Genomic DNA, 64,153 nt, shown 5'->3' with positions numbered 1-64,153 from the left:
AAAAAAAAAAAAAGAAAATTATCTATTTATATGATTTTAAATTCTAATAGTTAACTTAATGACGACTTTTTCATACATTATTACAATATAAAGAGTTGATTATATAAGACTCTCTAACATCTTATAAGCTTTGGCCTCTTATTTATTCAAATACTTTAAAAGATTATTTTTAAAATAGAAATCAATATTTTTAAGCTTTTAAATAATTAGATTAAAATCATTTCACATGAATAATATTAAAATAAATACATCAAGATATGATAGTAAAATAAGAATATCATACACATATATAATATAATAAAATTTAAAACATAGCAAATTGCCAAAAAAAAAAGAAAAGCAGCAAATGAAACATGATCAATTTTTATCAAACAGGAATTTCCTATAACAAATTAAAAAATAAGGGATTTTGACTAATTAATTTTATTTTAATATTAAATTTTCTTTATATATAATATTCTACTTTCACCCTAATTTATTCCAATACAAGGTCATCAAATATAATAATCCGTATATGCAATATGAAAAATTTCAATTTTAAGGATTAAATATTTTATTAATAGTATCAAGTAAGATGAGAAGTAAATTTACCAATAATAAACTAAATGATTTTAAAAAAAATTAGTATCAATTTTTTGAAAAATGTAATTGCAATACTAATGTTTCAATATAGAAATATAAATAAAATTATGAACTTAATATTTTTGTAACTAAAATATAATTTTTCAACAAAATAGCACTCACCTACAAAAGCAAAACTTGATTAATCTGAATACGAAACCTAAGGTTGAAATTCCAAAGTCCCATCTGATTTTAATATAAACGAAACTAGTTGTCCTGATGAAACGCGACAAATATTTAGTAGGAAATTTGGGAAAGATCAATCAACGGCGAACAACCCGAGAAATGAATTGAAGATCCCTTCCAGTTCCAGTTGCAGCGATGTATCTATGAATTGGGCAGGCCTTAGATTCAATTATGATGATAATTAAGTAATAGGTATGGTACAAAAGACTGTGTTGAAAGTAGACATATCATGCGAAAAATGCAAGAAGAAGATCCTCAAGGCCGTATCAGGAATCCCAGGTACGTATCTCATCATGTAAAATCATTTACAACTTTAGCTGTTTTGCTGAAAAATCTGCCCCTTTCCCTTTAATTTTGTATGATTTATTAATATGACTCTCTCCTGCACGTCTTAACCAACTTAATTAGGGGTGGATAAAGTAGAAATTGATGGGGCAAAGGGAACTCTGAGCGTGACGGGTGATGCTGATCCATATGAAATAATAGTGAAAACAAGGAAAGCTGGAAAATTTGGTCAAGTTGTGAGTATTGGGCCACCTCCTCCTCCCCCTCAAAAACAGGACGTCCAGGAGAAGAAAAAGCCTGAAGCAAAAAAACCCCAAGAAAAGAAAGACCAGGCACATGACACTCATACGCCTTTCACCGCCAACCCAATTTATGACAGAATTCCTGTTATTCCTATGACCCGCTGGGAAGAGCCAAACCCACACTGCTCCATCTTGTGATAGAAACGAATTTTCAGTTTTCAAATTAAAAATAGGCAGAGATGGCCATGCCACTAGCTAGTAGCTACCCATACATTCCAACTTGTGTTGATGCTAAATCTATATTCAAATAACAGATAAATTGGTTTCTATGTTTCCTGCTTCGAAAAAGAAACATTGTGTAACAAATTCAGTCTACATATGTATACTTGAGCTGCATAACTTCATCGCTTGCTTTCGGCATAAAAAAACTGATGTTAGAGTATAGCTTGAGTATCCTGATGAATGCGGTCATCACAACATGACAATGATTCATCGGTTTCTTTAGAAGATCAATGGCTGCAACTCCAGCATTATTCAACTAACTCATCATCACATGTATACCCAAGTTTAAGACTTGATGATCATGATCAGTTGAATCTAGAAAAGAGATCGATCCGCAATCCCCATGTTTGGAAAAGCACTGCTGCTGCAATTATCCGACCATACACAATTAGTACTTGAAATTGAAAATGCCGCTGGACAACTAATTAAATTCTCTTTGCTCAGACCTGCTGTCTGCAAATTCAGTTCATTACCTCAGCCAAATATTTTCATTTAGATCAAAAAATTCTTGATTTTGCATGCTGTAATTGATTGACTTATCTGTAAAATTTATCTTATCCCATGTCAGAAATTAGCCTTCTTCATCAGATCAACTTCTGTTGAGTTTGGACTTTGGAAGGATTACATTCATGATTCATGTAATGATCTAAACAGCCTGCATCAGAAGGTGGCCAGTGGCAAAAGTTAAAACTTCGACAGTTTGTGGCTGCTGGGATTCGAGCCCAGGTCTCCACGGCCACAACGTGGAATTCTTACCACTAAACTACAGCCACTTTGTTATCCAACTTGATTGGACCAACATTAAAAACAAGTTTGATACTTTTGTGTCTCTTGGCAACTCCACTCAAATAATATTAAAATCAATTTTCTTAATTTTGGATTGTTATTTAAAGAATATGTACTTAATAGGTTGAAAGGAAAACATTATGCAATTAATCTTTTTTTGTGTGTGTCTTTGGTCCTGTTCTTTTTTTTTTTTTCTTTTTCTCTTTTCTTATGATAATATTCTCGCGTATTTTCCCTTTTTTTTCTTTGTCTTGCTTCCTTTTGAGATACAATGGCTGGGGTTAGCAAGATAAGGTGGCAAAGGAGCCAAAGATATACGGAGAGTCGGAGGTCCTGCATTTGTAGAATGGTGATCACCTAAGTATGAGTTTGGTGTATGTCCCGCTAGATGGGAATTACTATATTTCTTGGAGCAGGTCCGTGAGGCTGGCCCTAGGAACCAAATTGAAATTAAGCTTTATTGATGGAAGATGCCCAAAACCGGCTAACGGCACTGTAGAGCAGAGGGTGGATTATATGGTTCTTTCTTGGTTGTTGAATTTAATTTTTAAAGAGATTCATAGGTGATCCGGGTCGAAATCTACGCGACCTCCTTGGTTCGATCTCCCAAGCGGTTCGAGGTCGCTCCTCTCCCAGACTAGTGATTGGGCCCTGAGAAAAGAAGCAGATCGTTAGGCTTGCTGGGGTGGCCCCCAGCTAAGGCCCTCCGATGCTGAAGTCAGTGTTTGGTTGAGGTCGAAATATGGGGTCGCTATAAGAAAAGAGCGAGCCGAAGGTGAAATGTGGTCAAGACGACGTACCTTTAATACACTGACTGGGAGGTATATATAGAGAGCCAGGGGGTCTACCGACCCGCTACGCGCGTGCCACGTGTTCTAGGTCGTCGGGTCGGGTCGCGACCCGACCCGGTAAAAGTGGCGCGGGTCATACTGGCAAACTTGCGATTTTGGGCCCCATCAAGGGCAAAGTTGTCTTTTTACGAGAAGATAGGGTTTTACCCCCATCATTACTCCCCTACTTTTCTTAGTGTGAGTAGCACGCTAAGGGAAGTCGAATGGTCCATCGATCTCGTCCCTTAGATCATCATCGTCATCTCGATATCCGACCGTTGCCTTTCGACACGGATCTCCATAAATTTACCCCTATAAATACAGGGAGGTTCGACTGCGGTTCTGCTTCATTCTCAATCTCAATCGTTCCTCGCGCGATCTGCCTCCTCTAGCTGCGACCTGCCTTCTAGCCAGGTACTTCCGAGCGACCTCCTTTTAATATTATGTCTTCCAAGCCTAGTAGTTCTAGTAGCTCATCTGGTAGTTCGAGTAGCTCTGGTAGTTCGTCTAGTTCTGGTAGTTTATCTGCGAGTTCTTCGGGTAGTCCCGGCAGCTCCTCTGCGACCTCACAAATACCCATGGCTCGTAGAAAACAGATAGGATCCCCTAGCGTAGGTAGAAGTGACCCGGAGATAGCGATCTCGCTAATGACCCCCGAACATAGCGAGGGTGAACCAACTGATAAACCTTGGCTAACCATTGAGAGCACTTTATACTTCACAGCTGATGCGATTAGAGAGAGGTACTATATTCCTCTAGATTACGAAATTATTCTTCCTTCTCCCTCGGATCGCATGAATCGACCTCCACCCGGTAGTTGTCCGATTTCGATTGTACATTTAGCTGCGGGCTTGCGTTTTCCCCTTCCTCGTACCGTTGCTAGAATTTTATCTAGGTTAGAGATAGGTCCCATGCAACTAGCTCCCAATTCCATCTGCCATATTTTATCCTTTATTATCATAATGGAATACTTCGAGCTTGAACCCGACTTCGATAGCTTCTGGTCGCTCTACAAGTTTACGACCTCGAAGAGGTCAGGCGACCAGAGTTTCTTCTATCTCACTGCCAAACCAAACTGCTCCTTTGTTACCAAGCTAAAGTCCAATGTGGGCTCTTGGAAAGACAAATTTTTCTTCCTTCGACCTCCTCCTAACCAAGCCTGGCCATTCCCTTGTGACTGGCGAACTACTAAACCCGAACCCAAAGTTCACGGCGTAGGGTTAGATGACGACCTCATTGTTACTATCACCCAGTATCAATATCAAGCCCAATTGCTTTTGACGGAGCATACCCTGAAGCTCGCAGGTCTCAGTCCGGCACCTATTCAAACCCGGGGCTCTTTAGGTGATCATTATTATCAATCTCTTACCTTTCTCTGTTCGTAATTTCTGGTACTTAGTGGTGACTGGTTTGTCTCTGCAGATTCCGCCGTGATGGATGCCCGCATTGCAAGAATGGTTCGTGCCAAAAGGGCTAAGCGAGCAGTTCCTCCTTCGGGCCCAGACTCCCAGCGTACTCCATCTGCTCCTTCAGAAGATGCGTCGAGGTCGCACAGGGTTCGATCTCTGAGTCCGTGCCCGACTCCTATTGAGGTCGCCAGTGGGGATAACGATCCCACTCCTGAGCATTTGCCGAAGGACTCCGAAGAGCCAAGTGATCCTGAACCACTCGTACGGAAGAAGTCCAAGGGGAAGCAGGTCGCTTCAGAGCCGTCTAAGAGGAAGCGGAGTTCCCCGCGACCTAATCCCTCCTCCCAAAAGAAATCCAAGGCAGATTCTTCAGCGGAGAACGAAAATCTGAAGGTAGTTGACGAGCTGACTGCCTGGTGGAGAGAGACCCAGATGGACCTCCAATCGCCTTCATACAGTCCGGCTGCCATGGAGGGTGAGAGGCTGATACCGAATTGGGCAATTTCAGGCCAAAGTTCTGTGTTGAAGACCCATGTTGGCCAAGACTCCTGGGAGTTGTATAAGTCCACTATCCTGCCCCGCGATCAAGCTCTCCTGGCTCCCATGTCGCACATTCGGGTCGAGCAGAACTTTGCTCACTCCCTCGCGCAGGTAGTGTTCTACCAACTTCATCAGCTTCTTTCGTTTTTGCCTTAGCTAATTCTCTGCTGCTATATGTAGGTCTCAGCTTTCGGGCATCATTTGTCTTTGAAGTGCAATTACTGGCGACATGAGAAGATGGTCGCTGACAAGCTGCTCGAGGAAAAGAGCTCGAAGTTAGCGACCTGTGAGAAAGAGAAGGTCGAGCTCGAGGCTCAGAAGTCCGAACTAGAGGCTCAATTAAGAGAGCTCAGGCAGAAGGTCGCGTCTTCAGTGGAATCGGCTAAGGCTGAAGGCTTTTCTGCGGGTCGGGTAGCTGGTCGAGAGGAATATCTATTCTCAGAAGAGCATCAACACCAGCTCGAAGTTGCCCGGAGTCAAGGTCGCGACCAGTACCTGAGTTCTGATGACTATAAGAAGACCTTGGCGGACACTCGGCTACAGGGAGCTCGAGATTTCATGAAGTCTACCGCATTCACAACCGCTGTGGAGGCTAAGTCTGCTGACTACCTCATAGAAGGTTTTAATCGCTGCATTTCTCAAATAAAGAAGCTGAAGGGGTTCGCTGATGGGTTCGACACGAACTGGACCGACCCGTCCTTGGATGGTAATCTCGCGGCGTTCCCTGAAGAACCCCCTTTGCAACATAATGATGAATTTGCGGTCTTGGTGGAGGACCTTGAGGGTAGTGGTGAAGATGCAGTAGATAAGTAGGCTCTTGTACTTCAATTTGTAATCGTTTACGCCGATCCTTGTACTTACCTCAGAGTTGAGGTAGAATCTGTAAATTTTCCTCTTCAATGAACTTCCTTCTTTATGAGAGATTCCCCTTTCATCTTCGAATTCCCATAATTCCATTAAGATAATCATCAATCTGACCTCAAATATAGGGAGAGCTGGAGTGAAAATCACAACACTTCTCCTGATCGCATTGATCGGCTTTGGCTGACAAGGAGGATGCATTCTTTTAGATCGCCTAATCAATGGTCATCAGACGATTTTGCACCTTATGTTGTCCTGCCAGGTTGTACCCTTTCCAGGCCTCGTAGTTGGCCCTTTATAGACGGTCTTTCAGACAATGTGATCGCGCCTTTTGCAGGTCGCGTAGTTGGTGGTCTTTCACAGACAAAATGAGATCGCGCCTTGTGCAGGTCGCGTAGTTGATGGTCTTTCACAGACGCAATGAGATCGCGCCTTTTGCAGGTCGCGTAGTTGATGGTCTTTCACAGACGCAATGAGATCGCGCCTTTTGCAGGTTGCGTAGTTGGTGGTCTTTCACAGACGCAATGAGATCGCGCCTTTTGCAGGTCGCGTAGTTGGTGGTCTTTCACAGACAAAATGAGATCGCGCCTTGTGCAGGTCGCGTAGTTGATGGTCTTTCACAGACGCAATGAGATCGCGCCTTTTGCAGGTCGCGTAGTTGATGGTCTTTCACAGACGCAATGAGATCGCGCCTTTTGCAGGTCGCGTAGTTGGTGGTCTTTCACAGACACAATGAGATCGCGCCTTTTGCAGGTCGCGTAGTTGGTGGTCTTTCACAGACACAATGAGATCGCGCCTTTTGCAGGTCGCGTAGTTGGTGGTCTTTCACAGACGCAATGAGATCGCGCCTTTTGCAGGTCGCGTAGTTGATGGTCTTTCACAGACGCAATGAGATCGCGCCTTTTGCAGGTCGCGTAGTTGATGGTTGCGTGACATTGCGTCGTAGAGTAGGATACTACTGGAGCTATTTAATTCATGGGAACATTCATACGTGCTAATTCAACCAAATATTGTAATTGCGTACATGATTTGTGATGTAAATACGAACATTTCAAAAAGATAATAATCATCCGTCATGCAAATAAAGATACAAACATACCCACTGTAGTGGATTGCTACCTTCATCTATTTCGACTTCGTTCTCGATCTCCTTCCCATTCTCTATCCTTGATTGTATTCATCTCCTCCTCGTTGATGTATTTGTGGGCCAAAAGCATCAATTGTTCTACATCTCCGGGGGGATCTCTAGCTAATGCTGATGCGAACGGTCCCTTCTTTAAACCGTGTATTAATATACTCGTCATCATATCAATCCGCAGCTCCTGCACTTCCAATGTCTCATTATTGAATCTCCCCATAAAATCTTTAAGAGATTCCTCTCTTCCCTGCCGGATTGCAAATAAGTGGACCGCTGATCTCTTCGACTTTTGTTTGCTAGCGAAGTGGTATGCGAACCCGTGCATCAATTGATCGTATGATCCAATGGTCCCGTTAGGCAAGCCGGTGAACCATTCTTGTGCCTTCCCTGTCAAAGTAGTCACAAACAGCCTTGCGTTAATAGAATCTGTTTGCCCATATAAATTCATTACCATTTCGAATGTTGTGATGTGCTCGCGCGGGTCCTTCGTCCCATCGTATCTAGGTAGATCGGGTAGTCGAAAATTTGGACCAACAACTTCGGATAGCATTTCGTTGGTGAAGGGCGAGTTCGTATTTTGCCTAGCCAGGTCGCCTTGCTTCTTCAGGTCTTCTAACTGTTGCTTCAGTTTCTCTATCTGCCTTCTTACGCCTCCCACTTCAACTCTGGAGGTCGCTGGTTGTCCTACCTTACTGTTGCTAGATGTGGTAGCTGATCTCTCTCTCACCCGACTGGTTCTTGGCATCATCTCCTTACTCTTCCTCATGCGAACCATTCCTTCTACTTGACCAGCCAAGATCATTTTTCTCCGTTCTTCCGTCCGTCCTTTCCCTGAGGGTTCCCTGACAGATGGGCAGTGCTCCTCCATGGCCTTCTTACTCGCTATCCCGATCATCCGCCGCTTCTCTTCATCGGTTAGATGCCACCTTCCCTCTTGTTCACGCATTGATGATTCAGACATGGCGAATTCTTCCTCAAACCAAATCTAAAGGAGCTTTCCTCAGATTCCCACAGACGGCGCCAACTGATCCGGGTCGAAATCTACGCGACCTCCTTGGTTCGATCTCCCAAGCGGTTCGAGGTCGCTCCTCTCCCAGACTAGTGATTGGGCCCTGAGAAAAGAAGCAGATCGTTAGGCTTGCTGGGGTGGCCCCCAGCTAAGGCCCTCCGATGCTGAAGTCAGTGTTTGGTTGAGGTCGAAATATGGGGTCGCTATAAGAAAAGAGCGAGCCGAAGGTGAAATGTGGTCAAGACGACGTACCTTTAATACACTGACTGGGAGGTATATATAGAGAGCCAGGGGGTCTACCGACCCGCTACGCGCGTGCCACGTGTTCTAGGTCGTCGGGTCGGGTCGCGACCCGACCCGGTAAAAGTGGCGCGGGTCATACTGGCAAACTTGCGATTTTGGGCCCCATCAAGGGCAAAGTTGTCTTTTTACGAGAAGATAGGGTTTTACCCCCATCAATAGGTTTTCGTCTACACGACATCAGTTAGAGATTTGTGGACAAAATTGGAAGCAAGATTTGAAGTGAGTAATGGCCCTCTCTTACCAAATTGACAGAGAAATCAATTCTATGACACAAGGGGACCAATCAATAACTGCATATTTTACTAAATTCAAGAAATTATGGGATGAACTTGCCTGTCTCGTACTCCTTGAAGAAATATTTTACTAACTGGCGCCGTCTGTGGGAAATATTTACCTCGACACTGAGTATGCAAACCAGGTCTCGAGCTTTGGCGGAACAAGACTCGCCTCGTGAACAGTCACCACCCCAGGAGGTAACCCCCCTGACTCATGAGCAAGTACCCTTCAATGGGGAGATTCCTCCTGAACATCGACATATCTTTCTCCCCTTTTGATTTCTCCAAAAATATTGTACTTTGAATTTTGAGTAATGGAGTTAGTTTTCTTGTCGTAATCCCAACAAACAAAACAAACTTAGACATAGAGATCCTTGAAGTTTCACGAGGACCCTAGAGACAAAACTCATCATTGTCATATAGACAAAAGTCGTTATTATCCCGGGACCCCCTAAATAGAACTTTCATTGAGATCCTCGTCAATAATGTCGCCCCGAAAACTTTACATCCCTCTGAAGTTGGTGAAAGACCGACTCCGGGACATGAAGTATCCTTTGAGGCAACGTCCCTTTATCGAACTGTTGAGACAAGGTCCCCTCTTAAAAATATTGGAATCGGAAAATTTTGCGCCCCCCCCCCCCCCCCTTCCGAAGTTGGTAAAAGCCTAACTATGGGGCTCCATCACCAGAGGTAAGAATTGTTTACGGGGAATCTCATCTCTTGAAGATGACGTCGAATTTCTCAAAATGAATGAAAGAATTCGGCGCGAAAAATGAATAAATTCTGATTAACCTCTACTAATAGAGAATGAGAGCAAATATTATTAAAAATTATTTGATGGTGTAGTGGTAGGAGTTTCCATTTACCATTCTTTTGACCTGGGTTCAAAACCCAGGGGATGCAAAAATAAGCACCTCCTCAAAAAACACTTGAAGACTCAAGCTGAATTAACTTGAGCCTGAGTGCGCGCCCGAGTAAACTCCCCTGGTGCACCAGCTCGAGCCCGCGAGCGCCCCCCAGCACCAGTCCGAGGCAGCCCCAGCTGCAGCAGCTCGAGGCTGGTGAGTGCGGCACAGCACCAGCCCGAGGCAATGCCTCGGGCTGGCGAGTGCGGCACCAGCACCAACTGCCAGCACAGCTCGAGGGCCTCGAGCTGGCGAGTGCACCTCCTAGTGCACCAGCTCGAGGTGCGTGGGGCGTTCCTCTGGTGTTCCAGCTCGAGCTGATTGGTGCACCAACTGCAGCAGCGTGCGCTTAGCACCAGCTGCCAGCATGGCTCGAGGCATTGCCTCGGGCTGGCTCGTGCGCTCCTCTGGTGCACCAGCTCGCGCTTGCGCTCCCCCAACGCACCGCCTGGTGCACCCCGCGACCGAGGGGCACCCCCAGCTCGAGTTGGGCACCAGACACTGTTGGCCAAGCGTATTCATACATCCCCAATGAATTGATAATAATAAACAACTACCCACCCATCCACTCTCATGTGTTAACTCGATTTAGAAAAGTGTTTACTTTCGGACAAAATATTACACTGGGTGGGCATATTCCATCAGAGAGTGGGGGGCTGTATGATGTGCATTAATAAAAAATATTAATTTGTAAGGATAAATGAGTAATTTGATATGTATGGGCACACCTTAAACATATATACCTCACCACATCATATAATTTCCAACACCCCTATAAATACCAAAATACTAATTTTTTAATCTAAGTCACTATTCATTGACAAGACATCCACTCTTGAAAATTACACATTTTGCGGCAATTGCATTTCACCTGGTGCGCAATTGTGCCGAGGTAAAATTCTCGATTTTATCCTTTAGCAAAAAAATCTCGACCACATCAAATGGTTTTTTTCTCATTTCAAATTATTTCTTTGCATGGTATCAGAGTCATCAATTGATGGTCTGTAATCCTGCATTCCCTTTCTACAACAAACAAGAACTGAAAGCTGAAAATGCAGAACAACATGGCGCAAGACTCAGAAATCTTGAAATTCAACAATTAGACGATCCAGGTATGAGTCTGGTTTCAATTCCTTTGAATGGCTCTAATTTCTTGACATGGAGTAGATGTGTCAAGATATCTTTAGGAGCAAAAATGAAGCTTCCCTTCATCAATGGAAAAATCAAAAAACCTGAAGAAAAAGTGACAAGATATATGAACAGTGGGTAAGAGCATATTACATGGTCACTTCTTGGATATTAAACTCGAATTTTAAAGAAATAGTTGAAAGCTTCCTATATACAACTACGGCTAGAGAATTGTGGGCTGAATTGGAAAAAAGATTTGGACAAGGTAATGATCCAATGATTTATCAGTTGAAAAGAGAAATATCATCTATTGTCGAAGGGACAATGTCAGTTTGCCTATTTTTCAAAGGTCAAAAGGTTGTGGGATGAACTCAGCTGTCTTAGTCCCCTGCCACAATGTAGCTGTGGAGCTTCTAAGGCCATGGTAGCTCTTATTGCCGAGAATCATTTGATGCAGGTTTTAATGGGATTGAGTGATTCGTTTGATAGCATCAGAAGTCAAATACTCATGCTTTAACCTATGCCCTCAGTCAGTAAAGCATACTCTAAGGTCCTAAGAATAGAAAAACAAAGAGAGGTGGATCTAGGACCTTCAAATCCAACACAAAATATGGCTATGCAAGTGAAGGGGCCAAATTTTAAAAGGTTTGGAAATGCGGGAACATTTCAAAGGAGAAAAACAGCAGTTGAGAGGAAAGCACAAGTTTGTGATCACTGTGGAAAAAATGGACACACCAAAGAGGTGTGTTTTGAGATTCATGGATACCTTGAGTGGTACAATCGCCCAGGTTACCGATGGCGCACCCTTGGGTGGCCGCGGTGGCGACAAGACTCTCCTCGTCGCCCAATTTTATTTTTTTATTTTTTAAAATTAAAAATATATTTAAGAAAAAGAAAATTTAAATTTAAATTTAAATTTAATATACTAATAATTTAAATTTAAATTATATATAGTAAATAATTCATTAAGATAAATTTAAATTAATTATTAATTTAATATTTTTATATATTATTTTTTGTATTGTGATTCTAATTTAATTTTTTACTTAAATTATAAATTTATAAAAATTATAATTTTTTTGTATTTTAATATTTAAAATAAAATTATTTACTTTTTAGGAGGGATAAAAATGTAAAAAGAATCAATTAAAAATAAAGTTAAAATAAGTATATTTGATTATGGTAATTTTAAATTCAATATAGGAGTATTTTTCTCAATTTATAGCAAAAATATGTCAAAATTCGCAAAAAAATCATACTCACTCACACCACTTGTGAGTCCATTCACCTTCAGTTAACTTCCAACGGTAGGGGGATTTTGTGCAAGGTTTTAGAAAAGAGGGGGTTGCCTATTTCTAAAATATTGGGGAGTTTTCAACTGATTTTTGAAAACATAGGAGGGTAATATACAATTTGACCAATGATATAGTGACAAAATAAAATTGGTGTCACTTAATATATAATTTTAGTGATAACTTTAATATTTATCACTTGATAATTTGTCGTTAATATCATATTTTCTTGTAGTGTGACACAAGAAAAATGACCTTCTAGTAGTCATTTCCCATATTTTCTGATGAGTGTTGAGTAAAACAAAAATAATTTTTATACACCAAAATATGTAAAAATAGTGAGTAGGATCGAATCTACATGGATTAGTTTTAAATCAACTTACTGATGAAAAAGGGAGGTTTGTTAAAACTAAATTTAGAAAATAAAATTGAAAACAGGAATAATATGATAAAAGACTTTTCAGTTAAAGACTAGATCGTGCTTGATTCCACTATTAATCATTGATGCAACGATAACAATCATCACAATAAATTAATAAATTAGTTATAATTATTAATATTACCTAAAGATCTCACATTTCCTTACATTTTCGTTGGTCAAGATTCATGCATCCCTTGACTAACCCTCTAATCAGTAAAGAACTTGGAAATATCCTTAAAATTTAAATACCAACAACATTAAGAATTAGAATGACCCAATTCTAAATCAATAAATCCGATCCTATGATGATTCAATTAAGTTAGTATGCATTCTCCACGACTATTAAAATATAATGAAGTATGCAGTATTGTCACTAGTTAAAAGTCACTATAGTCCACATGTGAACTAGCTTTTCTCCAAAAACTCCGTCCGCTCCTCCACATTTATTACTTTGTATGCAGTATTAAACATAGGCACGTCTAACAACATCTATAAATTTGTGATATTTTTCTTTTCTCCAACATTTGTCTTCCATTTTCACCCTTTTAGTTCAATTTCTCCATTTAACATCTCATCAAATCCTTTCAAACTAAAAGCATAAAAATGTCACATATTTAGAAGTTTTTAATACTAAAACGAACACATTATTCCAATGATTATGTGTCAAATTAGGCAATTATCATTCCCCATGAATGACTAACTACTTAAAGAATACAATTGTTTGGAGTGAAGGAATATACTTAAGTATTAATGTCTTTCCACTAAATTAATAAATAGTAAGGTGAGTGCAACAACCCAACTAAAGAAAATAAAATAATTTTTTTCTTTTGATAGCTCAAATTGACATCCCCATAATACGTATTATTTCTTTAAGTCCGTTGCTCTATGAATTCGGAGTGATATTAATGGCCCTATACTAGTACCTTGAGTTTTGATGGATGTTCTACAAACAACTCAATATCCTTTATAGAAGATGGTCCACCTTCACACTCATGTAGATAGCTTCATTAAGCACATATCATTCTTTATAATTTTTACATTCTCAACTTGTGCCACACTATCGTCGTTATTCATTTTCATATATATACTAGCTACCATCATACGATGTTCTAACAAGCATTTCATCATGACAGTTAAACTTAATCGAGATTTTCTCCATGTAGTATGATTGACATAAGAAAAATACAATTTTAGTTTTAAAAATTTTAACACCAATAATATATCAGCTCACTTAGATCTTTCATGTCAAATTGTGAAGACAAAAATCTCTTGGTTTCATCAACTATTTCTAAGATAGGTAAAAAAATTAGCTAGTCATCAACACACTGACATAAAACCACACAATCTAACGCAAACAAACACAAGTATCTAATGCACTTACACTGTATTCATTAGTTAATAGAGTAAATTTTCCATATTATTGTTTGGAAGCCTACTTAAGACCATAGATAGATTTTCTAAATTTGCATACTTGATTAGGAACTACAAACCCTTTAAGTTGTTCTATATATATTTCTTCTTCTAAATCACTATTTTAAAATATAATTCTTACATCTATTTGATGAATTACTAGCCCATACATAGCTTAAAGTGCAACTAAGGTTCCAATAATTGCAATTTTTATCACAAAAAATATATATATTAAAGTAGTCTATACATTTATTTTGCGTATACCCTACAACTACTAAATTATCCATGAATTTTTCTATAAACTAATGTAGTCTAATTTTCGCTTTTTGAACCCATTTGGATTTAATTGGCTTATTCGCTATTGAATAAATCAATAAAATTTAAAGTATATTTTATCTTAATGGAAACTATTTCAATTTTAATAAGTAATTTTCACAAGCTAGAGTCTATAGACATTTGAAATCAGTTTGAATAATAAGAAGTTTAATGTTATGAGATCTAAGCTATTTGCAGGCCGATTATGTAGTTAATCTTTACGGTTTGAGCTGATGTTAAGCGACCACCACTGCGAATTCTGGTTGAAATTTAATTAGTCTAAACATGCATTTGCCAAGTTGCCAACAAAAATGACACCTACAACTTGTTTTATGGCAATACATACAAAAGTCCACATACCTACTTCAAAGTATATTAACTAGCTTTTAATTGGTCACTGAGTAGTTAGTTCCAAATTTTGTTATTATATTACACCCCTCGAAACGAAAAAAAATCTAAATTCTGGCAGTATTCCAATAGATATACAAGAAAAAAAGTAAAAAAGAAAGAGCCGCCCCGGAAAAGCCAGCCTGCATCTCATATCTTTCCACGTGGATCATGCTGTAATTCATCCCGTCTCAGAACCTTCCATTCCAACTTTCAAAGTTAAACTCCTCACGTCAACAACTCCATTACATTTACATACATACATACATTTCATCAAATTAAGCAACCTCCAAAACTCGAATCTTTCGTCAAACCCTATCACTAAAACAGAAAACATTGTATATCCAATCAATACTAACATTAACGATAAAAGGAAAAACGAGTTCTCTACATTTCTTACATTCTACTTGAACAAATTAAAATATGTGAATGAATTCAGTTGAGGAGAGAACACACATACATATTAGCTGTCTGTGTTTGTGGGTTTTGGAGAAAGCCCCCCGACCCCCATCTACATCAACATCTACATCTACTACCACCTCAATTATATCCCTTCTTTTGTCCCTTTTTCATATAATTTGTTTTTAAATCTACTACTTTTTGATATCATTATCCACCTTCTTCATGTTACTTTGGTTGCCAAGAATTAGAAGAGAGAGTAATCTCAGATGATGATGTTAATGATGATGAGCTGTTGATCATTTTTATTACTCTAATAATATCTGCAAAGGCAGCGATGAAATTGTGACGCTTTGGCTTTACTTCTCAGCAGAAACGTTGGCTTTTCAGGGATGATAAAGGTGGAAGATTGAGAGGAAAGGAAAGTTCAAATTCCAAGATTATTCTGTCCCAGCCGAGAAGGTTGAATCACCGAGATGTAAGCTCCCCACTTTAGTTTTCTTTCTCTCTCTCTCTCTCTCTCTCTCTTTCTTTCTGTTTTTCCCTTTCATTCAAATTCACAGAAATATATATGTATATATATATGTTTATATTATGATTGAGTGTCTTTTATGCAAGCAATTCCCCAATCATTTATTTAAAGTATCGTTCATGGAAAATTACAGTGATATGGCGACTCCTGTGGAGCCTCCAAATGGATTTAGGCCTATAGGAAAGCATTACTATACAATGTGGCATACATTGTTTGAAATAGACACCAAATATATGCCGATCAAGCCGATAGGCAGAGGAGCGTACGGGGTGGTCTGTTCGTCCATCAATAGGGACACAAATGAAAGAGTTGCCATCAAGAAGATCAATAATGTGTTTGGAAACCGGATTGATGCTCTGAGGACTCTAAGAGAACTCATGTTGTTGCGTTGCATAAAGCACGAAAATGTGATTGCTCTTAAGGATGTTATGATGCCGACTAATTGGAGGGGTTTTAAAGATGTTTATATGGTCTACGAGTTGATGGATACCGATCTTCATCAGATTATTAAGTCCTCACAGCCTCTGTCAAATGACCACTGTAAATACTTTATTTTCCAGGTATTAGTTCTTATCTTAGCTTTCGGAGGCATATCGACATTGATTTATATACTTATTAATGTCTAATGTTAGGAAGTCTCTCAATTGTAATTCATTGCAACACAAATAATGAGAAGAAAACTAGTTATTTAGTCAATATATGGTCCTCTTTTCTACTGGAATACAAGAATGAAAAATAGCGGTGCCCAACGTCAAAAACTCTCATGCTTCCACAATCGACTTGATTCCATACGAAGGTTAGGTGATCAAGTGATCATTCTTAAATTTAACAACTATGATCGTATTTTTTATATTCTTTCTGGAACATTAAACTGCTTATTAAAAAATATTCTTTCTGGAACATTAAACTGCTTATACTGAAACAATCTGCAAGAAAATGATTAGACGAAAGATTGAATCTATTAACTGTTTCAAGAAATGCTATTTAAAGTTGTGTATTCAAACAGCTATTTTACTTATCTAAACTCAAGAAAACGTCAGAGTCAGCAACATCTACTTTAGAACTCTCTTCTGCTCTTAATTAAATAGATTCAAGAACCCCTGCTATATAATTGTTGGTCTTTCTGGGTGGTTCCATTATGCAGCTTCTCAGGGGATTGAAATATCTACATTCTGCAAACATTCTTCACCGGGACTTGAAGCCCGGAAATCTCCTCGTCAACGCTAATTGTCAGCTGAAGATTTGTGATTTCGGGCTGGCACGAACCAGCAGAGACAACGGACAGTTCATGACTGAATATGTAGTCACGAGATGGTATCGTGCACCGGAGCTGCTTCTTTCCTGCGACAATTATGGAACCTCCATTGATATCTGGGCTGTAGGATGCATCTTAGCAGAAATTCTCGGCCGTAAACCAATCTTTCCAGGAACTGATTGCCTCAGTCAACTCAAGCTTATTATCAGTGTCCTTGGTAGCCAACCTGAAGCAGAGCTCAGGTTTATAGATAATGCAAAAGCCAAAAGGTTCATCTTGTCACTTGGCCGTTCCAGAGGAGCTCATTTTTCTTCCTTGTATCCGCACGCAGACCCTCTGGCGATAGATTTGTTGGATCGGATGCTTGTATTTGACCCATCCAAAAGAATCAGTGTTACAGAGGCTCTCTGTCACCCCTATATCTCAAGTTTGTATGATCCGAGTAGCAATCCTCCAGCTCCGTACCGTATCAATGTGGATATAGATGAGAATATGGGAGAACCAGTTATTAGGGAGATGATGTTGAGGGAGATCCTCTATTACCATCCTGAAGCTGCTTATGCTTACAACAATCTGATATATTGATGTTCAGTCCACAGAATTCCTAATATATTTCTTCACGAAAATAGTTAAAGATGGAGGATATGATAAGGAACAGAATCATATCCAATGAGCTGAGCACAAAAATGTTATCTATTTCAGGTTTTTGTGAAGTAGAGATGCAAACACGCATGAGAACTTTGATGGTCATTGAGTATTATTGGCGTATTGCAATGAGACGGAGCTTCTTCATGACATGTGACATATTTGTGTATTCATCAACTATATTTCCTATCGTATTTTCTAATTATGGCTATGTATATTTCGTTTTGATGAAATGTGCGGCTAGAATTAACACCACATTATGCCAACATGCGAGAGCTTGAAGCCAAATTTTGATGGAAGAAATCTAGGATTAACATGTTAGCAACAATGACATGGACGACATAGTATATATGATGCTTCATGGAAATTTAAGTATGCCTAGAACACAAAATTTTGGTGTGGCTTTCTCTAGTTTCCATCCTGAACAAAGCAAGCTATTTCATCCATTGAGCACAAAAAGTGTTTCGTAAAATTAGTTCAGAATTGTCTAACAATAGATCCAAGAAAGAGAAAGCTCTTTCAACCAGTAGTAGTGAAAGATATATTGTCAGAAAATTGCTTGGAGAGGAGGGATTGGAATAGATACAATTTGATGGAAATGAAGCGAGGGCCATCTTGAAGAAATTGGGTTTTGACAAACCACAACACATGGAAAACAAAACATGGAGTTTCCCACTAGAGGTTGTGGATGATAACACAGAGAAGAAATAAACCTTAAAACTTAGGCAAGATGAGAAGTTTGAGCCCTTTGGATTCCATGAAGATTGGGCAGACAAGGTTGTTTCTGACAGAGTCTTTGATGGAAATGAAGAGATTGGGTTTTACGTTCATCCTAAAACTGGAGAAATTCACTTTTTTGTGCTGAATGCTGATGAGTAATATTCATTAGAATGTGATAGACTATAGCTATATTGGTCGACCCACCATTCATTGTTCAATTTCTAATTTTCCACTGGAAATATTGTCACTAATTCACATTTATCTATCTGCTGCTGGAGAGGGCTTCCAGTGAAGTTTATTCCCGGGACAAAGAAACTCATCATCAAGATGAGAAAAGAGAGATAATTATATAGTCTGCATGATTGATGCGGGACAAAGAAACTCATCATCAAGATGAGAAAAGAGAGATAATTATATAGTCTGCATGATTGATGCTGCTGACATAAGTAACACTTTATTTCCTGTAGGGAGAGTGTTCTGTGTGTATATATTCCACTTTCAATACGGCCTAAAGCCCCTTCTCTCCATTTATTTTTTTTATTGGCTTTTGCTCTATATCTTCTCTTTTCTTCGTCTTTGTAATCCTCAAAGTTGTCGTACCCAAACTCATCGGCTCCTCTCTTCTTGATTCTTCTTTTCTGTCTCAACCTGGTTGTGTAAATCCCTCAAATATTTTGATGTGGAAGCATTTGTTAGACAATCACAAGACTCATGTCGCCGGTACTCAGTGAAATCCTGCTTTCTGGATTTACTGTAAACTCATCTCTCCATCGTCGTTCCCACCTTGTTCAGTCCTTCTCTGTTGTCTTCCTCTACTGGTTCTATGTTTTCTCATGAACACATCACTAAGTTACTTGCAAATCTCTTATAGTCTTTCGGTCTAGAGGGTGTACTAATTAAAATCTTTAATTTTCTTGAAAACAAGACATTCTTGTGGGCAGCTTATACTTAATTTTTTTTTATCATATACATATAACATGGCTTCTCCAACCAGTGCAACTTCTTCAGGGTCTATCTCCATCTCCCTTCAAAACTCGGGTTCCGAGGAAAACCGGCAGCATGTAACGGATGAGAGGAAACGAAAACGAATCGTTTCCAACCGGGAATCAGCACGAAGATCCCGAATGAGGAAGCAGAAGCACTTGGATGATCTGAATGCTCAGGTGAATCAACTCAGGGCTGAAAATAATCACATTCTCTCAAACATCAATCTTGTCACTCAGCTTTGTTTGAATATTGAGTGTGAGAACTCAGTTCTCAGGGCTCAGATGTCCGAATTGAATCACAGGGTTCAGGCACTTAATGACATTATTAAGTACATCGACTCAAACAGAATTACTGCTGCAGGTCCCGAGATGGAGGATTATTATGATGAAGATGGGATGATGATGATGATGATGATGATGAATGGGGGAGACTTCTTGAAACCTTGGAGTTTAAACCATGTTAATGAACCAGTTATGGCTAATTTGCCTGATGTCCTCATGTACTGATCAGCAAGCTAAGCATTCCATGGATAGCCAAGTTTCATATGGGTGCATTATGAAACTATTTGTGGACAAATCAAATCATGATATATGAATTAATACATGATTTGATGAATGAATAGTGATTACCAAACATGAGACAATGGCCAAATGATGTAATAAATGATATATAAATAAAAGGATGCATGGGTTTGATGAATTTATAATGTGTGTGCGGATGTGTTCATTAATATTTTGCAAGTACTCCAATAGGGTTGGGTTCCTTAGTTGATACATTTGTTAGAAGTGGGTAGTACTGTACTATATATAATATCTGGATGATTGGGGTGTGGGGGTAGGGGTTGGGTGCTTAAATTGTAATAATTAAACTAATTGGGTGGGTAGGAATGGGTTTTGGACGTGGTCAAGAAATATGATTTGGAATGGTGACGTCAAGATTTTGAATTATTGGAAATATTATATTTAGAATTACACTACTAAACCTACAAACAGCTCAGTACGTACCGCTCCACCTTCAAATTATTGAGTGTATAGTGGACTTCTTTTATAAATATATTTATATAATATATATGTACATGCATGCATGTTGTATTATTGTACTCATCAAATTATCTTTTCAGGATATCCGAAATTAAAAGTTTTCCTTTTGTTCCAGAAAATTAATGAGTAAGTCAAGAATTAATTAGGCACAAGTAACTTTTTCTGCTTAAAGAAGAACAGCTTCTGATAAAAACGAAAGTGCGTGCTTGCGTACCACATTGGACCCAATATTGGAGGCATGTTGGATGTTTACCTCCACACTCCATAATCCACCCAACCCAAATACGGAGCTCCAACTCCAAGGCTTATTCGACTCACATCCTCACTTACCTAATTAGCCTATTACATCTATTTTGTAATTTTAATAACCAGATTTTTTGGGTTAATTTTTTAAAAATTATTAAAAAGATTATACATATATAATTTATATAAATATTATAAGAAAAATATATCGAGTCGCGGACGATTTTAAAAAAAATATTAATTTAGATCTTTTTATTCTGGAAAGCTATTAAAATTAAAGGATGAATAAGTGAGAGAGAACTTTTTTCGGTTAAGGTCAGGTTCATGCTTCATTCGTAGGTTGATCATAGATGCAAATATAACATTTGTTCAAACAAATAAATCAGTTATAGTCATTGGTACGACCTAACGACCTTATCTTTCCTTATCTTTTCGTCAGCCAAGGTACGACCATTGGTTAAATCCCTAATCAATGGACAATCCTAGGAACGTCGACAAGATTTAATTCATTAACAACATTAAGTATTAGAAAGACCTGATTCTAATTAACAAATTCCTACGAGGATAATTCGTTTAAATTTGATAATGCATTTCCCATAACATAACTAACTACTTTGACATAATTAATCATTCTACGTTGCTACTGAGTATGGAACTAAACAAATAATTACACGGATTGGTAGAGTTCAATTAGCTAAGCAAACCTTCTTGACAATGAACAATTGACCATATTATCATAAATCAAATGTTTGTAATAAGGGCACAAAGAACAACATCAATACTTATTTAACAAGCATAGAAAGTACGAATTAGATCTCACATTAATTTAGGAATCAAGCATCACCTTAACCCTAACCAGAAAATGATGAAATTAGCCGGACATGTTAATGGAAGAACACACTAGGAAGTGGAATTCCATTAACTCTAGGCAATGAATTAAAACTAAAGAGAGAATATGAAAATAAAGTTGTCAATAGAATTCAATATATATATTCACAAATTGAGAGACCCCCTCTATTTATAATAAAAGCATTCTACGAATCTAGACATAAGGGGGGTTAAGTACATAATCAGTTCTTAAAAAGTCAACAAATCATCCCATTACATCAGTCAAATATTAAAGGGATCATTTCCAAAATTCGCAGCAAATAATTCTTTTTTCTCTTATAAAAATTTGCATCTTTCCTTTTCTTCTTTAATGTTGACTGGTACACTGAGTGTGGGCACATTTAGTCAGCTCTACGAAACTGTCTAAAACATTTTCTTCCCTTTTTGGTGCTTTCAATTTTTATTTTTAACTTGATTTTGTCATCTTTATCCATATCAAACCTTTTTAGCTGAATATACAATAAAATTTACATGATTAGAAATATTTTAGCTAAAAAAGAAAGGTAAAATCATAACAAATTGTGCAGTTATCATTTTATATGCACTCAATTTTACATCTCTTACTTTTTTTATGGAAAAAGTGGTGGATTAGCCCAATTGTGTAAAAGCCCAGATAGGATAAATGCACCATGGTTATCAAGTAAAGTAAATATTGATTTCAATGGTTGATTTGTAAATCTTTTTGTGGGGTGCATTTTGCATTGTAAGATAATTTGTGTATGGAATACCGTTTTAAGTTATTGACTGTAGATTTTGGACATGTCACTGATTTTCTCTGCAATCATAAGCGATATATATATATATATATATTCAGATCATTTGTCTCCAACGGGCTACTTGCATTTGGGAATTAGAGCATGAGTAAGATTCAGTAATGTTGTTGTTCTCATCGTAAAATTTCTGGTGTGTTAGCATTTGACAAATGGGTCTTCGTGTGTATTGTGCTCAGGAAAGATAATTAAAATGGAGTATTACTCCAGATGACAGAAGGCAGAAATTGAGAGGGCGAGTGTTTTTTGATGTTTCAGATATTGAAGATTTGTGTGTGGTTATTCAGATAAAGTACATGGGTGGATATATCAAAAAGTGGTCTGCTCACCCTTTGATCAATTAACAAATTGATTCGTTTTCTTCTTCTACCTGATAATAATTAATTATGGTAGGTGTATGTTCTTCTGTAGGTGTATGTTCTTCAAAAAGAGAGAGAAAAGGGAAAAGCAAAACAATCGTCATCTTTTATTCCATTCTGCTGAGTCGGGGACACGTGTCGCTCCATTAGGCCCAACGTGGCATGTGGGTTGATTTTCATGCAACACTTGTACCTCTCTATCATTTTCAGGTTACTAGGGGGAGCTTCATCATTCATCATTCATGCCTCTGCCTCATGCTCTTCTTCTATATAAAGCAGAACCATATTCAACACTCACATCCTCTCAATTATTGCTTCAATCTCACCTGCATCTCTCATCTCTCATCTCATCACTCTTGACAGCCCAACACAAGAATAAAGCAAGATGGCTCAATACGGGAGGCACACCGACGAGTATGGCAACCCCATCCGTCAAACCGATGAGTATGGAAACCCCATTCACCGCACTGGAGCTGGAGGAGGTACTCTCGGGGACTATGGTCCCATTACTGGAGCTGATCACACCCCCACCGCCACCGCCGGCCCTTATGCTAATCAGTATGCAGCCACCGGGGCTTACGCAACTGATCCGCATGGACCCACCGGGGCTTATGGAACTGATCCCTATGGAGCCACCGGCACCACCGGAGCTTATGGAACTGATTCCTATGGAGCCACCGGCACCACCGGAGCTTATGGAACTGATCCATATCGAGCCCCGGGCACCACCGGAGCTTATGGAACCCACTGTGGTAGTGGTGGCGGGATTGCTGCTGGAACTACTGACGTTGGTCTTGGTGGCGTTCACCACCGCCGCTCTGGCAGCTCAAGCAGTTCGGTATGTAATTGAAATCCTACTGTTTCTAATTCCTTTTTTCTTTTTCTTTTCCCCTCTATAGATAAAATACTCTCCATATGCATATATCTAATGTCTGATAATAATAATGATATTGGTGAATTGTCCATGGACTGGGGGGAACTTCATCGGCAGTCGTCTTCGGAGGACGACGGGCTTGGTGGAAGGAGAAAGAAGGGGCTGAAGGAGAAGATAAAGGAGAAGCTACCTGGGGGGCATTCCACCGGGGGCGGCGGTTATGGTCATGAATACGGCGGAGCGGAGCGTCCACACCATGAAAAGAAGGGAATGATGGAGAAAATCAAGGAGAAGCTGCCGGGCCACCAGCATAAGTGATATTTTGCGCCGGGCCGGACTTATGTCATGGATATATGCTATATTGTACGTGAGCAATAATGCTAAGGTTTTTTTTTGTTTTTCTTCTTTTGAAGTTAATGATGCTCAGTTTATGTTGTTTTTATGATGTCTGTAAGTTGTGAGAAAGAGTTTGTAACACGGGTGTGCCGCTACTAATTAATACGTACCACTCAGCTATAATATTTATGCCACACTTTTCGGGCGTTTGTTCCTCCAAGTCATAGAGGTCAGTGGTCGTACTAAATTAATCTTAATTCAAGTGTGTAATACATCAATCAACTCCACATTCCATTCAACCAAATCAGGATGTCATGAAAATTGAAATAAATGCAACATCAAATAAATAGTTAATGAGTATTTAATATTTGTATGGGTGAGAAAATAAGAAAATCTCACTGGCGGTTACTTTTATTATTTATGTATAATATTTGTAATAATTAATTTTTAAATTTATTATTAATTATTATTTAATTAATTATAAGAAATAATAATAAAAAAAATATAAAAGAAAATTAAGGTTGTTAATAGTAACCCGACTTGGAATCGTGGATGTTATTTATGATTTCTTATGAAAAATAAAAAATGCAGGTCGTGGATGTTATTTATGACCTCATATGAAAAATAAAAAATACAATTTTAACTCTCGGTCACTATCTGCAACTTCATTGAAAAAGTAAAAAAATAAAATAAAAATTGTTCTTAGTTTCCTTCCAGTAATTAGTTTGTTAATTTCTTTTTAATCTATTTATATTAATATAAAAATAAAAAATGTAACGTGGACTAATTATATATATATAAAGAGAAATATGTACAAGGGGCAAAAGTTTTTCTAATGGCATGTGCTTAATAAAGTATTCTTTCTCTTGATAATATGTAGGGGTGTGATGCATCAATACCTTTGGACAGCAGTGGCAGCATTATCAGTGAAAAGAGATCAAATCCCAACAGGAACTCAGCTCGGGGATTTATTGTGATTGATGAGATCAAATCTGCACTGGAGAAAGAGTGCCCTCAAACAGTTTCTTGTGCTGATATAATGGCTCTTGCTGCTAGGGATTCCACCATTCTCGTGAGTGAAAAACATGTTATATTTCAGTTCAAGAAATGAGAAGAATTGTTTGGCAGAGCCCAAGTATTTAAGGTAGCTAATCATGGCTTTTTTCTATTTTTGTTTTGTGTGCAGGCTGGAGGGCCTAGCTGGGTGGTCCCATTAGGAAGAAGGGATTCCAAAAGTGCTAGTTTGAGTGGCTCAAATAATAACATTCCTGCTCCTAACAACACGTTCCAGACTATTCTCACCAAGTTTAAGCTACAAAAGAAAGTAATTCTGGTAAAAGACTTATAAGATTCCACTTTCTATTTTGCATTTTCAGCACATCAATAAGTTCAGCTTTACTTAACATAAATTACAAAAGAAAGTAATTCTTCATCTGAATTTCAATTTTGATTTAACATTTAGTTACTATAATTTGAAGATGCGTGAAATACTTCAATTGTTGTAGTCATAAAGGCCAAATTATGCAAATGGACAAACCTTTAAAGGCTTCAACTCCAACTCAACACCATGATAATTAGACTACAATCTCCCTTTCAGGAAGCCACACCATTGGAAATTCAAGATGTGTCAGCTTCAGGCAAAGGCTCTGTAACCAATCAGGAAATTCACAACCTGACTTCACCTTGGATCAATCCTACGCATCTCAGTTGCGCACCAAGTGCCCAAGATCGGCGGTGACCAGAATCTCTTTTTCTTGGACTTTGCCACTCCTACAAAGTTCGACAACAGCTACTTCAAGAATTTGTTGAGTTTCAAGGGCCTCTTGAATTCAGACCAAGTTCTGGTGACCAAGAATCAAGTATCGCTGCAGCTAGTGAAGAAGTATGCTGCAAACAACGACCTTTTCTTTGAGCAATTTGCAAAGTCCATGGTCAAGATGGGAAATATTTCTCCATTGACAGGTTCAAGGAAAGAAATCAGGAAAAACTGCAGGAAGACCAATTCATAGAATGCACACTAGCAATACAAAATGTTGTGCCTGTATCTCTACCAGTCCTTATTTTTCTTAACTTTCTCTACTTCAGAAGAATTTGATTGTTATTATTTATCTGAGTTGTGTCGACCTCTGTGGAATCTAGAAGCGTTTATGCTAATGAGAATCCTGATCCCATTTCCACTGCTAATTTACAGAGGTTACTGTGATTTTCTTATCATATTCATAAGTGTCTAATTTAAGGTTTAGGAAGTTGTTTGTTGGAATTTTAAGAAGGATGGTTGAAGGAGAATATATATTTAGTAGTTGAAGGACGACCCAAACATTCATCGTAGACAGAATCAAGTTTTTGAATTGGATCTGTTTAAGTGATTGCATACGTTTTCATCTTACCGCTACTACCCCCATATCAGTGATCAGAGAAAACTTACTTGAGCTCAGAAGTAGTTGAAATAATTTTAAGAAAAATGCCAAAGAATTAAAAGAAAGGAAGTTTTGGTAAGGTATACAGACATCCTATACCTTTTCTTAGTGACAGCATTTCTAATTTAGTTTCACAAAGATCTGGCTCTAGTTTCTGATATATGAGCAAAAAGAAATAATGCAACCAAAGCTGTTCAGTCTCCAAGTTTATAATGAGAATGAACCCAGTGGCTTCATTCAGTTCCATGTAATCTCATTAAGGATGAGCAACAACTTGTGCTTCATGGATTGTAGAATACATCTTCCTGTTGCTGTTGGTCTTCACATTACTCCGAGTTGAACGTTGAACAAGACCATCATCTGATGTTGCTGGAGAAAAGAAGTATTGTATTCAAACTAGTGGGACAGGTTGTTATTTTGATATTTGTTTGAGATTCACACCTATTAGCAATAGATGGTGTCAGGCAGGAGACTTGGGAAGGCCCTGCACCAAAGTTTGCTCCCAGAGAGTATTTACTCTAGCCTTGATATCAAGAGCCATTTTTCTGGTCTGATCAGCCTTCGCTCTTTTAGCTACCAAATCCTCTTCTACTGCAGAGATCTTCTGTTGCACCAAAGAAAAATCTTCTGCTGCAAATCAGAAAGTTCTCTTCAACAATCGACCAACTCCTTCTCCACCCAATGAATGCATCAATTTTTGCCTCCTGTTCCTAAAATTCAAGTATTCTTGGAAACTGGCCTTGGTTTGAGAATATAAATATATTCTAGCTTCTCACAAAGCCATCCAACATTTAGTTTCACACGCTAAAAATGACAAACTTCATCAAACATGTCATTGAGCGCCATGTGTAACATCGAAGAATGTCGTTGGCTCTAGTCCTTTATAAATATTACATAGATATCAAGGAAGAACGAAAGAATGGTAGGAGGTCCAACATCACTTTCACTAGTAATATCACCATATTCTTCAAAGATGACTCTAAGCAATGAATCAATCTCTATCTTTACCCTGTGCCCATTTATGCAGTCAAAGGCAGGATCAAAAGCAGATTCAACTTCATCAGGATCATCATCTAAGTCCTCTTGGAGCCTTTTAGCAAACTCCGTGAGGTTAATGCTATGAGATCTTAAGGCACTGACTATTTCTAGGAACATAGTCAGTGGTGCTCTTTTCTGGTCTATCCTTGCCATAGGACACTGCACAATTCTCCCCTAAAGGTAGATAAGCGTCACGAACATCTGGAGGTCCTTGACACTGTGAAATTGAATTGGAAGTGAGATTATCAAGGTCCAGCTGGAACTAACTAATAGGAGCAGACCAATCAGTAGATCCAACTGAAACAGACTTCTCAACGTTCGCTACAGTTGACAAAGCACGTTTTGTCCCCATGGCAGGCCAACATATTAGTAATTAACTATTGCATCATTATCAGACAATACAGGATAGAACTCAAACCTTGGGAGGGAAGCACAAATCAAACATTCACAAGACAGAGATGCACAAACAAAATTATATAAGCTAGTGCTTTGGATTTCACATACTGGATGTTCACGAGGCTGTTGTGAAGTAACTGCATCATCTCTATTGCTTGAAAGTGGCTTGTCCTTCGTTTCATTCAGATTTCTTGTTGCTGGGATGACGCTATCAGAGTGACTAGGCATCGTGATACTTCAAACAGGATGCCTCAGAGGAAAACACGAAGTAGCACATTGAGCAAGAAATGCTCTGGGACATCTTGTTGGGTATCTGGAAGATGCAGGAGAAGCTAGAAAGTCCTATTCAAATGAAAACATGATCTCAGTCTCTGATTCCAGTGCTCATAAAATATAGCATGTGTAACACTCCATTTTATATATGGAAGACACGCAAGCTTTTTCTAGCAATAGTAAAGTATCACAAAGGATTATAGTAATTATCCATTCACTACCACACATTGGTCCAATTGTCTTCGTAAAAAATTTTCTTATTTAAAATTCTCACAAGAGTGTTTCTGCACATTCTCCACAGAAAATATTTTCTTGAAATCTGTACCAGGCAGGTTATTGAAGGATTGCACCTTTTTTTCCCCTCAAATACAGAGAAAGTACAAGAAAAAGAAAAAAATGCGAGCACCCTTTATATAAATTTCCAATCTTCCGTTGGTTATATCCTGGTCATGGACACACAAACTCAGAGAGGAAGAATATGCATCAATAACAAAGACAAAGGCTCTCTACCTTTCCTGTCATGGAGATGCATATGTGCGTGAATTTACATTCACAGCAAGGAAGGAGGACATAAATAAGAGTTTTTTTGTAGCAAAGATTCATCCTTTCTTACCTGATCTTGAGAGTTTTTTTGGTTGGTGTTGTTATCAGACAGATGGCAAGAATCCTGATTAGTTTCTTCAGCTGCTCGTTTTACTGCTTCTCCTCCTTTTCTTCTCTTTCCGCTTCCCCTTCTCCCTGTCATTGCTATTATTGCATGCATGCATTTGAAACGCAAAAGGGAGACGAATGCCACTGCAGCAAAGGTTTCTAACACAATTACTCTAAATTATATGTTAAGTGGACGGAGACACTAATTGAAGTGTGTTTGTAGTCTAGTGGATAAACGGAAAATACATTTGCCATATTAAATTGGTACAATTACATAAACTGAGGCTTTGGTGAAACCTGAAACTTTTTGCTTGATTGAATATTATTAGTGGTATATTTGTATGCATTATGAAAGTTAACGATCAAAAGTCATAGTTTTGTTATAAAAGTCAAATAAATTCAAGACTCGTATGCAAATACTTTGAATATTTCTTATATGATCTGATTAATATTCAATTCTTGTCATAAATGTAATTAAACTGATACATATATATTTAATGGATCCATCTGATTAAACTTTTTGTAGCATATCCGTCTCATATTTATCTGTAGAAAGGGTAGAGAAATGAACATGAGGTGCCGCATTGCCGAAAATGCAAGTACATATCACACAACACGTATAGTGAAGTTGCAAGTACATCACACAACACGTATAGTGAAGTTGGATGAAATTGGAAGCATGATTGACTGATGATAATCATCACCATATACAATTAAAAACTGATCCGGAAAAAGCAGCTTGAGAATACAATTAACTAATAAGAGAGTTTCTGGAGAAAGGATAAAATTTCATGTGAAACTTGCTGAGGTCTCTCTTGTTGAATGAAATGATGACCATCAAGAATGACGATTTCATGATTAGGGACTAGGTTCTTGAAAGTGTTCCCTTGGATGTACTCCCTCGTCCCACCAGATTCAAATCCCATATCCTTGTCGCCTATTATCACCTTAGCTGGAACTGTTATCTTTGATCCTTGCCACGGCGCCAATAGCTCCCAGTTCCTGTCATTACATCAATTATTGTTCTTAAATTTTATTCATCAGATGTGTATATACTGAGATATGGAAATTAGACTGACAGGTCGAAAGCTCGATAATAATTGAAACCACCCGTGAAGCCCGACTCCTGGTACTTGTCAGCAAAAACCTGGAGCTCTTCCTCTGTAATCCAAGGTGGCAAGAAGGAAGGGGTTCCTAAATAATCAATCAACTCCATTCCAGGAGGGGCTATGAGCAGATCAGTCTGGTTGATGAGCATAAGCTTCTTCATCACCGTCAAGCAATCGTACCTTGCAAATGCCCTTTCTGCTCTCCCTGCTTCCTGCTCCAATTAATTAACCCACCCTCTTCATCACAAAATAAGAACTTTTTTTTGGTTGTGTGCGCGTGTTGGAAGGGGGATCGAAAGGGGAATTAATGGGGACTGATTTACCACCTGAAACTGACAGATGTAAAAGTCATCCCCGAACATTTGCTTAAATGAATCCAGAGGCTTAATACTAGTAAATCTTGGTGCGAATGGAACATCAAGAGCTACGATTCCCTTGACTCTGTCAGGGCGCAGCAAGCTGAGATACCAAGCGGCAAGGGCTCCCCAATCTATCCCAACCACCACGGCCTTTCCCAGTGCATAAGCATAAATTCAACAATCATTATGCAATTCAAGATTACAGTAACATAACCCTCAATCTTCTCATTCAAGATCAACAAGCAAGAGAGAGAGAGAGCACCTGTTGGGCAGCAAAGTGGTCAAGAAGACCAAGAAGATCAGCAACTATGTGGAACCAAGTGTAAGAAGAAGGATTAAGAGGTGCATCAGTGTCCCCGTAACCTCTCAAGTCGGGTGCGAGCACATGGTAGCCATGGCTCGCCAGAAACTCGATCTGATGGCGCCAAGCAAACCAGGTTTCTGGGAAGCCATGGAGAAGCACCACAGCCGGACCCGATCCCTTCTCAGCTACGTGCATCCATATACCATTTGTTTTTATCCTATGATGGTTCACATCACATGTCATCATCAGCAGCAGCAGCACAATACCCTTCAATTTACTTGTCCTGCTGATATACAGAGTGAAAGAAAGAAAATGAATGGATTCAACTTCCCTTCCAGAAGGCAAATGGGAAATATGGGAAGCTAATCCTCAACTTTGAGTTTCTTAGTCAAGAAAGATCGGCGTCGCAATTCATTAACTATTGGTATAAAATATACTGTTTAAAATCTTATCTTAGTCAACCAGATCGATTAGGTGCCTATGAAATAAATAAAATAATGCCTTGCACTTATTTTAACTAATCTTACATTCTAAATAAAAATTCACTAAAATTTACCGAAAAAATAATAATTGAGCCATACTTATGTTGTTTTGAATTCCAGCTACATTTATTAGTTCCAGGTCACACACATTTGTATATATGCTGTAGCTCCGATGGTGAAATTTCTGAAAGAGCACCTCCAGAAATCTGGATGCAGTATCGCAAGTAATAATTTCATAAAGGCCGTTGATTGCAAAGAGTGGTGGAGGGTAGTTGAACGATGATTTCCTGCATTTTACTTGTTACAAGTTCAATATAATTGTAGTAGATCATTGTGTTTGGTGTTGATTGCCAAAATAATGTGTTGTTAATCTCGGACAACCAGTTGGTGTAGGGTTGTGCGCTTGCCGCATTATGATACTGTATTACTGTTTTATAAGTTTTGGACATGAGCTCTGCTTTTTTAATGTAAAACAGAAGAAGATTTGACACTATATATAACCCAGCATCTGGTCTTGACTTGAGAGTTTTTTCATGCTTTTGTGCATTAGATAATGGTATGTAACAATCACCTGCTGATCCGGGTCGAAATCTACGCGACCTCCTTGGTTCGATCTCCCAAGCGGTTCGAGGTCGCTCCTTCACCAGACTAGTGATTGGGCCCTGAGAAAAGAAGCAGATCGTTAGGCTTGCTGGGGTGGCCCCCAGCTAAGGCCCTCCGATGCTCAAGTCAGTGTTTGGTTTTGAGGTCGAATTATGAGATCGCTTAGAAAAATAGCGAGCTGAAGCGATCTGAAGGTAAAATGCGGTCAAGACGACGTACCTTTAATGCACTGACTGGGAGGTATTTATAGAGAACCTGGGGGTCTATTGATCTGTTATGCGCATGCCACGTGTATCAGGTCGTCGGGTCGGGCCGCGGCCCGACCCGATAAAAGTGGTGCGGGTCATGCTGATAAGCTCGCGATTTTGGGCCCCATCAGGGGCAAAGTTGTCTTTTTATGAGGGAATAGGGTTTTACCCCCATCACCTGCAAATCAAGATGAGGCAATGATGATTCACAAGCTTATTCATGCGTACAGACAGCAATGGTACTGCTGCAAATTGGGAGTGGTCTAACTGTGCTCACGGAGCCTGCTCATGGTTTGTCTTAATGATATATCTCCAGTGGTCATCTCAATGGTGATTGCCATTACAAAACTAGTGAATGAGTAGTCAGATGCCAAAATGATGTGTGTCCAGTGTGATGGTTAAGGACAGCGTAAGGTAAGGCGAAGAGTGATGAAATCAATGACTGCAAATCCATACTGCTCAGAAGCTGCCATGGAAAGCTGTTTGGGGTATTAACAAAAATGTTATAATGATACAAAGCCTTTTGATAGACTTGCTCAAAAATATAGCTTGGATTGGTATTCTCTATGTAAGGAACTCATTAATGACATGTTTGCTTGTCATTTCTATTGAATCAAACCAATCATAGATACACTTACTATGTGACTGGTAACTTTTCATAAACTGTAAATCTACATCACTTGCCATAATTTGATTAAGAGTAGTATGTTTCAAAATCTTATATAGTAATTTAAATCTTAAAAGATGTATAAGGATATTTGATATTCTCCTTTGAAAGTTAGAATGGAAGAGGAATATATTCCATTTGTAATGAGCTAAATATGTAGAAACTAGAGAGTCTTTCAAAGGATATTCTAATTCTATTCTATACCTGTAATTGAATAGAATAGAATTGGGGGGCTGGGCCTTAGTTAAAGATAGAAGGAGAAAAATACGAATAGGAGCAAGCTCAGCCACACCCAAATTATTAAAGGGTAATAATGGTGTCTTCTTATTTGGAGTTGGAGGCCCAATTGCTTAGAATCCAAGATACCAATGAATGGATGAGCTACAACAATGAGGATCACCATACTCATATTTCCCCCAAACAGGGCTTTAATAGTAATAAAAAGTGAGAGAGAGTAGGAAATTTACCGAATGTTCACTGTAACGGCAGTTGATGGTTGTGGACGGAGACCTACCTATCCTAGTCCTACTATAAATGCTGGTGATGACGGCGTTAAGAATTAGAGACAATCATGATGGAAGACGCCAGCGGTGGGATGGTGTTCTAGTAGATTGAGATTCACGTGCAGTGTCCAAACTTGTCCGACCCAATCACGCCTTTCTCGCCACAAAATCCAACACAAGCCCCGCCTTTCCATCTGCCTAATAATATTCTAATTTTCATAGTATTCATGCTATAGTGCGATGCATTCGAGTTCTATTAATATTTATTTTAATTTATATAAACTATATACTAATTGATTTGATATATTATTTAAAATTATATTATATTTTATCATTTAAATTGTAACTGTTTTTATATTTTGGCATTTTAATTTATTTTTTGTGTTAATTTACTATCTTAACTTTACAAAATTTTGCACTTTGTCATTTATAATTATTTTTCCATCAAGATTTTGGTCGAAAAACATTATAAGCAATGCACATATAATATTTAAAGGTTATGTGATATGATATATTTCAGATAAGCACTATACGATTTATTAAAATATTAACATAATCATATATCATTATTGAAAAAGAAATTCCAATTTTCAAACAGAATATGTGAAGCCTTAATTATTCTTTACCTCACATAATTAAAATTGAGTTAGGAGGAGCAGGTCTTAATTACACATAAAGTATTGTTGTGAAAAGGTTGGATGATTAATAATTCATTAATGGAAGTGATAATTGGAGAAATTGATTTGTTGGAAGATGCATATAGAAAACAAACACTACTTGTAATGTGTGCGGGAAAAAGAAAGATAACGAGTACCGCCAGAAACATTCCTTTTTCTTTATTGCAGCATCATACACGAAATGATGTCGCCCGTAACATATCTCTCTATATATATACATATATATATATAATGTTAGTATTAGCAACGGTGGGTCTTCAATCAAATCCGAATCCGAATACAGAATATATGTATATATGGATCGTCCCATTTTGTCAAAAGATGGGTCTTAGCAACTGTGGCCCGCCCATGATCTCCATCTCCATTGCACCACTACTTCACTTTTTCTCTTTTTCTTAATTTTTGTCTATTCATTTGAGAATAAAACAACAATGGATTATTTATATTTGAATGGACTCCCGTTCTAGATCATCATGACAAAGAAATTAAAAAAGCATTGAGAGAAATATATAGAAAAGCTTGTTGTTGTTGGTGATGGACACGTATAAATCAATGTTTCTCTCAATTATTTGTGTATGTGACGTGCAAGAATCAAATTATCCTATCCACTCTCCGCTCTTTCTTGTCATTGTCATGAGTAGACAAAATATTTAACTGTCTAACTAACCCCTACTCACACTCATTACTCTCATGTAGTAAAACAAGTTAGTTATTGTACCCCTTTCCTTGGACAAACATAATGCCCTCAATCCTCATCTATCCCAATATATTCTGCTAATTAAACAACTTCAATTCCATACTAGTACTCATCAATGTCCACTCCACGTTTAATCTACTCATTCATATTCTCTTTGCCTACTCTCTCTAACATCTACATAAATTGCTGTCACCTCCATTAACATTTGATATAATTATAATTTAAATATTTTATCTAATAATTACCTCATTTTGCTAACTTGTTTGAGTTTTTATCTAATTTTTCTGATAAAATTAATCAAAATACTCTTTAATTTTAAAATATGAATTATAATTTTATATATCTTTTTAAAAAATTTAAAAATATTTTTATTATGAACTAATATGCCTTATAAATTATTTATTTATTCAATTTTTTTTTATCTTCTCAAATATATATTTTCTTAAAAAAAAAACAACAACAACAAAGGCCTCATCATCTAGTGATTGTATATTATTTTTCATTTGAGTCGATGGGTATTTATAATTTTTCAAACAGTAAAGGGTATTCTTTGTAGATAAGTAAAATTTCATGTCTAATTGAGTGATGACAAGTGTAAAATAATATATTATTTTATTTATATTTTAGAATTTACTAAATTAATTTCAAATATAAATAGTCAATTTAGTTGATATATATCTTATCAAATCAAAGGTCAAGAAATGTCTAAATGAAGTATTTCGATCGATCAATAAAATTTCTCAGTCAAAGATTCAAGTCAATCAGACGGCACCACGTGGAGCAACTATATATACTCTCCAATCAAATAAAGACAAATAATTTTATATTTATCTCTTTAAAAAATACAAATATTAAAGAGATAAAGACAATTGACCATTCATATCATGCCAAATATTTGATATATTTATCTATGTAAATTAATTATAAAGAGATAATATAAAAAGTGTTCAAATCTATTATAAATTTACCTCTTCAAGACCTATATAAATGGGTCTCTGAAACTCATTTAAAATAAACAGAGATAGAGAACAAAGACTCAAGCAAGTGAATGAGGCTAAATATATTCTCTCTATGCGGTTTCTTGAGTTCAAGATATTCAAAAGCGTTTAAAATGGAGATTGATTCGTTCGTTGAAGGTGCCCCACAAATTATAGCATCTGATTTGTGATTATAACGCTATACCCTCAAATCAACATTATAAATATCCAAATATATTCTCAAAAAGATCCAATGGGCAAATCCACTTCCAAATCCTCAAATCCAATGTTAAAACTATGACGTTTGATTTGGGATTATTAGCGTAAGCCCTCGAATTAACATTACATAAATTCAAACCAAGTCAAAAGGCAATGTACAAGAAGATTTTACATTTGAATTTATTAAATACGTTCTTGAAGAGAAGAATCAGAGGATTAAATAGAGATTAATTTACTTTTACTTATTAAATATATATTTTTATGTATGATAATTTTTTTATATTTTAATTTTCAAACACGATAAAATTAACACTCACATTCGCAACTATGTCAAACATAAAAAAAAAAAAGAAAAAAAGATAATTGTAGTTTACCATAAAATTTAAATCAATAGTAAAAATATTGGACAAACTAATTGCATGGTATAATTAGTAGAGAGTGATATCTATATGTATGTGTTCTTATATTCTTAAAATAAAATAAAATAAAATTTTCTCAAGGAAAATGTGAGAAATAACAAACTAAAACAATGAATTGATGTTGATTGATTAGATATATCTAATTAACGGAAGTTCTTAATTAAGAAGGCATTGATTGCAGAAGACGGAGAGGTAGACATGGACGGGCGGGAGAGGGGGACCCTAATGAAATGACTACAACTAACCCTAAACCCGGGGGAGGGGGGACCCTAATGAAATGACAACTAACCCATACCCTAACCCTAAAGTGGGTGTATGGAATGCAGCTACCAGCAACAGCCTGAGCATGGACAGAATAAAGCATCAATTTCCTATATTGTCCATTAATATTCTAGTTGTTCGCTCCTTTAATTTTCCTTAAACTTGTTCTCTACCACCCTGCACCACATATATAATTCATCATCATTTCTCTATCCCAATTTCACCAACGATACCTAATTTAATTGAAAAAGTTGAAATTTCATACTATAAATTTATGAATTCAAATCCTATTGATATGTAAGATGTTATTTATTTTAATAGTTAATTGTATCCCTTCAATATTTTTCTTCACAAAATTCAAATCATGAAAATGAGACCCTACCAAACAGCCCAGCTGTTCAAGATTTGCTTACCCATGAACAGAGAGGTAAAAGTCCATAAAGCTGTTTCTTTATTTTTACTACTTTGACAAGTTCAAAAACAAGCCAACTTTAGCAAGTTCAAGAACAAGTCAACTTTAGCAAGATGAGTCAACATACAACATGATGAATACATTATGAAGATGATACCCAACAAATTCCTAGTAATTTAGTTGTAATCAAGTTGTTAGTTAACTAGGAAAATAACTATTGAATTTTTTGGTAGACTTTATTAATGAATCATATCTCAATCGATATTAATTCAAACCATAAATTGATTTTCGATCGAATAACTAATATGAAAAACTTTCGAACGGCAATATGACTCTCCACAACTGAAAAAATATACTATCCAGTTTCAAATTCTATAGTTTGATAGGCGTTTCTTGAATTTTCATTCCTCTGATATTATGAGAATTGGAAATTCAAACAAGTACTCTTCCCTAATTAAAAAATATATGATTTAGCTCAGCCCAAGGCGTATTACTTTGTAGTCTACTTTTTGTTTTCACTAAAATCAGTGCCTCTGGACATCTATACCCTAAAAAACCGGTCCACTAATTCATACAGCAGCAGCAGTACTGTCATTATTTAATTTAATCTTAGTTGAAGTGGTAAAGCTGCTGCTTTTACTATTTAAAATCATCATATCATATATATAAAAAGAAAAAAAAAAAAAAAAAAAGAGTAAGAGTGGGAGTGGGTGGGGCCGAAATAGTCAAACTTTAATGGAATTGGGGTGGGAAGAAATTAAAGGGATCCAATTTTGGTGGGAAGTTGCTCATGAGATTGAGACTCAAAAACACACCCAATACATAAACTATATAGAAATGAATTAGATTTGCGTGCATCGCGCCGTTGAATGGTAGCTTAATTAAAAAAAGTGGTGTGATGGAATGTGGAAAAACTAAAGTAACCCACCCACCAAAACAACTCTACAAACTGGCATCCCATGTCATCTATATATATCAGGGTTGCATCTAATGTAACTAATTCTGTGTTCATAGGAATGAGTAAAAACACTTATCTAAAAAATAAAATAGTAATTTATTTTTATATACTTTTAAAAATAAAACAAAATCCTCCTGACTCATTTCGTGAATCACACATTATATTTTTTTTTCAAAATTTAAAATTTAAAATAATATTATGCCTTTATTTAAAAATCATTGGATTTTTTTATTTCAGTTTTAGGTCCAAATTTAATTAATAAATCAATGGTGTAAATTTTATCTAATTAGAATCAATGGTTTAGATTTAAATATATAATATTTAAAATTTTATATATTATATAATTAAATTTGAATGTGTAAATATATACCTATATAATATGAACTATATATATGTATTAGAAAGTAAGACACATTCTGTATATGTACATAATTTTTTAAAAAAATTTAAAATAACATAAATTTATAAATTATATAATTTATTTTTTTTAAAGTTAAGAATTACCTACAAATAAATATATATAAGATAAAAACAACCAAAAGGTAATCATAAAATATGATGATGGGTGAGAAAATCAAATAGAATTAATTTAATTTTTTTTAAAAAAATAACAGATCAAAGGAGGGAAGTAGGCGGCAACGTGGTGTGGGGGGGGCGAGAAGGGGAAGGGGCGGCAGAGACGGGTTGGGGAGGAAGGGAAGTGGTGGTGGGGTTGGGGAAGGGGACAAATCTGAGGAAGAGGAGGAAATGGGCTAAGAAATTGCTCCTCTTTTCATGTTGAAAAACTATATATGTGTATATGTAAGTGAGCATCATGATTTGAGTTTGGACACGTACAGACACAATTAATGTTGCGGCCTTTTTCAACGGATTAATTGTTAATAATTTACTTAGGAAAAAGTGATTCCAACTTCAACTAATTAAAGTATGCCTTTTTACTACTGCTCATGACATCATCTCTCTCTCTCTCTCTATATTCTTCATTTTTTGACTGAGTGAGTGCATGATAATGATGAGTGCATTCTTTGTTTTCCGTCCGTCCTTTTCTGCGTTAATTCTACTGCCATTTGCCATTTTCCATTTGCCTATATAATTAACAATTTCTCCGACTCAACACTCCACACCATTCCAACTTCCAGGAGAGCAAAACCAAGGGTGGTTTTGTTTTTTTGCATTACCAATCTCACTCAAATATCAAGACATAATAACATACAGAATGCATTGCGAGAATAACATAGAATTAGAATTTATGTCCCTATGTTGACCAGAAGCCCGTGTAATTCTGGGGAAACAAAATTAGCCCCGTGAACACCATTACCATGTAGCTGACGGCAGGACTGGAAATTGACATAAATTCTGACACGCTGTAATTTCTTGTTACAATCTAGCCAGTGGCATTCTTGTGCTGTCTCATTACTAAAGAAAAGGACAGAGCTTAAACAAGTGAAAAAAATGGGGAAGAAAGCAACTAATTTCACTTCACATGCAAGAGGGAGAAGTGGGCCTTTCTCTCTTCCCCACCACAATTCCCCCCCCCCCCCCCTATTTCTGATCATTTTTTACATTATAATATATATCCGTCAATTATTTCACTTTATTCTTTTACCAAGAAACCTTAGTAATTCCATTTCACTTCTTATTTTCATCTGTCGGTGTGTCTGTGTCTGCGTCTTGACTCTTGATTTGATGTTTGGAGTTCATATCCGCGGTTTCTTGGTGGCTGTTAAATGGCAAACGACGTGCTGCGACGCTTTCACTACTTAAATTGGCAGGACAGGACAAGACAGGACAGCTATATTTATTTTATTTTAGTTTGATGTAATATCGATCGTCAGACTGCAGCAATGTTAGAATATTAATCTAATTTCACTAACAAAGATTGCATACAATTTACAGATTGATAATTGACCAACCACTTGATAAGGTCCTTAAAATCCGGGAATGGTAACACTACATACTGTCACTTGGAGCGTGAGAAACACTCCTGAAACTTCACACTAATCAATACTCAATCTTACTTATGACCAGGATTGGTTATAATTAATGATGTCTAATAGATTCATCTTTGCTGTCTTACTTCTTGTTCCCTTCCTCCATCTATTCCTCATTTTCTTTTTCTATGATTACACCATTTTTCTATCTCTTTTTACCTACCAAAAAATAAAGAGAAAAAGAAGAAAAGAAAATACCATACTCATTTTTTCTCTCCAACTTTACCTTTTCCAGTGCCAAGCAGTGACTCAAATCCGTACATAACTAGTGTGTGTATAAATATATATATAATGCACACACTCACATTTCCCTTGCCAGTTGCCAACTGCTTCCTCCCTCAGTCCACAATAGGAAGCACAGTTTTTCGGTATTCCTTCCCCATACCCATACATTCTTCCTCAGAGTACAAGTGCACATGCAGTTTGCACATAGAAGGAGAAAAGAAGAAGCCATTTGAGAGAGAAACAAAGAACTAGGAACTAGAGAGGGGGAAAATGGAAACTAACTCAGCATCAAAGTGGGTTTTGTGGGTGTGCTTAGTGGTGCTTCTGGGATGTGGGCTAGTGCAATGCAGCGTTACTTATGATAAAAAGGCAATGGTTATTAATGGCCAAAGGAGAATTCTCATTTCTGGTTCCATCCATTACCCGAGAAGCACCCCTGAGGTATTAAAGTCGGAATCTTTTTCTGTTGATAATTTCTTTGTTGGTTTTGGAAATTAGTTTTTTGATGGAATATATTTCTTGCTTTTAGATGTGGGAAGACCTGATTAACAAGGCTAAAGAAGGAGGTCTGGATGTGATTGAGACTTATGTTTTTTGGAACGTTCACGAGCCTTCTCCTGGCAATGTACTACTTTCCATTTTTCTCCAGAATGGGTGGCTTAACTTTCGTCATTTTTTTGCTCAATTTGGTCTAACTCTTTGTGTCTTTGTGAATGCTATTGTGGGTTTCAGTATAATTTTGAAGGGAGATATGATTTGGTGAGGTTTATAAAGACCATCCAGAGAGCAGGGCTATATGCTCATCTCCGCATTGGACCTTATGTTTGCGCAGAATGGAACTTTGGGTACCAACATCAGTGCTCTTGCCTAGATCTACACTGTAAACTTAGCACACACACACACAAAGGTGTCACAGTGTTGAGCATTTTCTGTTCAGGTCTTAGTTGCAGAACCATATATGTGTAGTTGACCCATTTCTTCGTCCTCTGTGTGCAGGGGATTTCCTGTTTGGCTGAAATATGTACCAGGTATTAGCTTCAGGACGGATAATGAGCCATTCAAGGTCATTGCTCCCTGACTTTTGCTTCTTTTGAAATATGGCTCATCTTTAATCAAATTTGCTGTGCTAAATTACATATTTATTAGTTGGGACTTTGCTACAAAACATTTATATGATTTTATTGTGGCAGATGGCTATGAAAGGGTTCACTGAGAAAATTGTCAATCTTATGAAGAGTGAAAATCTGTATGAATCTCAGGGAGGGCCCATTATACTATCCCAGGTCTGATTTTAAGCTCTTTGAAATCTTTGTTTTCTTTGCTCCGTTCTACCTCAGTTGTCTGTTACTGCAGAATATAGGTTATTAATTTTTTGGTTTGTGTGTTGTACACTCCAAAATAAGTTGACTGGTGCGTTGCATAGTACTAACTAGTGTGTTTCACAGATTGAGAATGAGTACGGGCCACAAGCAAAAGCACTAGGTGCTCCCGGCCATCAGTACGCAACTTGGGCTGCAAACATGGCTGTTGGAATGGATACTGGGGTTCCATGGGTGATGTGCAAGGAAGAAGACGCCCCAGATCCTGTGGTAAGAAATTATCTAACGAAAAAGTTCAGCATTTTCCTTTGGTGCTAAACTGTCCTAATTGCTTTTACTGGAATTTGATTAGCAATGTTTGTGAAAAAAACTTGTCTTATGTTTCATATGAAGAGAGTATAAACTGAAATAAAAGCGTGTTGCTTGTTTGGAAGTCTTGGAAACCCAAGTTACATATTACTTCTGAATCTTAAGCTACACCGGTTGGCAATTATAACTCATTGCTTCTATTGTTGGTAGATCAACACGTGCAACGGTTTCTACTGTGATGCTTTCTCCCCCAACAAACCTTACAAACCCACGATATGGACTGAGGCTTGGAGCGGCTGGTGCTGTGATTTTCTATTTCTGTTTACTTAACGAGGAAGAAGTTCAATTTGGACGATTTATAATCTGTCTTTCATCAAAACTTAGGTTTACGGAATTTGGAGGTCCAACCCATGAGAGGCCAGTTCAGGATTTGGCATTTGCTGTAGCTAGATTCATACAGAGGGGAGGTTCATTTGTTAACTATTACATGGTTTGTCTCATAACTAATCAGTATCATGGTTTCTTGTTCCTTTTCTTTTCCCTTTGAGAATTTACTATATTGTCGGTTTAATTACAAGTGGAACAGATGTACCTCCTATGCCAAAACTAAGTTCATTATGCTTTCTTAACAGTATCATGGAGGCACGAATTTTGGCCGCTCTGCCGGGGGTCCTTTCATCACTACAAGCTATGATTATGATGCTCCACTTGATGAATATGGTAAAATAGATTACGTTTACTCTATTTCACTACTTAAAATCATATTGGATCAGATGCATAGAAATCTTTCTATAAGGTAGAAGTAAAAATTCTTGCGGCCATTCCTGGTTGTTAAAATTTTGCTCCTGGAAATCGAGAGAGAAAATAGTCTTATGAATGCTTATAAATAAATCTTCTAGGTCTTAATCCATGCTTAATGTGGCTAGTTGCTGTCTGACTTCGGCTTAAGGAATTTCAGAGTTGTAATGTATGCATGCTTCTCTGACTTAATAGGTTTGATCCGGCAGCCTAAATATGGTCATCTGAAAGAACTACATAGAGCTGTCAAACTATGCGAGAAAGCTCTAGTTTCAAGTGATCCCGTTGTGACTTCTTTAGGAAGCCTTCAACAGGTTTTTGCCTCTAATCTTAATTTCTACTAGTACAGTCGAGATTCTTGAGACCTGTCCTCTGAACATGTGATGTTTTTACAGGCTCATGTATACTCTTCAGAATCCGGAGATTGTGCAGCCTTTCTTTCAAATTATGATACTAAGTCAGCAGTGAGAGTTATGTTCAATAACATGCATTATAACCTGCCTCCTTGGTCCATCAGCATCCTTCCTGACTGCAGGAATGCAGTCTTCAATACAGCCAAAGTAAGAAAACTTTACTATGATTAATTATGTTTATTGTATGCAAGTATTACTCTATACACCTATATTTCCACTGTCAAACATTCCCCATCAGATGATACTTTCTTGTCTGAACCACAGGTTGGAGTTCAAACATCCCAGATGGAAATGTTACCCACCAACTCTGAAATATTCTCCTGGGAAACATATAATGAAGATTTATCTTCCTTGGATGACAGCTCAACATTCTCTACAGTTGGCCTCTTGGAACAGATAAATGTCACGAGAGATGCTAGTGATTATCTTTGGTACACAACTAGGTAAGTTGAATGTGGTTTGATTATCTTGGTACACAACTAGGTAAGTTAATGTGTTAGACTCAACCACCAGTGTCAAGTGCTAGTTAGTACATGTGGTCTCTGTTAACTTGTTAACCACTGGTCTTTTACCAGAACCATCTCGTAAAGAAGGTTAAACAAACAATTCGTAATAGTTCAAGCTGCAAACTATCAGACAATCTTGTAGCATGCTAGTGGCATATTTTGTTGTTTAATCATCTTAAAAATCTCATTTAGATTACTTAAATCTGGAAATGCCTATATGAAAACAAAACTGACCTACTTATGCAATATGCAAGATGTTGATCTACAGTAAATTTACGGTACCGGATGTCCTTTTCTGTGTTTGCAGTGTTGATATCAGTTCATCAGAATCCTTCCTGCATGGTGGGAAGCTCCCAACTCTTGTTGTCCAGTCAACTGGTCACGCGTTGCATGTTTTTGTGAATGGACAGCTTTCTGGTAAAAGAAACCCATTCCATTCTTTTCAAGGTTTTACAGATCATAATTCATGTCCTTATTTGTTTGGGCTAATAATTTGTTGTTGTCTTAATTATGTTATCTAGGTTCTGCTTCTGGGACGAGGCAAAACAGGAGGTTTACATTTAATGAGAAAGTCAACCTACGTGCTGGATCAAATAAAATCAGTCTCCTCAGTGTAGCAGTTGGATTGCCAGTTAGTTCTAGACCAATTTTATTCTTAGACATTGCCTTCTAGTTTCATATGATCATGGTGAATGCTTTTCTGATATTTTTGCTTCTTTTAATCGTAGAATGTAGGTGGGCATTATGAGACCTGGAGCACTGGAGTCTTGGGTCCCGTTGCACTGCTTGGACTTGATCAGGGAAAATGGGATTTGTCCTGGTCAAAGTGGACCTACCAGGTCTTAATATCTCACATCACAATTTTCCCACCAATACTCTTAATTTGTTTTGCCAAAAAAATTGATATAATGTTTGTATCCTGAGCAGGTTGGACTTAAGGGAGAAGCCATGAATCTTGTCTCCCCAAATGCTATTTCTTCTGTTGACTGGATGCAGGGTTCACTAATAGCCCAAAGACAGCAGCCTTTGACATGGCATAAGGTACTGGCCGCAATTAATTCAACCAACAATCCAGCTCTGAGTGGGGAAGGAAACATGCATTATGAATTTACCTGTATTGAAACTTTGTAGGCTTATTTTAATGCACCTGATGGAGATGAGCCACTGGCCTTGGACATGAGTAGCATGGGCAAAGGCCAAGTTTGGGTTAATGGCCAGAGTCTTGGAAGATACTGGACTGCATATGCCACTGGTCATTGCAATGGATGTAGTTACACAGGAAGTTATCGGCCTCCAAAGTGTCAACTGGGATGTGGGCAACCAACTCAAAGATGGTAAGCATCTGAATAAGTTTGTAAAAATATAGCAGAAACATGTTGATGTTACAGATTAATGTATGAGACAGAAAACCCAAGGAAGTGAAAAAAATTATTCTTTCAGGTATCATTTACCGCGTTCTTGGCTAAAACCAACCCAGAATCTGCTGGTGCTTTTTGAAGAGCTTGGAGGTGATCCCACGAGAATCACTCTTGTGAAGAGATCAATGACCAGCGTTTGTGCAGATGTAGCTGAGTATCACCCAAATATTAGAAACTGGCAGATCGAAAGCTACGGGAGACCTGAAGAGTTCCACAAACCCAAGGTTCACCTTCGTTGTGGTCCCGGACAGTCCATTTCTTCTATCAAGTTTGCAAGCTTTGGAACTCCCCTAGGAACCTGTGGGAGCTTCCAGCAAGGAACTTGCCATGCTCCTACCTCATATGCCATCTTAGAGAAGGTACACTTGTCGTTCCCTGATAAGTTCCAAAAGCTTGAAGGGTACTATAATCCTGTCTTAATGCATATATTATTTCATTTCTTTCAATCTTGCAGAAATGTATTGGGCAGCAGAAATGCTCAGTCACAATATCAAACAGCAACTTTGGGCAAGATCCATGTCCCAAGGTGTTGAAGCGGTTGTCAGTTGAAGCAATTTGTGCCCCTGTGAATTAATGTGCATACTGTAAGCAAAGAAGACAAAGAAGGAAGGGAGAGATCAAAGGGAATTTCATGTTAAAGTTAGTTACACGAGTATTTATGATGTGAAGCGCCATTATTATTGCATTCCAGATTCAGGCAAGCATTGTTTCTGGGAAGCTAGATAGATTTTAACTTTATATGGGTGCCCATGGGAACCCTGTGTGTTGGCATATTCTGAGATAAGGTAGTTTATAGGTCCAGGACTTCAAAACTGCAAGTCCTGGTAAGAATCTGAATCCATGGTCATTTTCCTCTTTTAACAGGAAAATGTGAACCAGGATTGCCCTGATTCTGTCTTCAAGGTCATCCAAGTGAAGTTGAGTGTGTTGTCCGGGGAGAATTTTGCCCTGGACAGATTTCATGTTAGGAACGGTTCCTAGTGTGTCGCCATGTCAGTCTTTCTTTTTCTGTTTTTCCATATACTTTGTGCAGTTGTTGGGAGTGACCTGAATATCTGTCGGTATTTTCATGCCAAGTTGTGATGATTAAATCTGCTTTTAAATGCTGTGTGGTATACTCATTTCTGTTTGGTGCTATGCTGGGATCTGTGAGGTCTCTCTAAGACAGGGCTGTGAATGATAACGAGTTCAATTAAAATGGATTGCATTACCCATTGCTACAGCATCAGAAAATCAGTGTGCTTGCTCGCCACAACCCTGTCCAAGATTTGTCCCATCTTTCAGGAACACAAATGCGGTGCCGGTGCAACTGACATTAGGGAACTTCTTAGCCAACTCGGGACTCTACTCTGGTAGATTAGATAATATATATTTCAAACTTAGCAGTGCCCCAAAATGGCATTTAAACTCCAACCTAACTGGGAAACTTTCTTCTGGGAGCTGTACACACAGACTTACCGGCGGGAGCAGCCCATATATCATCAAATTACTTTCTCTATCCCAAACCTGACAACCACCAAATTAACTCAATGCCTATTTGCTGCTTTGTTTGCCAAAAGAAATGATTGACTTTATTCAAAATGACCAAAAAAAGAAAAAAACAAAAAGTCTGTTGAAAGGGCATAAAGGAAATTACACTCATTTACATTAAAAAAATATTATCGCACAAAATAAACACAATAAATACTATTTTACACAATATTATTCGTATCCATAATTTAATCCAATGAAGAAATATTTGATCAACATTACTCCACAAATAATTTAATTTAATTCTATTGACCATTTATCTCATACTACCAAGTAAATGGCCCTTAATTTCAACCAAAACAAGATATTCCCAGGTGATGATTTTTCTTTTGAAATCCATAAACATATATATATATATATACAGTAAGAACAACATGCATTGCACTTAATGCTTATTATTTTAATAAAATAAATTATATTATTTAAAATTTAATTAAATAAAAATATAAAATATTTTATAAATTAAGAAACATTAGCAAGTATGTAGAGAGTGTATCTTTCTCCGGCAGAATTACAACTTAAAAAATTTACAGAGATTTACAAATACTTTAAAATATTACAGGCTTTCCTATAACAAATTACAAGTATTCTAAGGGATATCAAAACTGATACAAGAAATAATTCAGGAAATAACATGAGAACAATAGAAGGAGTCATAAACAACTGTTAGGCTCAGGAGCCAAAAACCCAAGACCTACACAAGGCCAAAGGTTAAGAACCTTACCGGTTGTACAAATCACACAGGCCACTAAGGCAATCAGAACCACAAAGGTTCTATTTCAACCCACGAAGGAAAATGCCACAAAGGTTTTAAGGAAACCACAAAGGTTTATGCCACGAAGGCTGTATCAGAGTTTCAGAGAGAAAAGGATAAGAGAGAGTTCAGTGTTTAGCTTATCCCCACGAGCCATAACAGACCAGCCATTTAAAAGGGATGTCTATTAATGGCCAGATAACGACCATTGTTGGGAAGGGGAAGACTCACAGAACCCCAAGGGTTATAGGGAGAACCCAAAGGGTCAGGGAGGAGAAGAGCATTCGGGAAAGGAAAAGGAAGAGGCAGAAATGAATTAGGGTTAGACTGCAGTGGGGTATAAGTATATAGGGTCAACGGGTCGAACCTTAGTGGGTCGGGTCAGGTGAATAAGTGGCCCAGTAGGCCAAGTGTGATATGGCCATCCCAAGTAAAGGCCCATTCCTTTGGTTTGGGCCAAATAATTCCAACAATTTCCACCTTGGTCCAAACCAAGATGGTGGGTTTTTGGCTTTCATCATTGCCTTAAGGGTGGTACCTGCAAAACAGAAAATTGGTTACAGAATAACAGTTCACAGATTAAGTATATCAAGGCAAGTTTTAAATTCCTCCAAAGATAAACATTTAGTGCCCATATCTGCAGGATTATCTGCAGATTTAATCTTTTCGAGATTTATTAAACCTTTGTTTATTACATCTTGGATGAAATGATACCTAACATCTATATGCTTAGTCCTGTAATGAAAAACTGGATTTTTGCAAAGTTGAATGCTTGACTGACTATCAGAGAAAACAATAAGTTTTTCCTTTAAAAAACCAATTTTAGAAAGTAATCCTTTTAATCAGATAGCTTCTTTTATTGCCTCTGTAGTGACAATATATTCAGCTTCTGTAGTTGAGAGTGCTACAATATTTTGAAGTTGAGACTTCCAGCTTATACATGCATCACATGATGTAAAAATGTATGAAGTGGTAGATTTTCTACTATCCCTGTCATTAGCATAGTTAGAATCTACAAATCCAACTAGTTTTGCACCATTAGGACTTTTTGAAAAGGTTATGCCAAGTATCTTAGTACCATTAAGATATCTTAAAAGATACTTCAGTGCTTCCCAATGAGAAGAACCAGGATTTGACATATATCTACTTAAGCAACTAACAGAATAAGCAATATCAGGTCTAGTACTTACCATCAAATATATAACAGAACTAATGGCATTAGAATATGACACATTTTTCATTTTATCTTTTTCAGAATTAGTTTTAAGACACTGATCCTTACTCAACTGGAAATGAGCAGAAAGTGGCACAGAAGAAGGTTTAGAGGTTGACATTAAAAATTTTTCAAGAACACTTTGAATGTAAGATGCTTGATTCAAGAAAATAGTTGAAAACTAGACCTATTTCTTTCAATGTTCATTCAAGTATCTTTTTAGCATCCCCAAGATCTTTCATTTCAAAAGTTTTACACAGATTTTTCTGTAATTCTTTAATCATGCTAAGACTAGAGCTAGCAATTAACATGTCATCCACATATAGAACAAGGAATATAGGCACATTATTGACATACTTGAAATATAGACAAGGATCATATGCACTGTTCTTGAATTCTAAAGAGTCCATAAATTGATCAAACTTTTTGTTCCATTGTCTAGGAGACTGCTTAAGACCATATAAAGATTTTTCTAAGCAAACAGACAAGATTAGGATTTTTTTTATCAACAAATCCATAAGGTTAAGACATATAAATTTGTTCATCAAGATTTCCATGCAGAAAGGCAGTTTTTGCATCCATCTGTTTAAGCTCCCAATTAAATTGAGCAACTAAGGCAAGTAAGATTCTTACAGTAGTAAATTTGACTACAGGTGAGAAGATTTCAGTGTAATCGATTCCTTCTTTTTGTGTAAAGCCTTTTGCTACTAATCTTGCCTTAAATCTTTTATTGTTATCTTCTTCTTTAATTTTGAAAACCCATTTGCAGTCAATAACAGAAGCATTTTTAGGTTAAGGACTAAAACCCAAGTTTTATTTTCTTTTAGAGCTGTAAGTTCATCATGCATAGCAAATAACCATTCTTTTGAATATGGATTTTCTAAAGCTTTTTCATAAGAATTTGGTTCAAAGTTTTTAGTATTCAAAGCTAGGTGATAATCTCTAAGCCTAGTAGGGATTCTACGTTCCCTAGGTTCCCTATCTCTTACAAGTTGATAGGTATTTTCAGGATTTTTATTTTCTGTTTCATTATTGTCAACTTGATTTTCTTTTCTATCTTCTATTTCTTCCCCTTGTTGGTTATCTAGGTTATTAGATTCCACCTTATTAAAGGTATTTTCAATGTTATAGTTTTCAGTGGTTTTAGAAGTAGTGTTTAGGCAAGGCATTTCAGATTCATTAAAAATGACATCTCTACTAACAACTACTTTAAAACCAGGTTGGTTTCTTAACCATAGTCTATAACCTTTAACACCTATTGGATAACCAATAAATACACATTTTTGGGACCTAGGATCTGGTTTATCACCATTGACAAGGCAAAAAGCAGAACATCCAAAAATCCGAAGAGAAGAAAAATCAACATCAGAATTAGACCACAATTTTTCAAGAATATTTCCAAACAAAGACACAGAGGGTGATCTATGTATTAAGTATGCTGCAGTTAACAGAGCTTCACCCCAAAATGTTTTAGGTAATCCTGAACTTATTAAAAGACACCTAACTTTGTTAAGCAAAGTCCTATTCATCCTTTCTGCTACACCATTTTGTTGAGGAGTGTAAGGTTTAGTTTTATGTCTTTTTATGCCATACTTATCACAAAGTTCAAAGAATTGTTTGTTGCAGAATTCTAAACCATTGTCAGTTCTTAAAGCTTTAAGCTTATGACCAGTTTGATTTTCAACAAAACTTTTCCAGTTTTAAACTTTTAAAAAACATCAGGTTTTTGTTTCATAAGGAAAACAAAGACTTTCCTAGACTAGTTGTCTATAATTGAAAGAAAGTATTTATTGCCACCATGTGTTTCAATATTTGCAGGACCCCATACATCTGCATGCACATAATCTAATATGCATTTTGAAGAAGTGGGGACAGGGTATGAGGAAGTAGGAAAACTGACTTTATGCTATTTTCCTAGAATGCAATCATCACAAAAATTCAACGTGGCAGGTTTATCATGCAGAAAATCATTTTTATGCAACAATTCAAGACCTTTTAAACTTATGTGGCCTAGTCTCTTATGCCACAAATCAGATTTATTATTTTCAGACATATTTTCAGAAAATAAATCATATTGTACTTTACAAAGATACAGGTTTATTTTCTTTTCTGCTTTAAAAATGGTTAAGGACCCTTTGGTGATTTTCATTACCCCTTTACCCCATCTCCCTTCCAACCCATCCTCTTCTAGGGATGAACAAGATAACATATTATGGGCAAGGTCTGATACATATCTAACACCTTTAAGGGTAAGTTTAGAATCATTTTCAAATTTTAGAAAAACATCCCCAAAACCAAGAACATCACAGAGTTTCTGATTTGCCATAGAAACAGAACCTAATTTACTGTTTTAAAATTCATCAAAATATCTTTATAAGGAGTCATATGAAAGTACATCCTGAATCAACAAGTCATTCAAATTTATTTGAATTATCAACAAAATTAATGTTAGAAATCATGTAAACTTCATCAGAGGTTTCTTCAGAAACATTAGCAGAATCATTTTGATTATTTTTCGTTGGGTTCTTACAGTCTTTTATAAAATGTTCTCTTCCCCCACAATTATAACACTTATAATATTTTTTAGTGTTTTTATCATCTATTCTTTTATTATTATAGTACTTATTCCTAGATGGACTTCTTCCCCTGCTTCTACTATGGCTTTTACTGTGTTTTCTAAACTTATAGTTTTTATTATTATCACTGTTCCTAGACTTAGGTCTTCCTCTCACAAAATTCACTTCATTATTACTGGTACTAGAAGCATTTGTTTTTAAATTCATTTATTTTGATTTTAATCCACTAATTACTGTTTCTAAACTTACATTATCACGAACATATTTTATTGCTGCCTTAATATCACCGTAAGACTCAGGTATAGCATTTAATAAAACTATAGGAGTATAATCATCTACATTTTTATCTCCAGTCAGTTTTATGTCTTGAATTAACTTGGTGAAATCATCAATATTTTCTTCAATGTTTTTAGAAAGATCAAGCTTATATCTGAAGAATTTTTCTAAAAGAAACAGTTTGCTAGGAAGTGATGTTTCAGTATATAATTCCTCTAGTTTATTCCATAAAACCTTAGCAGTATTTTATTTTCCAACCTTTCTTATTACAGAATCAGATAAATTTAAAATAATAGAACTGTAGGCATACTCATCATTTTCAAGTCGTTTTTCTTCAGAAACAGTTTCAGAGTATTTACCATCGATAGTCTTAAAAACTTTTTGTTGTATTAAGATGCCTTTCATTTTTTGTTGCCAAATAGAAAAATTAGATTTTCCATCAAAAGGTTGCAAGTTATAGCCAGACATTTTCACAGAATTTTTCAAAATAGCAAATCACAGGATATGAACAGATAATAACAGTTATAAAAAAATATCAGAAAATATCCCAACAGCAGTTAAAATATTGCAGGGACCTTAACTGCCCCTCCACCAAATACCCGACGGCTTCAAGAGCCTGGCCAAGGGAGGTCAACAGAAAAGGGATTGGGGATCTGGGACCGAAAAATAAAGGAGTTCAAGAGTTAGAACCGTGTTACCGTATATGGCTTTTCAAGCCAGAGATTAAACCTGGACGGAGAGTGGATCGTTCTCCGGCAGAATTACAACTTAAAAGATTTACAGAGATTTACAAATACTTTAAAATATTACAGACTTTCCAATAACAAATTACAAGTATTCTAAGGGATATCAAAACTGATACAAGAAATAATCCAGAAAATTATATGAGAACAGTAGAAGGAGTCATAAACAACTGTTAAGCTCAGGAGCCAAAAACCCAAGGCCTACACAAGGCTAAAGGTTAAGAACCTTACCGGTTGCACAAATCACACAGGCCACTAAGGCAATCAGAACCACAAAGGTTCTATTTCAACCCACGAAGGAAAATGCCACAAAGGCTTTAAGGAAACCACAAAGGTTTATGCCACGAAGGCTGTATCAGAGTTTCAAAGAGAGACAGAGAAGAGAGGGTTCAGTACTTAGCTTATCCCACGAGCCATAACAGACCAGCCATTTAAAAGGGCTGTCTATTAATGGCCAGATAACGGCCATTGTTGGGAAGGGGAAGACTCACAGAACCCCAAGGGTTATGGGGAGAACCCAAAGGGTCAGGGAGGAGAAGAGCATTCGGGGAAAGAGAAGGAAGAGGCAGAAATGAATTAGGGTTAGACTGCAGTGGGGTATAAGTATATAGGGTCAACGGGTCGAACCTTAGTGGGTCGGGTCAGGTGAATAAGTGGCCCAGTGGGCCAAGTGTGATATGGCCGTCACAAGTAAAGGCCCATTCCTTTGGTTTGGGCCAAATAATTCCAACAAAGTACTTTATAAATATAAAGATTCTATTTATTAAGCTTAATAAATTTTAATTTATAAAAACTTTTATTCAATGAAAATTCAAAAGCTAAATAAAAGTGTAGTTATGTAACGCATGCATGGTTTCATTAGTCATTTGCTTTTCTGGTTTTGTTGGCGGAAGAAATCCTTTGGCGAGTTTCATGAATATTTTGAATTTCTCAATAAAGTTATTAATTATCTCACATTTGTATGGTATTTGAATTTCGATATCATCTTTCTTATCCAACGTTTAATATTTCCATCATCTTCTCAAGATACTACATCTGATTTTTTTATCAATTTTGATACATTTACTTTATTAGAATTTTAAACCAATCAATATTAAGTGAGTTAATTGATGTTTTATTTTTGGTTTCCTTCTCTAAAAGAAAATTTATCCTTATAGTTGCATTAGTCACAACATACAATTTTTTATTCATTAGTTCTATCTTTTTTTAGTAGCATAAACTCTTAATTTATAGATAGGGAAACTTTAGTGCGATAATGTAAATCCAACTTAACAAAGAAGAAGAACAAAAAGGGCAAATGAAATTTTCATCGGACATGTGGGCTCTTCCGAGTATTAATAGAAAAAAACGAAGAAACACTTGCTCAAGGTTACTTGAAACTCAGCCAAGGCGGAGTTAGACTTGTGGGGGAGAAATTCAAAATAAATGGGGTGAAAGTTAGTAGTGTAATTGTCAATGAAAAATAGACATTTTTGTTATTGCAAACCTCAAAATCAGCTGTTATTGTGGGTTGACTTATATAGGTGGAACAGTAGAAAAGGGTGCAATCCCATGTAGTCAAGCAAACATCACACTGGGCTGTATTAATTTTCTTATCCAAGCTGATAAAGCCAATTAGTAACCAGGCCAAAATAATTTATTGTTTTGGTGTAATGAGCCATGCATGGATGTTGATATATACAGATTTATGAACTCAACAATTAATGTTCATAATTAGTTTTTGGGGTAGCCAATGAGTGTGTTTATTGTGAGAAAGCAATGAGTGGAAATTTGGCAAATTCAGTGAGGAAACAGGAAAAGACAAAAAGAAAGGAAGTTGGGATAAGAAGAGATTTGAAACGGAGAATGAAGAAGAAGAAGAATAACGTGGGATTCAAATATAGGATGGAGGTGGGCAGTGGCAGCAACGTTTTTTTGTTGCTCGAGGAATTAAAGTTAAAACACAATTATGTGGTTAGTCTTACGACTCTTACCATGGAAATACGAGACTATCCATTTACGCATACCATATAACATCGTGAATCTCCCCAACAATGTTTTGCCTGTACGAATTGGGTTCTCCACATTGGGAAACCAAATATGTATTGTCATGCAATCACATCAGTCCTCCACCTTTCGGCTATTTTGTAATCACATTATTCATTCGTATTTTCATGCACTACGTACAATATATACCTCTTCTTCTTTCTGTTTTAATTTCTTGTCCACAAAATCTTTAATTTGAGCATGCACATGATGTGCTTCTATACCTACTTGCATATGTACTCTTCTTGCAGGACAGCAGATTATAGCTGCACAATTATGTCATTGCCAATGCTAATAGTGTGCACCACCATTTCTAAAAGCTATACCACATGAATTCACCACTTGTGCACAATAATGAGAACAACACTTCTCTACCAATTCAAAAAATCTAAACATATATATATCAATGGTTACTGGAAATCATCAACTCCAGCAGAAAGTTCTTCTCTAAAAACACATTCATGCATGTTTCTGCCAATTAATATATATAGTATGTAATGTGCTCGATTGGGCTAATTAAACTCGTGCATAATCCTAGGTGCAATTAGATTGCAATTAGCCCACCTGTATCCGCATAATATATATCCACATAAACCTACTTCTACGTCCATATAAATGGATAGTAGATATTCCACTATCCTAGAAACATACATGCAGATAATGATTAGTAAACAAAAGAATGAAACAAAGACATTAAAATATCAATGTATTCTCCTTTCTTCAAGGACATAACTCTCATCACTTGTAATAAATGTTGATGGAGCCAAAAAGGAAGTGCCTAACAAGACTAACCTCAAATGAATATATATTAATGACAACGTCACCAGCTGTTAAGGATCTTTCATATCATAAAACATTTAACCTGAAAAGGGGCAGTTTATTATAGTTCTATATATGCCAGAATCCTCCAAGTCTCATGCAAACCCAAAGCTACCTCATTTTCATTTTCATTGTCTTCATGACATATGCATTAATCACAGTGCAGCTCTTTACAATTTTAGTGATCTTAACTTCAATTTTTCTACACCAATATAGCATCTTAGTTTTGTAAGCTTTTGGAACAAGATACATCACTAACTTTGACTGCAAATGTTGTTATTTGATCACATGACCATGCATGCATGAAAAACTTTCATCTTGGAGTTGAAAAGTTTATCATGACATGTTGAGGTATGGAATGAGAATGGTCCGGGTTGAAGGATTTTGCAAGTATGGTGTAATAACAAATGTGTTGCCTTTTAATTTCACTAACTATATTATATGGATTTAGATTTTCTTTTATTAATTAATCACGTTATTTGTGTTATTTTTTCAATTAGTATGATCAAATCCTCCCTTGATCAGTCCAACCCTCAACCTCAGATTTATTTTAGAGTTATAAAATATTCGTAAAAATTAACAATCATAAAACATATATAAAACTATATATATATATATATATATATTAAACATGCTAAAATATTAAACTAATTTTGAAGTTTTCCTTTATTCCTTCAGTTAGCTAATTATATGGGAAGAGTATAAAGTCAGACAAATATGGCCAGCCTATATATAGTTGGTAAAATCCTCAAATTGATTTATAGAATAAGAGAAAAATAAAAGCACTGAAGGGTCAAACCCAAATGGAAAATTTTTACCCAAATCTGGTTTGGTCGAATCAAATCAATCACCAAACAAATGTGATATACTTGTCATGTGATTGATCGATTTTCCTAATCTGTACATCATATAATTAGTTCAAATTAGACCAAAACCGATCTGAATTAGAACTTCCCAAACTCTTCTATACCCAATTCATACACTGGGTGAAAGTTCACATAGCAATAATAATTGTGCCTATGTACCCAAAGAAATATATATATATATATATATATAACTGCATATATGAGGTTATGAATTCTCATCCAAGATCAAAAAAAGGAGTAGTAACATTAATTTGTAAACAAAGGAAAACTATAAAATGCTTCTTTCATTTCACATAAAAGTCCCACTTACGTTTATGTGACATTTATTACATAAATACCTAGATGCATGCGCGCATAAAATGTTTCCTTGCACATTAATATTTGTAAATGCACCTGCAACTGCATTAAACATGATCGGATGCAAAACAGCTTTCTGTATGTATGTAACAATATTTCATTTAAAAGACTGATGCATGGGAAACAAGTCATTAAAATAAATAGTAACAATGCAGATTTAAGAGAGAGAGAGACTTCCTACATTGTCAAATGGACATATTTATATATATATAAATTCTTGCATGGTTGGATCAGCATATTGTAAGAAAGAAAAAGATGTTTCTTCCATCACTTTGTCTAACCAAAGAAGCAACCTAAGTCACTAGTTCAAGCAAGCAAACTTACGCGTGAACTGGAAGAAAAAAGAGGCAATTACTCCCAAGTTCAAAACATAATTAAACACAAATTCAAAGCCAAAAGAAAAAGATTGCCATACAACAAAACAAAACGCCCATGTTTACAGCCAAAAGAACATCAAACTTTTTGTGGTATTTAATTTCAAATAGATAGAACAAGAATAGTTCAACTTGTGCATCGAAATTTGCACTAAAATCAAACATAATCCCCTCATTTCCTGCTCTTTTCTTGTCCTTCCTATTCTTCTAGCACTAACTTTCTCTCTACCTCGTCCGGGTTTTACAGCAGTAACGCGACATGTTTTGTTTTCATACAGAAAGTCAATGGTCTGATGATCATTAGCACTAGCTAGTACTAAGCAAAAAGAGAAAGAGAATGCGAGAAAATATAAATTCCTTCTTTTCTTGGATAAATTCTTTTTCAAGATCTTGGGAGTGGGAAGAATTTCGTACCGGCGATGAAGCTGTTAACTGGAGCTGGATATAAAGAAGAGTCAAGAAAAGGCGAGGCTGAACCACCACCTCCGGCGGCTGAGGTGTTGGGAGCGGAGGTGGCGGTAGCAGAAGTTCCCGTTACCAAATTAAGTTGTTGAACAGCTCCAGCGCTGACGCTTCCGCCACCAGATGAAGTCTCGGCCGCCATGTACTGGCTTTCGGTGCCTTGATCATAGAGAATCCCTTTGAAAACATGACCACCGATGTTCACTGCAGTGTGATATGCCAACTGATCCTCAGCATCATCAACGGCGCTCACTCTAACGCAGCGGAAAACTGCCTCTGAACTCACTTCTGAAGGGAAATTCCCAAGCTCCAACCCTAGACATATTGTGAAACATGCAACAGTTACTTTCTTATAGCTAGATGTAGTGATATCTTATAATTTATCGAAGTCCAACGCTTGAAAATTGTCTCGATTATTTGAAAAATGATGATTACCATGTGCAGGCTTGGAAAACACACAATCTTTTCTCTCTGCACATGTAGAGAGAGAGAGAGTAGGGAAGGTATAACTTGTCACTCTTTTGTCAGAATTACCAGAAAACAGTGTTCCGAGGGACAGAAAAAAGAAAAAGATGATGGGTTTTTTCTTATGGAGGTCGATTTCACCACACGCTAACCATTACGGGGGGTTTTTCTTTCTCTTCATGTGATGTTTTCTTCATATGATTTTCGCAGGTTACTGGAGGACAGTAAGCATGAAATACAAACTGACATGGTGCCGCTCTCTCTCCCTCTTGGATTCTACAGAATTTTTTGCCTAAATGCTGCCATTCTTTTATTCAAATCTATTAGGATTTGCTGTCGTTTTTCTCCTGTCGGTATATTTAATTTGTTAATACTGATAACTCAACTCAGAAGAATCTTTGTTATTACCTGACGTGCTGGTAGGAATACGAGTGCACACAAGAGAGTTGGAAGCACAGGGATTCTGATCTCGTTGCCTTTTTCCAATGCTATGATCTCTATGCGTCTGTTGCTGCGTTTCTTGGCGCTCTTGCTGCTGATTTTGCTGCAAAGCAGCAAGCCTTTGCTGTCTTTTTCTCCTCTCAGCAGCAGGAACCCAAGTGCTCTTAACATGAGTTTGGCACTGAAACCCTCGGCTCTTGCAGCAGGTTCTACACCTCATGTGGGAGCAATCTTTCTTAGCCTGATTTCCACAATCTTGGCAGCTTATTCCCCCTCCCCCGCTACTCCTCATCATCAAAAAACCCGATCTTGGAGACTGATCACCGGTTGAGAGATGAAAGCCGGCGCCACGACTCGGCCCCACAGCCAGCCCACCGGCGGAGGCATAAAGATCCTGCATCGGGTTGGCGAGGCCGCGCTGCAGGAAGTTGTCGGGTTGGTGGTGGTGATGCTGAGGCTGTGGCTGCCAGAGTTCAAAACCCTTGTAAGAAATTTCGTCATTTCTGAACAAGAACCAGCTCTCAGCTGGATTGATTTGGGAAGGTGGGTTGCTGTGGGTGGTGGTCTGTTGATCAGGGTTGGTGTGAGTTCCTCCTTGGGGGGGGCCAGTAGCAGCAAGGCCGCCTAGTGAGAAAAAGCCAGCCATATTGGTAAAAAATGAAAGGATTGTATAGATGTCAATTGTGAGTGAGGATAATCCATAGCACAAAGTGGGTTGAGGATAGTGAGTAAAGAAGAATGCGGAAATCTGGGGTGTGGGGGTAGTGTAATTGGGATTCTTGAATTGTGAGTTTTAAGCGAGACAAGGTCTGAATTGTGAATGAATGGGAAAGGGCCGTACTATTATTGTTGAAATGAGCAAGTACTTGCATGTGAAAAGAAGATGGAAAACAATTGAATAGCAAATTGGTTTTTAAATGAAGAGAGGGTGTGTGAGTGTGACTGTCTTTGAGGGAGGGAGAGAGAGAGAGAGAGAAAGGGGCAAAGGGTGGGGTTTTAATTAGACAACTTGTGTGTTTTCTAGTGAGAGAGAGAGAGAGAGAGAGAAAAAAGGGAAGACGAAGAAGAGTTTAATGTAATCGGGAGCTTCAATTATGTGGGTGTGGGTGAGGGTGTGTTGTTGGCATTAAAGACGCAGAATTACAGGTCTGGCAACGCCGCCATGGCCTCCCCAAAAAGCAACTGTGCGCTCCTCTTCTCTTTTCGTTTTCTGTTTTTCTACCATCTCTATGTCTGTCTGTCACTCTCCCCTCCCCCTCACCAACTAATTAACTACATACCCTCTTCTACATGCTTTCAATTTCCTCCTCTTTCTTCTTCTCACGCACAAATTTGCAACTCTAAACTCCCTTTCTCTTTATTATTTTAATATTATACTAATCATTATTTTATCACCACCAACCCTACCTAATTCAAATAATCTCATTGCAATTATTTTAACTATCCACAATTATTTTTTTATCAGACTTCATGGAAATTATATTGTTTCATATGATTATTTATTTTGTTAAAAAATAAATTTAATCTAAATTTTAATTGATTAAGCATTGATATCATTATTAAATATTTTTAGGAATGATTAAACTCATATCTCCTGAAATTTGATGTACTAACACATAATATTTTATGTAGTTTGAAAATTACATTTACCACTAGGTTTGTTTTCGTCTAATAAGTAAGTTACTCCATTAGTTAAAATTTATTATTTTTTTATATTAATTAAAAACTCAATAAAAATTGATATTTACTTTCAATCAACTTATTGCAGGTCAAATAATTTTTTTCGTCTGAACTACCCTTATAACGGTGAAGATATACCTTTTAGCATATATTAACGTGTTAGGATAATTTGTGATTATGATAGGATTTATTTGATCTGCAAAATCAGTAATAATTCAAGTGGGTGATAAATATAGGCTTTTCAATGATTTTTTGTTAATATCAGCATATTACGTGAATTTTGACTAACAAGAATTTTATTTATTAGACAGAAGTAATTTTTAAGGATGTTAAATATAATTTTTACATCGTAAGAGGTTTACGTATTATTACATTAGATTTATACAGCAAATTTTAGGAAAGTAAAGTTTAATTATCCCGATTTTCTAACACACCTATGGAAATAATTAATCCTTTGATCAAACTAATTTAAAGAAAAATAAAAAAAAGAGGGATGGAGTCCGTCCATCCATGGTTTGCATTTGCATGGAGAATCTAGGGGTAGAAGGTAGCCACGTATGAATGAAACAGCTTTTGCCACCTCGTCCTTTGTACCGGAAAACCCGCTGCTTTATGTCCCTGTGACTATACCTTCTTTTAATTATTTTTTAAAACTTTTGTTTATTCCTCTAATTATTTAAGATTAAGATACATTTAACCATAACACACATATATATATATATATATTATCATAAAACTCGTGCTATGCATGATTATATAAATTTTTTTAAAAAAATTAATGATTCAGATAACGAAAAAATGTTAAAAAAAATAGAATATAATGTTTAAGAAATAAGAATAAATCGAGCATATGATGGTAATAGTAGATTAGCAAGGTTGGAGTTGAGTTTCTGCAACGTGAAGGCGTCCCTCTGCCGGGGTATGGACCTCCTATATATAGCAGAGAGTCCTCCTTGCCGTGGGACTGATGTTGCTTTCTTTTCTTGAGAAAAACGAATAGATTTAGTTGAGGTAAAGTGTGACCGAACCCTCTTTTCTAGGGATTATGTTATGAGGATTAGTTATTTGAATGAGGGAGAGAGTCCAAGATGGAGGAGGACTCCTAACCCTCTAGGAGTCTGCCGGGTGCTAGAGTCTAGGTTTTACGAGGAGGCCTTCCGCCACGCGTATTCCTCGTAAGCCATGGGGGGCTTACGGGCCTACATGGAGGGCCCGTGTGTGTACTACATATGCTTCAAGGGCTGATGTGTGCATGAGGATTGGGCCGGTTGTAGGAGTTTCGGGATAGGTGAGTTGGACCATGTGCTTTGGGCCTCTTCACTCGTCATGGGCGTACGTAAGTGGGGTGTCTGGGCTTCTCACCTCGTTTTTTGGCCGGACCACGCTGGGCCATACCCATCAATTAATATTAAATGAATTTATTTTTTTTTGTCGAACAAAATGAAGCAATCGACATAGAAATTAAAAATAAACACAAAAAAAAAATAAGTATTATAATTTAACTATAAGAAAAAAGAGAAAAGAATAGAGATTGTTAATTCAATAACTTTCATGTAGCATGAAAAATAATATATAAAACTTAAAATAATATAATACTAAAAGCAAAACGTAATTTAACTATACGATATGAGTGTAGAAATAAATATAAGTATTAAAATTTAACGGACATAAAATTTGAATTATATCAGTTATATCTTGAAGATAAAATTTCAAATAAATACAAAATAAGTATCATATTTAAAATAGGTGATGTTTAATTATAATTTAAAATTTGGAGATAGGATTTTGGATAAATATGAAATAAAGAATTAAGATATTTAAAATAAATATTGTTTCTAACCAATAAATTTTTTTCTTGATTATTAAAAAATTGAATTATAATCTAAAGATAATATTTGGGATATACAGAATAAATATCAATTTAATATATCTAAGTAGATGGAGATTTTTTCTTGTCAATTAAAAAAATAATAGTTGATAAAAATTAGCATAATTTTAATCAAACTAGGTTCTGATATATAATATTATCGACAACACAGGAGACAGTAGAGAGTAGAGAGTAGACAGGATATTATTCTGAATCGCATTCATCTCTCTGCCTAATAATACCCAAATTTCACTACTCTTATTCTTTCCTTGCCACTCACTCATTCTCATCCTTCCTCCCTAACCATTAATCTATATATATATATATATATATATATGTATGTATATCTTCTCTAATTAATATATATATATTTATGTAATTCAATTCATGAAATCAATAAACATACACGTACATATACTGATACTACGTACTGCTCTAACTAACATTATTGTAAGTTTGAAAATATATAATAATCAGATATGATTTGCTGATACCTACATATATACATCAATAAATATATATATATATATATATATATATTAATGAATCCAATCCTACCTCTATTATTATTTCCTTTTTTCTTTTTATTTTAATTATGTCTAAATTGTATACCACGCCAACCAAACATTTAAAGCCCAACTTGTGAGAAAAAAAAAAGATAATAATTAATTTGAAATTTGAAAAATCCCAACAACATAATTTGCGGGAATTAAATATGAAAAAAGGGACTTAAGCAATTAAGTAGTGGATTCAATTAGTTTGAATTATTAGGGTGATAATTTGGAGGAGTGGAGAGTACACTACACTTGCATTAAGTATTTTGGAATTTGGAAGCAGACCATATCTCATATATTAATTGGGTTTAAGATGTTTGATTATTGAGGTGAGGAGGTTGACGACTGTAGTCTGTATATGATATAGAAATTAATAGAAAGAAAAGCGTGAGACTATATATGTAATGTTAATTGTGGCGGCAATACCTATATAGCTAGTTGGCGTGATGCATGAGATTTTCATCTTAGCCTCTTTGTTTGCCACAACTTTTTAATGTAAAGAGTTAAGAAACAAAAGGAGTTTTGACTTTGTTAATAGAATTTATTCAAGTAATTGAAAATGAAATAAAAAGGTAATGAATGATTAATCGATGTTAATTATGCCACAAAAGATGATGCTACTCCTAATTAGTGTCCAAGAAAAGGAATGTCAAACCCTCACATTTTAGTTTTTACTATCACCACCGCAATATTCACTATTTTAGTTTTTACTATCTCTATTTCCGACACACAAACTTATCTATTCTCTCGTAAGGTCATGAAAAAAAATTTAAGTGCTTGCATGGAGTTAGGATGGACTTATTAAGTAGTGATGTTACATTTTGGGACGGAATTTTTGACAGACATTGGGATGATATGTCTATTATTTATGTTACTTGTTTCCAAAGAAGGATCATTGGATATTGTGTCGAAAACTTTTGGATGCTTTTTTCGATAAAACCTTCTCACATTGTGTTGGAAGCTGATATTTATTTTGGTATGGCTTTTGTAACAAAATCTATCCCTAATTTAGTTTTTAAATTTTAGCCCATTTTGTCATTACAAATTGTCCCAAAATATTAATTTGATCCGTTATATGAAATTAATTAGGACGAAATTTTCAACGGATCCATCACAAAGTTCGTCCCTACATTCTACTATTATAAATTTTTTTTTTAATTTTTTTAATATCCTATTAGATTTCAAATTGAGGCACTTATTTTTTAAATAAATAAATTATAATTAATTAAAAATAATTTAAACATATTGTACATTTTATAATGTGAATAATACATACATATATATATATATATACATAACAAACCCTAATCTAATTAAAGGCTCAAGTTGATGCTCATCGATGGGTTCAGGCTTTGCAGCATTCTTGGCTAGTTGTTGCTCTGATCCTTTGGCTGGGGTGTTAGTGGTCGAGAGTGGGGGCGTCGGCTGCAAGTCGGGGAACATTGGTGGGAGCCGCATCCGGTAGCACATCATACTCAAGAAATGCTTGATTTGCTCGAGCCGTGATGTGATGTGAGGTTCTGTTGAGGGCAAGGCGACAATGGACGTGGATGGTCTGGCATTCGTGGTCCATGGACAGGCGGTGTCTAAGGTGTACACCTCGGACCTCATGCTCAAGACTTGGCCTCGCTTCCTCCCCCTGCAGTTTCGGCTCACAACTGGTCTTCCTAGTGTTGACAGCTGATGAGGCAGCCACCCCTTGATTTCTTGATTATGTCCCAAAATTTCATCGCAATAAAATAATTTTTTTACTACTTTTTATAGTTAAAAATATTTTCTTAATATTTTTTCCATTTAAAGAATAATTTTTTAATAGTCAGGCCCTCTTCAATTTCTTTTATGTATGTTTTATTGAATATAAAATAAAAGAAAATTAGAATATCGAGCAATTAAATATGTATGCACATTGAGTGTGACATGTGCCAGTAATATTTATTGAAGTGCAGAATGTAAGGAAAGGTGGCTGTCAATGGATTAAATTGAGAATGCATGAACTATACATTGAATTTGTCATTTTGTGGTCAATTTCTTGTTTGCGTCCAATCAAGTAACTCTGGACAAGTTGTTCTTGCTCGTATATATATATATATTACTCAACCTTACAATAATTTGCTGTGTGTGGTTTTAAGTTATTACACGCATTTTTGGCATATATATTTTCTTATTTGGGAGAGGTACGTAGGTACGTAGGGGGCATGCAAAACTTCAATTGCACCATTTAATTAATTAGTTGGGTATTGTAATTGAATTACTTTTATGAGGCTAATTATGCGCTTCTTCTCCCCTTTAAATTTTGTAAAGTCAGTTACCTAACTTCTAATTAATACCATTATATATCATGCAATCACTACTATGAGATTTTAGGTTATGATATGTTACTAAAATACAGAATTAAATATATATGTTTATGTATATTCGAAAAAGGCGCAGATATATTGAACATCTAGTTCACATTTTACCAAGTTGTTTCTGCTGTATTTATGTTTCAGCCAACTTTCAAGTGACATTTTTTATTGTGTATTGATTTTTTGCATGCAATAAATGTTGTAATAACAACTCGTTGCAATAACTTTTGCTATAAATTTGTATTGTTTTATTTAACCTTTGCACCTGAAGCTGTTGCAAAAATGACCCATCACCCTACCAACCAATCATTTAAATCTCACACCTCCTCCAAATTAATATCTTCATCAGCTGAGACCTAATCAACTGGCCCATCATCCACTTTGTCCCAATCAATTCATCCATCCGACTCATAATCCAACTCCAAGAGTCCATGTTCTATATATGAAAAGTCCACATTGTGATCAAGTGGACAATGGGCCTCTG

At 36.6% G+C, this 64,153-nt stretch overlaps 6 protein-coding genes, 1 non-coding gene and 3 pseudogenes across 9 annotated transcripts; 6 read left to right on the top strand and 4 right to left on the bottom strand.

Moving 5' to 3' along the window:
* The first annotated feature begins 794 nt into the window (after positions 1-794).
* Positions 795-1,685, top strand: LOC105179062 (heavy metal-associated isoprenylated plant protein 2-like). Its single transcript, XM_011102657.3, has 2 exons — positions 795-1,086; positions 1,216-1,685. The coding sequence occupies exons 1-2, from the start codon at positions 1,002-1,004 to the stop codon at positions 1,530-1,532; spliced, it is 402 nt and encodes a 133-aa protein (XP_011100959.1). The 5' UTR covers positions 795-1,001; the 3' UTR covers positions 1,533-1,685.
* Positions 1,686-2,317: 632 nt separating this feature from the next.
* Positions 2,318-2,389, bottom strand: TRNAH-GUG (transfer RNA histidin (anticodon GUG)). Its single transcript has one exon. It is a non-coding gene; the product is annotated as a tRNA-His (tRNA).
* A 12,511-nt stretch (positions 2,390-14,900) lies between these two features.
* LOC105179061 (mitogen-activated protein kinase 7) lies at positions 14,901-17,689 on the top strand. Its single transcript, XM_011102656.3, has 3 exons — positions 14,901-15,502; positions 15,690-16,116; positions 16,701-17,689. The coding sequence occupies exons 2-3, from the start codon at positions 15,694-15,696 to the stop codon at positions 17,394-17,396; spliced, it is 1,119 nt and encodes a 372-aa protein (XP_011100958.1). The 5' UTR covers positions 14,901-15,502; positions 15,690-15,693; the 3' UTR covers positions 17,397-17,689.
* Positions 17,690-17,822: 133 nt separating this feature from the next.
* On the top strand, positions 17,823-19,862 carry LOC105179076 (bZIP transcription factor 44 pseudogene; annotated as a pseudogene).
* Positions 19,863-22,731: 2,869 nt separating this feature from the next.
* Positions 22,732-23,869, top strand: LOC105179059 (dehydrin DHN1). The gene is made up of 2 exons (XM_011102654.3): positions 22,732-23,301; positions 23,455-23,869. The coding sequence occupies exons 1-2, from the start codon at positions 22,849-22,851 to the stop codon at positions 23,653-23,655; spliced, it is 654 nt and encodes a 217-aa protein (XP_011100956.2). The 5' UTR covers positions 22,732-22,848; the 3' UTR covers positions 23,656-23,869.
* LOC110011291 (peroxidase 72-like) lies at positions 23,678-25,744 on the top strand (annotated as a pseudogene). The gene is made up of 4 exons (XR_016063514.1): positions 23,678-23,722; positions 24,554-24,745; positions 24,860-25,006; positions 25,252-25,744. The product of XR_016063514.1 is annotated as a peroxidase 72-like (transcript).
* A 299-nt stretch (positions 25,745-26,043) lies between these two features.
* On the bottom strand, positions 26,044-28,961 carry LOC148784609 (uncharacterized; annotated as a pseudogene). Its single transcript, XR_016063513.1, has 4 exons — positions 28,411-28,961; positions 27,633-27,866; positions 26,985-27,345; positions 26,044-26,727 (listed from the first exon to the last, which is right to left on the bottom strand). The product of XR_016063513.1 is annotated as an uncharacterized LOC148784609 (transcript).
* Positions 28,962-29,101: 140 nt separating this feature from the next.
* On the bottom strand, positions 29,102-30,635 carry LOC105179058 (alpha/beta-Hydrolases superfamily protein). The gene is made up of 4 exons (XM_011102653.3): positions 30,179-30,635; positions 29,884-30,066; positions 29,528-29,769; positions 29,102-29,450 (listed from the first exon to the last, which is right to left on the bottom strand). The coding sequence occupies exons 1-4, from the start codon at positions 30,464-30,466 to the stop codon at positions 29,204-29,206; spliced, it is 960 nt and encodes a 319-aa protein (XP_011100955.1). The 5' UTR covers positions 30,467-30,635; the 3' UTR covers positions 29,102-29,203.
* Positions 30,636-39,628: 8,993 nt separating this feature from the next.
* Positions 39,629-45,425, top strand: LOC105179075 (beta-galactosidase 3). The gene is made up of 19 exons (XM_088877057.1): positions 39,629-40,000; positions 40,089-40,184; positions 40,292-40,404; positions 40,556-40,622; positions 40,750-40,842; positions 41,005-41,148; positions 41,398-41,486; positions 41,572-41,677; positions 41,820-41,907; positions 42,181-42,299; positions 42,381-42,545; positions 42,663-42,841; positions 43,212-43,321; positions 43,426-43,535; positions 43,633-43,743; positions 43,832-43,945; positions 44,036-44,238; positions 44,345-44,681; positions 44,777-45,425. Exons 1-19 carry the CDS (start codon positions 39,830-39,832, stop codon positions 44,894-44,896), a joined length of 2,535 nt encoding a protein of 844 aa, XP_088733183.1. The 5' UTR covers positions 39,629-39,829; the 3' UTR covers positions 44,897-45,425.
* A 10,506-nt stretch (positions 45,426-55,931) lies between these two features.
* On the bottom strand, positions 55,932-58,516 carry STY1 (Lateral root primordium (LRP) protein-like protein). Its single transcript, XM_011102652.3, has 2 exons — positions 57,191-58,516; positions 55,932-56,632 (listed from the first exon to the last, which is right to left on the bottom strand). Exons 1-2 carry the CDS (start codon positions 57,867-57,869, stop codon positions 56,238-56,240), a joined length of 1,074 nt encoding a protein of 357 aa, XP_011100954.1. The 5' UTR covers positions 57,870-58,516; the 3' UTR covers positions 55,932-56,237.
* Between the last annotated feature and the right edge of the window lie 5,637 nt (positions 58,517-64,153).

Source organism: Sesamum indicum, linkage group LG13 (genome assembly GCF_026168435.1).
Source record: "Sesamum indicum cultivar Baizhima isolate 11 linkage group LG13, ASM2616843v1, whole genome shotgun sequence".
Lineage (NCBI taxonomy): Eukaryota > Viridiplantae > Streptophyta > Magnoliopsida > Lamiales > Pedaliaceae > Sesamum > Sesamum indicum.
This window is presented reverse-complemented; position numbering and strand designations above follow the sequence as displayed.

Excerpts from the sequence above, each read along its gene's own strand:
- LOC105179075 (XM_088877057.1), top strand. The coding sequence starts at position 39,830 with ATGGAAACTAACTCAGCATCAAAGTGGGTTTTGTGGGTGTGCTTAGTG. Across the intron at positions 43,744-43,831 it reads GGTCAAAGTGGACCTACCAG|GTTGGACTTAAGGGAGAAGC; the intron begins GTCTTAATATCT and ends TATCCTGAGCAG. Across the intron at positions 44,239-44,344 it reads GGGCAACCAACTCAAAGATG|GTATCATTTACCGCGTTCTT; the intron begins GTAAGCATCTGA and ends TTATTCTTTCAG.
- LOC105179061 (XM_011102656.3), top strand. The coding sequence starts at position 15,694 with ATGGCGACTCCTGTGGAGCCTCCAAATGGATTTAGGCCTATAGGAAAG. Across the intron at positions 16,117-16,700 it reads GTAAATACTTTATTTTCCAG|CTTCTCAGGGGATTGAAATA; the intron begins GTATTAGTTCTT and ends TCCATTATGCAG.
- LOC105179059 (XM_011102654.3), top strand. The coding sequence starts at position 22,849 with ATGGCTCAATACGGGAGGCACACCGACGAGTATGGCAACCCCATCCGT. Across the intron at positions 23,302-23,454 it reads CTGGCAGCTCAAGCAGTTCG|TCGTCTTCGGAGGACGACGG; the intron begins GTATGTAATTGA and ends CTTCATCGGCAG.
- LOC105179062 (XM_011102657.3), top strand. The coding sequence starts at position 1,002 with ATGGTACAAAAGACTGTGTTGAAAGTAGACATATCATGCGAAAAATGC. Across the intron at positions 1,087-1,215 it reads GGCCGTATCAGGAATCCCAG|GGGTGGATAAAGTAGAAATT; the intron begins GTACGTATCTCA and ends CAACTTAATTAG.
- STY1 (XM_011102652.3), bottom strand. The coding sequence starts at position 57,869 with ATGGCTGGCTTTTTCTCACTAGGCGGCCTTGCTGCTACTGGCCCCCCC. Across the intron at positions 56,633-57,190 it reads TATTCCTACCAGCACGTCAG|GGTTGGAGCTTGGGAATTTC; the intron begins GTAATAACAAAG and ends CAATATGTCTAG.
- LOC105179058 (XM_011102653.3), bottom strand. The coding sequence starts at position 30,466 with ATGATGACATGTGATGTGAACCATCATAGGATAAAAACAAATGGTATA. Across the intron at positions 30,067-30,178 it reads ACCACTTTGCTGCCCAACAG|GCCGTGGTGGTTGGGATAGA; the intron begins GTGCTCTCTCTC and ends GCACTGGGAAAG. Across the intron at positions 29,451-29,527 it reads TATTATCGAGCTTTCGACCT|GAACTGGGAGCTATTGGCGC; the intron begins GTCAGTCTAATT and ends ATGTAATGACAG.